The sequence below is a fragment of the Larus michahellis genome, chromosome 14, assembly GCF_964199755.1.
Source record: "Larus michahellis chromosome 14, bLarMic1.1, whole genome shotgun sequence".
NCBI lineage: Eukaryota > Metazoa > Chordata > Aves > Charadriiformes > Laridae > Larus > Larus michahellis.
The window spans coordinates 37,970-98,917 of record NC_133909.1 but is presented as its reverse complement, the minus strand read 5'-3'; the positions used below and the strand labels follow the sequence as shown (position 1 = coordinate 98,917).

Below are 60,948 nucleotides of genomic sequence, written 5' to 3'. Positions count from 1 at the left end.
TTTAGCAACTGGTTTTATCTCCTTAAGGATTTCTTTATAGTAAGATTCACAACTATATTCGATTTAATCAGCGTTCAGTGTAACAGGATCATTTGGAACTGCCAGAATTTATTTATTTCTTAGCTGAGAAATGAAGACATCCGATCGCTCTGACTCCACCTGCTGATCAAGGTAAATATGCAAATGTTTTTGCATAAATAAAACTTTTCTCATTGCATACTGGGGTACTTCCAATGCTTCTGTGTTCTGTGTATCTTTGTTCCTGTGATTCATGGTGCAAACTATAATTTATTGTCCCACCTCCTCATATTTCTTGCAAAAGACGCTACTGCCAAACAACACTGTCCTATATCTCTCCTTAATCTCTCCGGCCACATGATTGCTGGTCATGTCCATATCTCTGCTGTCTGTCTTAACTACTAAGCTGGTACAATTTTCTGAGAGGAATGAAGAATGAGATGGTAAATACAGGCAGGCGTTTCACCAGGCAGATGCATACATAGCTTTGTAAAAGATTTTTCTGGAATAATTGCTAGTGTAGTCCTGGAGGATGCCAGATTCGGTCCCAGCTGCAGACAGACGGCAGAGAGCCTCAGCAGCGTTTTCTCTCAGTTTTCTCTCTTTAGCCTTCTCTATTACAGCATTCAGTAGCAGTTACTGGTGTGAAGGGACAAGAAAAGTTGCCAAACCTTTCTGTACAGGACAGAGCAAAGGGGATCACTGCATCCGCTTTAATAGCCCTGATGCCAACAACAGCAATGCTGTGCAATACATTTGGGAGACAGGAGATGACAAGTTCGTTGACCGAAAGTTTCATGCTGGGATTTGGTATTCCTGTGAAGAAATTATAAATGAAGAAGGTGAGTAACACCATGTAAATTTACTTCAGAAAGTAATCAGAGTTCTTCCTGCTTATTTGGTGTCACCTTCCTCTTTGCTGCAACATTGTGCATGCATTTTAAAGGAAAAAGTATCTTTAAAAAGTTGCTTTTCTCTCAGAAGAGAATCTTAGAGGGTACTACCTAATCGATTCCTAAAAAACTCTTAATAAATTCTGTAAAGAACTTTAGAGGGACAGGTTGTAGTATAGATGAAGATTTTTGTTTTATTCTTCTATTTCTTCTATCCAGAGCAGCAGGTTAATTTACTTTAACAGGAAAGTGCTTTATTTTTCTGATGTTTTTAGGCCTTTAGGCAAAAATGAACATACTTGCCTTAAATGATTGCTTATGGTCCCCTATGGGAACATAAAAGCATAGTATGATTTTTTTTATTATTTTAAAAATCATTTGAGCAATTAAGTCTGAGATCTAAGTTATTTCATGGATTTCCTCTTAAGCACAGATATTTCTACCGTCTTACTGTGATCTCACTTTTCATAGATCAAAGCAGGAGTATTTGCACCCTGCTAAAACATAATTTGGACACTTACTAGTCACAAGTGGTGGCATTTAATTGAGTTTCACTCTGTGTACGTAAGTGTCAGTAGAATTAAATTAGTTTGCCATTAAAGAAGGCTTCTAGTTAATTCTGGATCTTTGTAGAAGGGAGTTGCTTAGCTGGTTCAAGAAATAGGGCATTTATTGTAAATCCAGATCAACACTAAGTTTTTCCCCTGATTGTCCTGATCAGTTTACAAATGAAAACTAGAACAAAACTTCAGAGAAGTCAAATCATCTGTCATCTGTGCTATAAAATGCAAATATTTTTGCAGTCACCTGTCCTGAAAGTCCAGTTCTACCAGAAGGTCTTGTAAGTTATGCCATTTTTAGGGGTTAGTGTCGAAGACTGGAGCAAAACATATCTCCAAAAGATGTCTTTCAGGTGGTGATTGCTGTGGATATCGGGGCTGTTTGATTTGTGCATCTGCTATGGCGGTTCCTGTTTTCCAACTCAGTGCAGTTAGTAGCTGAAAAACTCCCCATGTATTTTCAGAGCAGAGCAGAATTAATTCCAAGAGCTTTGTTCACAGCATCTGTGTGGGGGTCAGGAGGTCACAAGGGTTTGAAAATCAAAGCTTACAGAAAGAAATTGAAATCAAGCTTAGAGGAAATTTGTGTGAGCAGCAGCCTTGTTGCTGTAAGGAGAGCAGGTCTTCCTTCACAGGGCAGATGGTATGCAGGCTGCCAGTCTTCCAAAGGAATTGATCGTTTTCCCATTCTGTCTTTCACAGCTCAATTCATAGCCTTTCTCTAAGGCTCCCAGACTCTGACTCTGCCTTGAAAAAGTCTGGAAGGATTCTCTAGCTAAGTCGCAGTAGTAGGTCGGTGTACCAGGGACTTTGTACAAACATACATCAGAAACAGTTTCTCCTGATCATTTCAGTTTGTGCTTTTATGACAGATTTTGCATTTCCTGCTTTTTATTAATCTTTTTCTTCATATCATTACAGAATACAAAATTATGTTGAATTGTTTTTTTTTTTGTAGGTGAGAAATGTAGAAGCTTCATCAGTTTGACTCCAGCTGCTGATCGAGGTAGATATGCATTTTTTTTTTAATGTGAATAAAGCTTTCCTGATCGCATTTACCAATATAAATATTCTGTATTTCGATATAAAAAAAAATACTTTAATCCCACACAGGTTTTGGTCCTTTATTTAGTTTTTCAACTTCAAAATGAAGCCCACATGACTTAAAATATGAATCTATGTCTTTTGAAAACTGTCCTTTTGAATGCAAATGGTTTTTTAAATTACTTTGAATGTGGGTACTGAAAGTCAAGGTTTGTAAGTTTGTGTCCCCTCTCTCCTCATACCTCCTTATTCACCATCAGGAGTTTTGTGGCTTGTACCATGTGGCCCGGAGAGGGCAGAGGGACAGGCAATGTGTGAACAAGGTCAGGCAGTATGCTGAGAAGACTCAGAAGAGACGTGTTGTAGATCAAACCAATCTGGATTGTGGTTTGAATCCCCTCCCTGTACCTTACACAGAGCTGTAAGGAGTCATTTCCATTGTCCTAAAAGCAGAGTCGCCCTCTTTCTTTCGAAGAACGGTTCGTGTTCCTATAAAATATGTCTGCAGATGCTGTTAAGAGTCCACCCATCCAATATAAACCCCATCACCGATGTGGTTAGACCAATCACTTTGCAAGTGGCTGATCCAGAAAAAAAAGTCTTCCTTCTTCCCCAGAGTTTTGAAATTGCCTGTCCATGATACTGGGAATGGAGTACTTTCCTGGATACGCAATTTCAGCTCCTTGGGGAAGAAGAAAGACTCAGTATCTGAGTCCCTCTATTGCAGTTTGTCACTGTGCACAAATAATTCAAGATTTTTATGGTATAAGAAAAAAATGAGATGTGGTTCCTAGTCACACAGACACAGACCTCAGAAGGGAGGGGTGGATTATGGGCCCTGCCCTGAGAGCTCCTCACACTTGAAACCACTGGTGGACATAGTGAAACTAACTCTGTGAACAGCATCGGCAAATGCCACAGGAGGTTGCAGGGTCAGATCAAGACACCTTGGTGAGCACCTAGGTAAGTGGTAACCACACTGAGCAGCTGTCCCTGGGTAATGAAATCCTGTGGAGAAACTGACTCCTGCCCCGCACAGAAGAGCGAGTTTATGTTCTGCATGTGCGTATGACTCCCGTATGCACAAAACTCAGGACACATCAGGCTCACCCCTCCCAAATTTGGGATCATATACAGGGATTTGCAAAGCTTTTGACACTGTTTCCCACAGCATTCTCCTGGAGAAACTGGCTGCTCATGGCCTGGACAGGTGTACTCTTCACTGGGTAAAAATCTGGCTGGACGGCCGTGCCCAGAGAGTGGTGGTAAATGGAGTTAAATCCAGTTGGTGTCTGGTCACAAGTGGTGTCCCCCAGGGCTCGGTGCTGGGGCCGGTTCTCTTTAATATCTTTATCAATGATCTGGTTGAAGGGATCGAATACACCCTCAGTAAGTTCGCAGATGACACTAAACTAGGCGGGCGTGTTGATCTGCTTGAGGGTAGGTTGGCTCTGCACAGGGATCTGGACAGGCTGGACTGATGCGCTGAGGCTAACGGTATGAGGTTCAACAAGGCCAAGTGCTGGGTCCTCCACTTGGGTCACAACAACCCCACGCAGCGCTACAGGATTGGGGCAGAGTGGCTCGAAAGCTGCTCGGCAGAAAAGGACCTGGGGGTGTTGGTCGACTGCCAGCTGCATGTGAGCCAGCAGTGTGCCCAGGTGGCCAAGAAGGCCAACAGCATCCTGGCCTGTGTCAGGAATAGTGTGGTGAGCCGGACTAGGGAAGTGATCATCCCCCTGTACTCGGCACTGCTGAGGCCCCACCTCAAGCACTGCGTTCGGTTTTGGGCCCCTCACGACAAGAGGGACATTGAGGTGTTGGAGCGTGTCCAGAGAGGGGCTACAAAGCTGGTGAGGGGTCTGGAGGACAAACCTTATGAGGAACGACTGAGGGAGCTGGGGTTGTTTAGCCTGGAGGAGAGGAGGCTGAGGGGAGACCTCATCACCCTCTACAACTACCTGAAAGGAGGTTGTAGAGAGATGGGGGCTGACCTCTTCTCCCTGGTGACAAGTGATAGGACAAGAGGAAACGGGTTCAAGCTATGTCAAGGGAGGTTTAGATTGGATATTAGGAAACATTTTTTCACTGAAAGGGTTATTAAACATTGGAATAGGCTGCCCAGGGAGGTGGTGGATTCACCATCCCTGGAGGTGTTTAAAAAAAGGGTAGATGTGGTACTTAGGGACATGGTTTAGAAGTGGTTTTTGTTGGGGTAGGTTAATGGTTGGACTTGATGATCTTAAAGGACTGACTGCTTATAATACCAGTGTTGTTGATTTGCTTTTCCAGGGGTTTTATGGCTATCTATTGTAGCAGAGCTTCTGTACATCATTTTGCTTCTGACTGGAGCCATTCTTATGTCAGTAGAAATGTGCTACTACAGTTCTGTCATTGATGGGCTAAAGATCAACGCCTTTTCTGCAGTAGTCACCGTATTAGCAGGTACAGTTAAGGGTCTTGATTTATTGCATCCAGAAAATGCAACATTGATAGACTTCCACCTGAAAATTAATAACAGTGTCCAAGTTTCAAAACCATTACAATACCTATGGAGACACTGAAAATACAAGATGCAGCAAAATTTTATGAGAAACATTATTTTCAATTAATATTATATATACAATTAATATATAATTTAAATATTATTTTCAATTAATATTATATATATAATTAATATATAATTAATATTTAAATCAATCTTAGTAGGATTATTTTTTATATCTTATATTTATAGTTTTTACTATTTTAACTTCATTATTTTCATTTTATAATTTTTAATTTCATTGTCAGGTTGGTTGTCAAAGATAAAAAAGTAACATGCTCTTCCAAATAACTTGATTTTTTTTTTTATTTACAACATGTTAAGAATAAAATTAGTAATAGAGAAATTAGAATAGCACTTTTAAGAGGGAATAAAATGCAATAATTGTTAGTAGAGGATCGTTGTTAAAATTGTCTTTAATTTTCTGCACATTACTTCTTAATCCAGCGCTATTTAATCATAGGATCCTGGGCAAATTCAGTTTGGAAGAAATTTCAGAGGGCCCCTAGTCCAATCTGAGGAATCTTTTCTGAATTCAGTGTTGACTGTGTGTTGAGCAGGAGGAGGCTGGACCAGAGACTTCTGAAGCTGTCTTATAGCCTGAAGTACTCCGTGATTCTGTCTATATTATAGAATTGTTACTGAGGAATGTTGCAGTAAAAACAGCAATTGTGGATAACATGAACAGTGTTTCATAGAGTTACTAATTTTAGAGCCAGAAGCAATCATACTGTTTATTTACTATAATTTCTTATGGAACACATGCCACTGTGCTTCATATGGTAGGGATTGTTTCTAGTCCGAAGTGATTTATACTTGGTGAAAGTATATCTTTTAGAATAGCATCTAATTGCAAGTCAAACACCTGGTAGATGGCAAAGAATTAATCTCAAGATTGTCTATCTTTGTCAAAATTTTGGGCTTTGATCCTAATCCTAATGTTTCTTGATTTAGTGTTCATGCATTTGTGATTGTTGTGCCTTTCCTTATGAATTAAAGATTTTTTATTGCACTTTTTCCTCTTAAACATAATCACACATTTATTTTATTTGTCAATTTCATTTTTGTTTGATAAATAAATCAAGGGTATTAAATGTCTGAATGTGATAATGGGGAAGAAATAATTTTCTTCCTTTCTGCAGAAGCCTTTGCATAGTGAAGACAGCTATCATGTCTCTCCTTCATCTTATCCAAAATAAATGATGGAGAAACATGTCATATAACTTCACATGTATTTCTAAGACTTCTCATCACTCTTGGTGTTCTAGTCTTTCTCTAGCCCAGTTTTTCCTAGAGGGCAATGCTAAATATGGACACTGGGACAAACCTCCAAGGACTTTAACAAACACATTTTATATTCCAGATGGTGACTGCTGAAACACTCTAGTTTTGCTTAGTTTTGTGGAAGTCTAAAACTTCTAGGGACCCATCACTCCACTCTGAATTAAGCCCAACTCTCCTAAGCCTTTCCTGACAGATATTTGTCTAGCCCCACTTTAAAAAAGATCCCCAAGCCCAAAAGGTAACCACCACCAAGAAAATAATCAATGCTTCCCACCATCTTAGGAGATGTAATCCAATGCATACCATTCTAAAGATTCTCTTAATGTCTAATCTAAAGTCCCATCTGCTGCAATTTTGTACAGGATTTCTTTTATGATAACCATCTGCAACAGAGAGCAGATGATTCCTTCCTCTTTGCAGTTAGCTTTCACACATTTGAAGGCTGGTATCTCAGCTCCCTGTAGTCCAGAGAGCAGTCCCCAAACTTTTCTACCTATGAGCTCTGAGAACCTTCTGGAATATCTCCTTTCTTCTGAATGGACACTAAAAGGTGTCCAACTAGTTAAAAATCTCTATTACCACCAGTTCTACTGATTGCTCAAAAAAAAGCCACATTTGTCCTGTACCTTACCAAACTTCATGATCCACTGTCATGCCTATTTCCAAAGAAAGAGTACGGACCTTTATTCAACTCTTTAGACAGTTTTGCCCACTCTCAGCAACTTTTCCCTCTCCCAGTAATCATAAATATTCACTTTTATTAATATTCTTTTTTATTTTGGCATGTGCAGTATTACAGAGGCTTACACTGCAAGCAACAAACTTTTCCTGGACATTCTGTTTACTGCTGCTAGTAAAATTTCTTGAAATACTAAAAAGTCGAAGAGTATCTCTCTTAGCTGTTAAACTTATGTCTAAATCCTTTGTAGATATAAACTAAATCTAGTTGCCCTAATCTGTAATGAAGCTGCAATTTCTCGTACAAACATGCTCTCAATTCTAGCAGACATGCAAATCAAAATTCAGCTACTGGAAACAGTAGCTGCATAATTCTAGCTATATTGAAAACACACAATTAAAAAAACCAGTTATGGTATTTAACCTCTGGAAAAAAAAAACCCACCACATTAAAGCTAGTGTTTTATTTCTCAGTTCCCTCAGTCTTTAGCTCAGACCTAATAAAATCCTAAAATGTATGTTCTAATTTGTGCAGAACATGGTGACTTAAAAGAATCACAGTATGAAGTTTTCTGACTATAGCTATGTAGGTTTATAATGTGTTATAATATATAATGCATCTCTTGACTCTACAGACATTATTACTCAATTTGTGTTTCCTCTTAAATACATGTGCATTGCTAGTTAACCACACTGCTACAAAATACACCTTCTTGATACCACTATCCTGTTGCTCTCAGTGGGCTTTAATGAAAATGAACATTGGCAAACACCCATATATGATTACGCTTGCCTTTTATATCTATATTAGCAACATTTTCACCATTTCTCAGGCACCAAACTGCCCCGATGCTACTGCCAAAATGTTGAGCCTGACTCAGAATTTAATCCTTGTACAAGAGCAAAGAGGAGAGCTCCAGCACAGGAGCTCAAATTCACACTCCAGTTTTATGCATTTCTAGGCACCCAGACTAGAGGATTCAAAAATGGCTACGACATACCATGAGAGATGGACAATTGGCCTCCATTCTCTAATAGCCACATGCATAGTCAAACAATTTTCTCCAAACAGTTTATTAAGGAATGTGCTGCCAGGGTGCCAGCTAACTACCAAAGGCTGTGTTTCACAGCATGAAGCCTCTTGGCTCTGTGCTACATAGGAGGGCTCTCCTAATAGCCTGTTGATGATGGTTCAGGCAATACCAGTATTTCAGGGAAGTCCATTTCCCAGTGATTACTGAAGCCAGGTCATTGTTAACCCTGAGGACATGTCCTAGATTGAGAGATACTGTGTGCTAGCTAGCTAGTTTTGTAAGAATTCATGAAACAGACCTACTTCAGGAACACCTGACAAATTGGGTCTTGTAAGTTTGGTGGCAGACCATCTATTCTGAGAAGCTGATGTGTTTTAGACAGTTGGGATATCAGTTGATACTGAAAGGGCATTTGTGGATTTGTAAATGAAGCTGGAAACAAAAAAAATAGATGTTCACAGGGAAGTTCACTACTGGAAGACAAAATGCCTAGGGAAAACAGGTACTCTTAGGATTAGGCAGCAGCCTAGTAGCACTTCTGAAAATTAGATTATTTAATATAATCCTTCTTCAAAATCTGGATTTTTAGTCTGCTTTTTAATGACCATTAAGTGTTTATTCACATTTTCATTCACCTACATAACACTGATGAATCTGTCTGCATTTAAGGCATTGGGAAAGGGCATGCCTTCGAAAAATCTTTCCAATAGGTAATATTGGGAAAAGGTAACAGTGGGAAACATGTCCTGTGCAATGCAACTGCGCGGTACTTTGTTTTAATGTCTGATCCCTGCTTAGGGTTGAATTACTAAGAAGTTTTCAGAGGATGAGAGCCAGCCAACTTGTTGCCTTTTAAAATCTATGGGCTGCATGTCCCGTTGTTCCCTTAGATTCCTCTAGCATACAGAGTAGGTGTCAAGGAACTGTTTTAGTCATTGCATTGGCAAATACACAACACATAAATACACTCAGATTATGAAGTCTAGTATTTTAGTGTGATTTATATGATTCAGATAGTTCATAAAATAATCTTCAGGAGCTCAAGGGATAAATGCAAAAAGTTGACAAAGAATGTCCTCAATTTACATTTTCTAATGTTCTTATGATATTATATTTTTTAGGTCTTCTGGGCATGGTTGCTCACATGATGTACACAACTGTATTTCAAATGACTGTAAATCTTGGTCCTGAAGACTGGAGACCTCACACATGGGATTATGGCTGGTCCTATTGGTACCTATTTGTTTATATTTGCTTCTTCTATTACATTTCCGTCACTTCACCTTATGTTCAATTAATGTATACCTAATTTATCAGGAATAGGTCTACGTTATTTCCCTCCTGGGGATGCAGTTTAGTAACCAGCTGTTTTTCTCCAAATTCAGTTTTCTTAGCATAGGATGTATAAGCTTGTGAGTTTTGCATCTGCCATCCTTTAGACAGTACAGAGACCTCCAACTGCTCTGCACCAAGCAGTGGTTCTTCTCCACACACATCAGACCCAGATTTAGTACCCTCCTCTTCCGGGATAACTGCCTTGTGTAAGTTGTTTAAATCTCTGACAGCTTTAGCCATTTAGGTCAAATTTTTCCTTATCAGAGATATGTTTCATATTGTTGTATCTGGAATTTCATAAAAGATGGTTCAAATTTTTGAAAACAGACTTAGGTAAAAACACATTATTTTTGCCCTGTATATAATTGCAACATATCCTCTAAGGAGATCTAGCAAATTCATTAAAAGTGCTGTTCAGATGATTTTTTGAAAATCCATCAATTCTGATCAATACAAGCATTTGAATGTTTAAGTGCTGGAAATTGCTATTTCCCCAACTGTGAATGAGAAAACGAATAGGAACAACCGTATTAAGTTAAATCAAAAGTCAATATTTTGAGTCAGTAGAGCAGAGCTCAGACTGATTGTTTCCTCCATACGTGCTCGGACAGCCAAGATCACAGCTCATTGTCACTCATTCTTGTTGCTCTTTCTACTTTTATTGTACCATTATTGAACCAGAGCTTATAGCTGCACACAGTCTTTATCATGAAGACTCACTAGGGATTTTTGCGGTGAAATAAGGGTTTCTTTTATCTTTTGTGCTGTTACTTTTCACCTTCCTAATAACAGATCTCATTTGAACATCACCGTACATTGCTCCTTCCAGAAATCTGCATCTTTTCAGGGGTCTATTTCCCAGGCAGCAACAGTTTGAAGCTATTGTTACATGTGTATACGTGGAGATGTTTGTCCAGTGCTTTTGGAGCACTGAACAGTGGGCCGGGTCAGTACTTCCAAACTGGAGATTAGCCAGATCATGACAAATTATGTATTTTATCCTGTTTGTCCAGCAGATGAGGTGTCCCAGCACCCACATGTCACCTACTTGCTCAAAGTGGAAAGGGTGTTCCCCCTTCTGTCAAAAAGAACTGGTCTGAGAAGGCCCAATACCAAGTACCCAGACAACACCCCGGGCAATGCCCAGGTTACTACTTAGTTGCTACTGTCCAAGGGCTGCTTGGATACCCTCAACAGGTATCATAGGAGCTGTGCAGCATCCTCAAATAGTGCCTTCTTTCCTCCCTTCAGACTTAAATACTTTTTGCTTCTTTGACTCTCGCTGCTTCTGTTCATTCATGTTTTTGTTCTTACAGTATTAATTTGGTTTTCCTGGTTTGGGGCTCTGGTCTCTTTGCTGGGAGGCCTCTCCATTTCTTTCATGAATGGGATTAGCCCTGTTTTACTCTAATATCAGTCAGAACAGTGAACAGTGGAAAGAGGAAGAGTTTGTTTCCTTTGTTACTTCCCCCTTCTTATGGGAGTGGAAACAGAAAACTACAGACTGGTATTGAGGACCCTGTTCCTTCCTTTCCATCCCACTGGGAGGAGAAGAAAAACACTCAAATCACTGTCACTGTTGCTGTTACTGGCACAATTCCATTGATGCCACTATTGCCACCATGGTCATGTTCAACACTGATGTCATCACTGCTGTCACTACAGCCAGCCTCCTCCTGAGCACCTGGACTTTCATCATGTGGCATGCACTCAGGAGCTGAGGATTTCATGGCTGTCCTTTAATGACTCAGTGCAGCCTGGACCACTGAATGCCCAAAGAAATGCTTCTACCAACATAAGACTTTCCAAGCCATCAGTACCTGCATACAGGAAGACATTGAGGAGAATGGTGTGTGTGGTGCCTTTTTTCTAATCAATTGCATGCTCTATCTTTCTATCAAGATTCACTTCCTTCTTTCCTTTTCTCAGCATAAATGGCACCTACATCACCCTGTTTGATAGTAATCTAAAAATAAAGCAAGCCATACATACAGGTGCCTCACTCACTCCTCCCAGCTGTCTCTGTTGGTTCCTTTCCTCTCATCTCCTTTCATATATAATAATAAAGTTGTCTCACTTCTGATAGCCTACATTTGCACCTCCCTTCCTGTTGTATGAGCCCTCATCTTTAGCCTCCCTTAGCTGCTCTCATTGAATGCATGTGAGAATCTCATCTGGTTGTAAGAGAGGAAGGATGCTGAAGCTATTTGTCTTTTACAAGAGGAAAGAGAACAGATGCCAAAAAAAGGGGCATTAATGATTATAACTGACACTCCCTTTCTAATTACCTCAGCACCCAATTGTGGCCAACAGTGTCACCAAGACCATGAAAGGGGCATGGGCAGGCAGAGGCACAGGCAAAGACTTTGTTACTTTTTCATTGGAACTTACAATCATCTCCTTAGTAGCCAAAGAAAACAAAGAATTGGACTCACAGCAGTGGCTTTTCATCACAATCACCAGACCTAGTAGAGCAGCTATTCCTGCAAGAACTACTGAGCCTCTATCACGCATCTTCTACCTACCAAAGTTCCCCTACTTCCTCACATCCAGCTGCTGTGAACAGGGTTTTTTTCCACCCGGCCCAGGAAGCGTGAACACCTTTCTTCTTCCTTTGCAGTGCTGTAATTGCTAATGATGGGTAGACTCACTCTGTGGTATCCCTGAACATCTCTTCAATAAATTACTCCATATTTCTCTTTTCTCATCTTCAGCAGCTTTCCTGGAGGTTGAAAGATATTTCTGTCATTGGTCATTCTCTCACTCTCCCTGTGTTTCTCAGATTGAAGCATCTTCACATCAAGAGACAGCACTTTCTCTCTAAAGACGTGCCCTGTACTAAATTCCCATAACACACCTCATATGGGATACTCCATGCAGTAAAAGGAAAACCCATATTCCAGCCGAGCTTCTATTGGCATTTCCCTTATGCAGATGAATGACTGGTGGCTTTAGTTTGCTTCCTTGTTGAGTTGACCTCTTTGATTTCCCTCTTGTCTTTTGTCTCTGGGCAGAATTCAAATTTAATGGTCTCCTTCTTGAAGCTGAATTTCCATGGCAGTCTAACTGCCCTTTACTCTCTGGCTCTCTCGGTGACAAGACTTTGCTCACTTCCTTCATCAGTTCTCTCTACTCAGGTGGGTGACTCCTCATTTTTTCCAAATTTTTTATGGAAAAGCAAAATTTCTGTCAAAAACTTTGAAGAATCACACTGACATCCTTCTTGTATTGTCAAAGGAAAACATTTATTTCTGTCCTTTGTTTTTTCTCTTTTAACACGTTATTGGTCCACAAGAGGATCTGCTCAAAAGAGATTAATTTCTTTCAGTCTTTGCTAAGAGGCCTTTATAGAAACTTTCTTGAAATCAGTTTCTTTCTCTTACATTATTGAGTCCGTCAAACAGGCTTCAACAGATGGATTAGAAAAAGCTTCCTCAGCAAAAGCTGTGCTTCATAATATCAGTTCTATCAATTCATCTACTAATGCTACCAATTCATCTACTAATGCTACTGTGCTTCAGTTATTCAGCCAAAAATGCCTACTATGTGAGTCAGGACTACTGCAGACCTGACACCACTTCTCTACCTTGGTTGGCTTAATCCATAGGTTATATACCACCATAGGTAGGCCTGCTGTCCCATTCTTGCTCCATTCACATGGGGAGGTAAATCTGTCTGCTTCTGGTGATTTTCCCCTATTCTTGCTATCTCTTTGTTATAAGAGCTCTTCTGCATCTCCCCACATTTGAGAGTTAGTCAGGGTGTAGTTTGACTGACTTTGGGAGCAAAGATAGCTTAAGCTACTCCTCTTCTTCCTGCTTCTAGGAAGTTCTCAATATATCAAGAATACCCTCAAATTCTGTCAACACATCTCGTTGTCTGATCACCCTGGAAACCAATCCTGGCTAAAAATAATGCTAAACAAAAACCAAACCAAAAAGGAGTTATTTAAAAACCTAAATGAGTTTGTTGAAGTACAGCAAAGACGCGGGAACAAACTGCTCTGAGGGAGTGGAGAGATAAGCAGGAGATTCTTAAACTGATTTCTCCACCAAAGTACATGTTTTGTTAGATAATCATGACTTTGCCACATTAAGAAAGGCTCTGATGAGTAAGGTCTCCACTGTGAATGCCAATTCATTCCACTGTGGCCATATTTTTACATGCTACTTTTACGTTGCCCACTCAGTAGTCTGGAAGAGTCACACATTTTTAGTAAATTGTACCTCAACATAATTTTTTAGTTCTGTCTTCTTATGGTTATACTTTTAACATTTCAGGGTTCATATTCTTTTCTCTCTGTTTAGTCATGACCTGTATTTTCTCAGGAATGCATTTCAGTGCTCCAAGCCTGCTTTAGTCAGCTATTTAATTGTGCCTTCTCTTTTATTTAAAGGTTAACCTTTTTAGATAGCTGGCATACATTTTTCTCAGTGTCACCTGTGAGACCTGTAGTCTCAATAACTGCACCTTTTATTTTTTATGCATCTTCATTTTTTTATAGTTTCTCTTTCTGATATTAAGCTTTAAGTAGTAGCATAAACAGAGGAATTGGAGGTAGGGTTTCATTAAACAGGAATTTTAAATGTGAATGTTATAACCAATATGTAGAGGTCAACTACGTAAGTCAGGTATGTGGATGGTCATTAACCAAAAATCTTTCTTCCTCCCCCACCATGCTCCTATTTCCCTAATATACACCAATGCAATTACATGTATGTAGTATTTTCAAAAATAAAATTGAAGGACTTGGATATGAGAATGTTCTGCTAATTTCTGATAAACCTTTTTGTTTATAGCCTCGCATGGGCCTCCTTCGCTTGCTGTATGGCTGCAGCTGTCACCACTGTTAACAAATATACAAAAACTATTTTGGAATTCAAGCACAAAAGAAAAATGCTGGAAAGGAGTTTAAAGATTAAATACAAGTTTCCTGCTCATACAGCTCCAGAGAAAGCTTGCAATGTGTATGTGAACTCTTTTCACAACTGTACAGAGGATCCTGTACACCCAATAAAAGGCTTGTGTCACCTGGCCACTATTTCAGTTCTGTAAATCTGAACTGTATCTCAAAGCATCCTGTAAATCATAATGATAGATCAAAATGAAGCAGTATTAATTAATAAAAATGTATATTTGTGTAGCATTACTTAATTTTCTTAATAAAGAAATGATATTTCCATGGATGTTTCAAGGAGGTCTTAGTATTGGAAAAGTAGATCTGGGTGTCTCAGTTCAGAAAAAGACAGTGACACAGGCCCTCCACTGCTCTGATTTTTAAGCAGTCTGTAATGCTAATATAAAGCATGTGAGTTTGTTAGAATTTCAGATCATTATGGATTTCCACCCTAATTCTTTATTGAGAAGACTAAAAAATCCCATCCCAAAACCAAAACCCAAAAAGAGCAGAGCAGCAAATAAGGCATCCCATACATGGTGCGTGGCTTGAATGATTTGTTTGCTAGTAAAGGTATAATCTCTCCAAGAAAATGTGTGTACTACAGGTTATTATTCAAGAGTTTCACCATATGCATAGTGGTAAGATTTCCTGTGAAAGAAAGGCTAATAGAGGGAAGAGACTTTCAATGTAAATACTGCTCATTTAAAAATGGCTAGGAAGGCAAACAGAAATCTGGAATCACGTCTACATGGTTATAGACAGCACACAACTCACCTATGAAATTCTGTATGTATCATTCTGACAGCAGTGTCATAAAGAATCAAAATTTAATTTGTGATTGTTATACAGGAAGAATAATCTACAATAACGTTAAAGATGGGAAAGCAGAAATCATTATGATCTTCATAGATCAGGAATATGCAGCTGCTCCACTCTGAGGATCAACGTGGAACTTCCCCATGGAACTGAGCCATGTGTGCCGACTCTGTTGGACACCAGTTTTTCTTCATTGTTTTGTGACTCCTCCCGCTAATGAGCCCACTAGGAAACATACTTGTGAACGCTGGGTGGCAGAGGCCTTACACAGTATACCGAGCAGCTCTGGGCTTTAGAAAAATCACAACACTTTTTTTCAAGCAAAACAATCCTAACATAAATATAGGCTGAACTTGTTATGCCAGCAGGATCCATAGTAGATCAGTTTATGACTAGTGATAAGGTGGAGCTGATAATAGAGTAGCACAACTGAAAACAATACACTCAGAAGGAAACCATGGGCCATTAGTGGCAAGAGAGGGAAACTGAGAGACAATAAGGTGAGATAGCAAAGCAACATATAAGCTGATCTCCTCAGAAAAGAGGTGGTGGGTGGTGGAAAGCCCACCAAGGGGTGGCAGGCACCTGTGCCCAGCCTCCACCTGCTAGGTAACTAGTCCTTGGGAGTTCCATTAGCTCAGGACAGGCAGTTTGTGGTCAGAATGCAGGCAGGGGCCTCAGACGCTACTTGGACTGTTGCTGGCCGTTGGTACTTGCAATTTGTGCAACAGTTCTGGGCTCTGCTTCTAGTTCTTCTTGGAGCAAGTTCAAGGCTCCTCAGATCCAGGTTGCAGGTGGGAAAAGCTGACTGCCAATCAGGGACTTTCAAGCACTTGCGCAACGAGTGCTAGAGAGAGAGCTATATGACCGCTGGCCTGCAAGCCTAGGGCCCAGAGCATTGCTCTTCAAAGCAGCAGAAACTCTGCTGAAGGTGGTGTGTGAGCACTTAGCATTGGTGGTGACATGTCAGTGGGCATTGGCCCTGCCACCACCTGGAGCAGCTGTCACAGGCACAGCAGAGGTCTTGGCCCATGCTGGGCTCCCAAGGAAGGATACAACTCTCTGGGTCTGGGGCTACAGGTAGTGCCTGGGCCCACTTGCTGAAGCGGGAGCAGGTGAAGGCAGCATCCTTACCTGTAGAAGGTGTGTTGTGACTGAGAAGCTCTATTGGAGTTTAGGAGCTGTGGTAGGAGGTGAGAAGGCTGCATAGCACAAGGGATGATGAAAAAGAGATTGACAAGATCTTCACAGAGGCACTGCAAAGATGAGAGCCTGAACCCCTGTAATGCACAGAAAGAAGAGCAGCCAGAGACTGTGCTCACTGGAGACTCACAGGTCCAGGAACGTTGGATGTTGTGGCTTCCAGCAAGAGGAGGACGACTCTTTCTCCACTGCCAGATCCAACACTGCAGAATATTTTTGGTCTCTGGCAGCAGGCAAGAGCCAGCAAGCTCTGGCTGGGGAGCGTTCAGAGCCAGCTGAGCCTGAAGCATGAGCAGAATCAGGGGAGCACAGCAAGTGACAGTAGTGGGAGGCTATGTCCTGCAGGGTCTGGATGCCACTATCTGGTGACCTGACTTGCTATCCAGGAAGGTTTGATGTTTGTTGTGGGCTTAGATCTGAGGTGTTTCAGGGAGACTGCTGAAGCCTGTCCAGCCCTCAGACTGTGATTCCATGTTGATTGTCAATGTACACACCAAGGATACTATCCAGAAGACTCGGAGTATGTCAAGAGTGACTGTATGACTCTGGGGGGCGGGGGGAAGGTGTGTTCATGAGGGCCCAGGTGGTGTTCTCATTAATCCTGCAAGAACAAGGCTTGGGAGTAGGGCATGGATCCTGTGGGTCAACTGTGCACAGCTGGTCCTTGTCACAGGGCTTGGACAACCATAGGTCTCTCTCAGAGGATGAGGAACTGCTGGGAAGAAACAGGGTCTACTTGGCAAAGCTGGACAAAAGCACCTTCGTGGCCAACCTGTCAAGAAATACTTTAAACTAAGAATAATGGAGGAGTGACATTTTTGTCGTGAGGTAGAAGTCAACAGTGATGCAAAGCAAAAGGAGCAAGGTGACAGGAAAAAATGAGACCTCAGGAATGATAAAACAAGGTCAAGAAAAACCCACATAAAGTGTCTGTACACAAACACAGACAGCCTAGGAAAAAAGTGTGAGGAACTAGATCTCAGCATGCAGTCGATGATCTGCAATATCATTGGAATAAGAGATGTGGTTGCACAATTGGGCTGCTGTGATTGCTGAATATTAACTCTGTGGAGAAGGACTTGGGGATCTTCTTGAACTCAGACCACAGCAAGTTGAAAATGTGTCTGACTGAAAGAAAGCCAACAGCATCTTGGGCTGTATTAACAGAACATACCCAGTAGATCCAGGGACGTGATTATTCCTCGCTGCTTAGCACGCATTAGATGACACATACTGTGTCCGGTTTTGGGCTCCACAACACAGGAAACAGAGGAACAAAGTGGATTAACTTCAGCAGACAGCCACTAAGATAGAGAGGGGGCTGGAGCACATGTGATATTAGAAAAGGTTGAGGCTTTTTCTACCTGCAGAGGAGACTTCAGAGGGACCTAAAGACCCTTGATATCTACAATGTCTAGCAGTCTTCCGGTTTCTACAAGAACTTTATTTATTACATGAAGCCAGACTTTTCACGTGTGGATGGCAGGAAAATAAGAGGCACTGGGCACAGGTTCAGATAAGAAAGGCTTGTACTGGATATGAGAAACTTTCCCATCACGAGGACTGTCAAGCAGTGAAACAGGCTGCCCAGAAGAGGCTGTACAGTCTTCCTGCTTGGAGGTTTTCAAGACCTGACTAGGTAAAGACCTGAACAACCTGGTCTTACCTCATAGCTGATAGGAGAATGGGCCTCCTGAGGTACCTTCCCACTTGAGTTATCCTACAATCCTTCCCGTGCTGCCTCCCGAAAATTGAATCTCATATTTTGAAATATTTTTTTCTGTTCTTTTTAGTACTCTTTGTTTCTTTCTGTATACTTCAAAGACTAAATGAGCCTTTATTTTCAAAGTTCAAGTTTTGATGGTCTACCTAGTAGCAGAAATTCCTTCTCGTCATCCTATATTTTCCTACAATCAGCTGTTCAATCCTGTCCTATAACAGCATCTGACTGTGTACAATTTAAAATTAGCATCAGAATTTCTTCATGCTTTGCATGTCCTGTGAAGATAAGATGTTATATGCAGTCCACTAGCTTTATAATTGATTAATTTATGGTCGTTGTGCACCATCACTTCATTCATATGAACTTTAGAAAGAGCAATTAACATAGTATTCTTCTTACTAATTTAGCATTTAGCCTATTCCCAGCTTCTAAACACTCATGAACAATTTACAAACAAACAAAAAACCAAACAAATGTAAAGTGGCATCTTTGAATAGTGACTGGGGTAGACTGTGTCCTTCCAGCAGACACCTTATTGCACAGAGCACTGTGGGACTCGCCAAAGGATGTCAGTCAGGTATTTATACCCAAAGTCATCTGGTATCTTCAGCAGGGTTTGTTTGATTATATGTTTTAGTCTGCCTAACTTGTCTGCGGTTTCATTAATTTTCAACATTTTCAGCATTTTGTATTTATCCAAATTTTTCCAACCAATGGGAAAACTGACAAAATCACATTCTCTGTCTGGGGGAATATCTAAATTATCTTGGCTGGAGACCAAATGTAAGACTAACATATACCTATAGTCTCACACAGAATTATAGAATAATTTAAGTTAGAATGTGCCTCTGGAGATTTCTGGTCTAACCTCCCCTCTCAAAGCCAGACCAATTAGATGAAGTTGCTTGGAGCCTTAAGAAGTTGGATTTTGATCATATTCAAGAAGTGAGATTTCCTGACCTCATTGGCAACCTGTCCCAATGCTTGATTACTGTAATTGTTGGGGGGGGGGGGGAAGAGTTCTTAATATCCAATCAAAATTTCATGTGTTCTGATTTGCGTCCATTACCTTTTTTTCTTCCACTGCGCACTCATAAGAAGAGTCTGGCTCCATCTTCTCTACACCACCCCACAAGGTAGCTGTAGATAGCAAAAAGATTTCCCCTTTCATCTTTAGAAAAGTATATGTCTTTATTCATTATAGCATACACAGTATTCTGACACTGCCACCCTCAGTTCTGCAGTTGAAAAAAGCAGTTGCTGGAGAGTTTGGTGTCCACTCTGGTAGAAGTAGTCTCAGTCCCTTGACCAGAACACAAAATCTTGATTCCTTCTACTTGTTTCACATATTTCTTTGTGACAGAGATGTTTCTAACATCTTCACTGATAAAAAAAATATTTCTGATTCCATCTGACTTTCTGCTTTGCTTCCTTTATAGTAACTGTAGTCTCTTTGCAATAGATTTTTGCCTATCTCATGTTGTTCACGGGTGTCACTGATGAATTTCCACCTCATCCGGGAACATACTTGGTTGGTGCCTACAAGATTTTGAAAAGATCTAATTCAAGTGCCTCAGTTTTTTTCTTAGCCTGCAGTTTATAAATGCAGACTGGTAGTCTCTACCATATGCCCTTTCCTCAGGATTGTTTCTCACACTTGTTTGCACTTGTATAAAGTGGTGTAGCAGACAAGAGCTTTTAAATAATTGTGCAATAGGGCTCCCATCCTGATCAATTCTTAAATCTCAAGTGGTCTGCTTTTCTAACAAGCTCTAACCATTCAAGAAATTATATCTTCTGCTGGATGTCTAATAAACAAATTCAGCTGATGAAGTGCAAAACTTCTCATCATTTGCAACCCATGATTTCATATTCTGTCCCTTATTTTAATTTTTAACTCCCAGTTTGTAGACATCAATAATTCTGGGGTAAGTCCTGGAACCACATTATTTGAAAGCCGGGGGGAAAAAAAAAAACAACAAAAAACTCATCAAATAATGTGTCATTTTTATTCCAGTTAGGGAATTTGACCCAATCTATCTTGATGAATGTGCCATCTCAGTAAACTTCAGATGCCTGTGGCACAGATATACAGGTCTACAGTTGTGCTGGTTGCCTGGAGTCCAGTGAAATGAGAGAAATGAGCTCTTCTAGGATACAATTCATGTTATCCTAAACTAGTCAGATAAATCACAAGTTATAGGCACCTGTTTCTTTCCACTGCTTAAGAAGGGGATCTGGAAGGTTAGCTTTGGGTAAGCTATATCTAGGAGACATGTCTAAAATTAGACAAGAGTGTCCTCACTTCTCAGACTTCCCAGTCGTAGCATTTTTTTAAATTCTTCCTTACTTCAAGGACCCTTGCGTCCAGCAATGTCAATTTTCTTGGCCAACACCAAGAAATAGTTGATTTCAGCACAAAAAATGCAGCTCACATCAAAAGAAAAATATGTGCCCTTTAGACATGTGAGAAGCTTAAAAAAATTAAAGGAGCTGTAGATTAATATCTTTCTCCTTTGACTTCTACAACTAAATCTGCAGGCCTAGTTTTGTCCTCATTTATAAAAGTTAGCATTATTAAGGAATCTACATAGATTAAAATGTGGCTGAGTGAGGCTCACAGAAAATATCTCTTAATGAACTCATCTCGTATTATTTCTTATTATCATAATATTTTTTATATGCAACATATATCTACGGGTATTTAGACAGTGAGGCAAAGATGGACAAATGAAAGAGAAAACTTCAGATTAAATAATAGATTTCCCTGGAGGAAAGATATTACTTCAGAAATACCAGTGGAGAAACCTCATTCTCAATATGAGAAAAAAACACAGAATTATAGAAAAGTGTGACCCATTTAAAAGGTCACCTAATCCTTCTTTTCTTTTGGGCAGGATAAACTAAAGCTACATTGCTTTTTTACAGATGTTTATAAATCTCTTCTCTAAAGCTTCCAAAGACAGGCATTCTAAAATTTCTGTGGCAATTTATCCTTTGTACTTAACTATTCTTAACAGAAAATTCTTTCCCTGTAAATCTCCTTTGCAGTATTTTTAGCACATTGTCCTACTACAGCAGAAATGGAGAACAGTTTAGTTCTATCCTCTTGGCAGTACATTTTAGGTATTTGAAAATTGTTTAAGTATAACTTTCTTCTAGATTAAAATACATCCTTTCTTTAAAAATTTCTTGAGAGACTGCAGGTGCTATTTTACCTTTGTCACTCTCACTGCTTTTCACTGTGGTTTCTTAAACTGTTCCACATTTTAAAAGTAATATGTTCAAAACCAATGAAGAATTTCTCCTGATATCTAGAAAGTGCAAAATGGAGCAGAAGGATTATTCAGCTTATTTGAGCATGCAATCCACTTGTTTTTACAACAAAGCAAGACAATGTTGATTGATGTTTAGCTGTGACTTCCTATGATTCTCTGATCTTTTTCTGATTAAATTACCCAGTTATTCCTCATCTTGTTTTTGTGGAGCTGCAAAGGAATGGTCTGTTGCTGAGGTACAGACAAAAGTACAGCTGAGAACACTGCGAAAGCCCATTTGTTTGAGGGAGTTCTGATGAGGAGCAAGAAGATTTTGAACAAAGTGGATGTTTGACTTTTCAGTTAAGGTATAGCCATTCAAATAGCAATAAAAGCCCAAAGCTACAAGAGAAAATAGGTGGAGCTCCAGAAGGTACTGCAGGAACTGGCTACTTCTCACTAGTTGAGAACTACTTCCCTGAGCGAGGTAGATGCATGCATGTTTCTTGAAGCCAAACCAATGGAGTTGGAAAAGGTTAATGCCCATGCAAGTTGATAACCATGTTTTTCTTTGCACTGAGAATTCTTTTCATATTTGGTGATTCTTACTGATAGAAAGAGGTAAATAAGTGCAGCTGGTGTTGACAGTTGTATAAGCAATGGGACTTGTAGCAGCAAGAGGAGTTTGGTTGCACACTTTGTGAGTAGGTATGTCCTTTGTAGGTATCCTGCAAACAAGGCATTTTGATGGTGTCTGCAAAAAAGCAGGTGGTCATCATCTCTATGAGTACTGATGTCACAAGAAAGGCCAGGGAAGGGCTTGGGAGACAGGATTTAAGCTCTTAGATGTAAAACTGAAGATCAGGACACCCTTGCATTAGCTTTTTTATATTCTGGTTCAACTCACTGGATGAGACAAAAAGGGGGTAAGTCCTCAGCATGAACTGGGAAAATGTGATAGGGAAAAGAATCCTAGAATGACTAGGAGTGAGAGAATTTGGGGAATATATGGAATTTAAACAATTGACATGAGTAATGGCCACAGTCGTGATGGACATGATGATTAATTACCACATGTAGTAGAGAGGAAAAGGGAACTCAATGCTCAGTAGCGGTCAGAAAAATATCTCAAACCCAGTAATTTGCATAAGACACACAAAAGAAGAAAAGTGAAAAACCCAGGAAGCATCTATATGGCTGTCTGTGAATCCAGATTGTTTATCTATCTTGAGTGCTGCATGCAGCTGTGGCCTGTCCATTGTACAAAAAAAATATAAAAAAATAAGTAAATCAAGAAAAGATATAAAGAACAAGAAGAATAATCCGGACTTCTCACAAAGAGGGAGTGAACAGATATCAGGGTTCTCCAACTTGGAAAACAGATAACTGCATGGAAAGTGTGATGGGCAGGGATGACTGTGAGTGAATGAATTGAGTACTATTATTTTTTGTCTCTCACAGTAAAAGAAGTAAAACATAACAGAGAATACTATCTGAAAGGAGGTTTAAGCGTAAGGAAGTCTTTCTTTATACATGATTAGTTCCTTTCCCCAGGGATGGAATGTTTCAAATAAAAATTTGCAAAATTTGTGTGAAAAATTGATAGTTTAAGAAGAACGCAGAGAGAGATTCTGTTTCAAACTGTGTAGCATATTACCAGAACCTGGAAGACTATAATACAAGGAGTCTCTCCATATTATTGTCTCATTCTTATAAGCCACCTTTTAAGCGTGTGCACCAGGGTCCTGTTGCGGATGAGATACTGAACTAGATAAGCCATTATTTGGTCTCACCATTTGCATATGGATCTGGACAGGCTTGAGAGGTGGGCCCATGCCATAGTTTTTCACTATGAGGGTGGTGAGGCACTGGAAGAGGTTGTCCAGGGTACTTGTGGATGCCCCATCCCTGGAAGTGTTCAAGGCCAGGCTGGATGGGACTTTGAGCAGCCTGGTCTAGTTGGAGGTGTCCCTGCCCAGGGCAGGGGGGGTGGAACTAAATGATCTTCAAGATCCCTTCCAACCTAAATCATTTTATGATTCTATGATATCCTACAAGTAATTCCAAAAAGCACTTCTGAGGAACACTCTGATCCAGCCTCTAATCCCATATTTAGTCCTCTGTTTCTCACATCTCCCTTCTTCCCCATCCCTTTGTTCCTATAAGTTCCCATCAGTCCTAGCACAGACAGGCTATTCTGATAAGTTGCTGCAGGTCCCCAAACTTTAATCTACCTATTTAGATTGGGAATCACTCTCTTGTAACAGTGATAGAGTTCCTGGTAGAGGTTTTTTCCATATTGTTGTAACACAAATAATGACATCTTGTCATATTCAGTAAATCATAGAATCATAGAATGCGTTGGGTTGGAAGAGACCTTGAAAGGTCATCCAGTCCAACCGCTCCGCAGCAAGCAGAGAAATCCAAAAGAGCAGAAGTCCCACCCACAGACAAATGTGTGTCAATGGTAGCAAATCACTAAGTGTGACATTGGCTGATTCATGTTTATCAAAGCGTCCTGCTTTATTCTACCCATACTGAGAAGCATAAATCATTGACATTTGAAACATAACCTTTTTTTCAGGTCAAAAGCAGGGAAAAGAACCAAACAAATTCAATTTTCCTCTTCTGTCTTCAGCTTTTCCCTGATCCCTGAGGCAACAATGGCAAAAAACAGCTCTGGGAAGAAGGTGCGAATATAAACTGCTGCTCTGGGTATAGGGTTGGCCATAAGTACCTCTTGCTTCTTACTGCTCACTGTGCGCAAGACTTCCTCTGCCACCTCCACTGGGTGCACACCATATGCCACCTTTCTGAAAAAGACTGTAAATCAGAGAGGAGTGAGAGCTACAAACAGACAGCCAGACAGCCAGCCAGACACATCTGAGAGAAAGGTGGTGAAAAGATACACAGCTACTGCATCAATCAAATTAAATTCCTGCACACTTTCAATCCCTTATCCTTTCCCTTCTCTTCATCAGTATGTCCCTAGGATCTTTTTACAGTTTTGAAGTAAAATCCTCACAGTCCCTAAGAGAAGGAGCAACTTGAGTGCAGTGGAACTTCTCCCTTGGGATCTTTCATGATCTGTTTTACCTGCATTCCCTATCCCCTGCTGTATTTATTTTCTCACATAATGGTGTCTTTTTCCATGTTTCTTCTCTTTTCACCATGCTCATCTGATCTCTCCAGTCTATCTTTTCCTTTCCTCCCTTAAGCTGTTCATCCTTTCTCTCATTTCCATTCTTCTCCCTATGGTCCTTTCTTCTCACTGGGAAAAGCCTCCATACTGCTATATGGGCCTCATCTACCATCTCTCTTGATACATCAGACCTTACATTTCCAAATAGATGCCTCCCAGTTGCCAGGTGCTGGTTGACGATGGTATGAACAGATGAAAGTTGGATTCACAGTGCTGACAGAAATATCAAATTCTTCCATTTCAGCTCTAAGACAATCAAAAAAGCCTACAGCAGCATGCTTAGAAGCAGCATCTGAAAGAAAAAAAACACCACATATGTATGTTTGAGTATATGAATGTATGGATATAGATGTATGATAGAGCTCCATAAAACATGAATGCTTTTCTTATGGAAAACATGAATGTTTTATGGAAAACTGAGCATGGAACAGGCAAAAGAGCAGTGAATTATTTCACCCAGTGAAATTATCATATGACATATTTAAAACAAACAGAAGAAAATTATTTGTACAGGACAACTATGCATGAGATATGCAGTTGGTCTCCTTATACACGTCAAAGACCATGCATCTGCATTTCGCAATCAGAAATATTAAATCCTGGGTTAAGGAATAATACATCTATCATCTCTACAGTTAAAAATGTCTTTGGTGGATGTCCCTGAGATGAGTATCCACAAAATCTGTTGCTGCAGTTTGTAACACATCAATAAGATACGGTGAAATAGACGTTCATTTCTGGAATGCAGGTGTACTAGTGGTTTGTAAACTAATTAGGCCTTTGCCCTGCAACAGCAATCCAGGATGCTTTTAATATTAATGATAATTTTAAAGTAACTGAACATTAAGAATTTTTTAACTGCTCTTAGTGTTTTATTATTGAGAATGGTATTAAACAAGGATGACAGTATGTGAAACTTGACCCAAACCCAGAACTATGTTTTAAGTGCAGCAGACCTGCAAAGCACTCATCCATCTTGTCAAATATGATGACACCAAGCTGCGTGGCACGGTCGACACGCTGGAGGGAAGGGATGCCATCCAGAGGGACCTGGACAGGCTGGAGAGGTGGACCCATGTCCACCCATGGACTCCCTCATGAAGTTCAACCAGGCCAAGTGCAAGGGCCTGCACCTGGGTCGTGGCAATCCCAGGCACAAATACAGGTTGGGCGGAGAATGGCTTGAGAGCAGCCCTGAGGAGGACTTGGGTGTGCTGCTGGACGAGAAGCTCAACATGAGCCAGCAATGCGCGCTTGCAGCCCAGAAAGCCAACCACATCCTGGTCTGCATCAAAAGAAGCATGGCCAGCAGGTCAAGGGAGGTGATTCTGCCCCTCTACTCTGCTCTGGTGAGACCCCAGCTGCAGTACTGTGCCCAGCTCTGGAGTCCTCAGCACAATAACATGGACCTGTTGGAGCAAGCCCAGAGGAGGGCCACGAAGATGCTGAGAGGGCTGGAGCCCCTCTGCTATGAGGACAGGCTGAGAGAGTTGGGGTTGTTCAACCTGGAGAAGAGAAGGCTCCAGGGAGACATTATAGCCCCTTCCAGTACCTGAAGGGGGCCTACAGGAAAGGTGGGGAGGAACTCTGGATCAGGGAGTGTAATGATAGGATGAGGAGTAATGTCTTCAAACTGGAAGAGGGTAGATTTAGATTACATAACAGGAATAAATTTTTCACTATGAAGGTGGTGGGGCACTGGAAGAGGTTGCCCAGGGTACTTGTGGATGCCCCATCCCTGGAAGTGTTCAAGGCCAGGCTGGATGGGACTTTGAGCAGCCTGGTCTAGTTGGAGGTGTCCCTGCCCAGGGCAGGGGGTTGGAACTAGATGATCTTTAAGGTCGCTTCCAACCCAAACCATTCTATGATTTAATTCCTTTTTACTCTACCGCTTTCCTTACAGTTTCTGTGACTGTATTTTGCTTTCATAGAACTATAAATCACAATCCTGAGGTCTCGCAGACCTTTTAATTCAGAGCCCTTCATCCACTCTGACCTCCTGTCACAATTAAAAATGTCTATTTACATTTATCTAATATTTTCTGTCCACTAACTTTGCATTTTATTAATGCAAAGACATTTCATTATAATTCAGGATAGATAAGTTTCATTAGAAGCTTTAGATGAAAGACCTTCTTGAAAATTTTCTGGAAATCCAAGCAGAATACAGTTATAAAACCTCCTTTTGAACTCCCACACATAAATCCATTAAGTGCATGAGTCCCCCTTTAAAAGGCAGTAGCTAGTATCTACTAGTGTCTTACATTTATAAGCTACTTCATTCTTCACTATGCTTTCTAGTAATACTACAGTACAGATGTTAGACGTACAAGTTTGCTGTTTCCTGAATGTCTCCTAAGATCATAAAAAAAAAATTGTAATCACATTTGATATCCTCTTGTCCTCAAGTGACTTAGCCAGTAGTTATACTTCATAGATAATATTTTAATTATTTCTTCTTGAGTTCCACTTCTTAAAATCTTTCAACCAAATACTGCATTAATAGTTTACTGAATTAGGATGCAAATTAGCACTTTTAATAACCTATTATCAGTGCCACAGAATACTCGAAATTTATGCATTAGAATGTACATTTTTGCTCTGTGTAACTTACAAGCTGCACGAAATGGGATTCCTATTTTTCCTTGGATACTATTAATTAGAACAATTTGGCCAGTTCTTCTTGAGATCATGTTGGGAAGAATGGCTGAAAAAAATGAAATAGAAGAACGAGCCACATAAGTAAAAGAGCTCAATGTATACAGTGAAAAGAAGTGACAGCTGAAGTGTAGATAGCACAATGAAGGTTGCAACAGTACTGCAATCAAAAGTATCATAAAATCCAGTAGCTGGAAATTGCTAGATTTCGCTTGGATTCTACATGTAGATTTGGGTGCAGTATTATCACATTTAATTGTCAGCCTGTCTGTACCCTTGCAAGCGTTGTCTGTGTAACAAAGGCACGTAAATAAAGGAGTCACCATATGCAAAATACGATAAGCAGATGTTAAAAAAAATGCCGGTCTTCCAAATACCTGTTTATATATTTCTTGACCAATCTGTTTCCAAACCTAGGCACTCTGATTTTGATCTTCTTCACCTCAATTTCAGTCCACTGATTTTCAAGGAATTGTTTTTGATTATAGTGAAGAAGGCAAAAATAAGTGCAAATGAAACAGTGTAATGACAATGACTTGGATCTCAAGCTTTAAGTGGCAACATCAAAACAGGAAAAAAAATTAAAATACCTTTGGTTAGTGTTATAGGTCCAAAATAGTTGGCTTCCATTATCTTTTTATCAAGTTCCAATGAAATGCTCTGCACTGCTCCTTTCACTTTCATACTTGCATTGTTGATCAGTATATCCACGCAGCCATAGCAATTCAGGATTTCCTTAGCTACGTCTTGAATGCAGTTTATGTTTGAGATATCCAGAAGTATGAGCTTTGGTGCATATGTCTAATAAAAAAAGGCTTATTTCAAGGATACGTGTTACATAAAAATGTATTTCTATTTGCTTGTCTTGTAAATTAATTTACCTTGGTATCCGAAGGAATTACTTTTATCATCTCACAAAAACTTTGCTTTGTTCTTTTAACCCATTCTAGAAAGAAGGTAGTTCAGCAATGGATATTTATAGATTCTGAAACTCAGATGAACCATAGGAAAGGTAAGCTGGACTAGCTCTACCCTATTGAGTTCTGTCTCTCTTGTAATCAGTGGAGACAGACAATAGACAAAAAGGTCACTCCTACCTTACGGTCTTCCTGTAAGCAGCCCTCTGAAGAACTTTGCTGACCACAGAGTCTAGGATATAGTATATACAGATAATTTACATATAGATGAGGGGCAGTTGGAAGGTAGGAATGGTTTGTTCAGCTATAGGTTATCCAAATAGTGTTTACATTTGTATGATTTCTGCAAAATTATAGATTTTATCAGCTCAGGACAGAGGAATGAACTCTGAGTACCTTTTCTTACAATATTATTGCAACAATGTATTGCAGATCTCTTAGTCATACTTACTATTTTTTTCCTAGTTCAGCCTGGACAGACTAACATGAATACAGTAATTTTATGGTTATTTATGCATCTGAATAAAGCTCTCTGCAAATAAAAAGGGTCGAATGCAAATATTTGTTGGTCCAGTGAGCAATGGCTGTAGAATTTGTGAGATGCCTTGAGGAACACCTGTGCCCTGAAATGAGTCAGCTATCTGTTGGTCACAGAAGGAAAGTGTTCCCATAAGCATCAAAGAAACATCTTTCAAAGAACTGGCATAAGGGGCAGCCTTGAATGTCTATTTGCATGGTGACCCAGTAGAGAGGAAAGGGCGTTCTTATTCATCTGCTCTCATGCCCTTCTAGGTGGGACGTCTCCCAAAGTAGTGGAGAAACTCAAAATTCAGTCTTTACACCCATCTCCCACTGGCTGAACACTCCAATTATGTGAAAAGTGGGTGATAGTTCCTGTGATTAAATGGAACACATTGGATCCCTTTCATCCAAACTAACAGGCAAATTACTCTGCCAAGTATTTCTAGTTAGGTGATCTGTTCAAAATGCGAGACCACTCAGTTGCTTTACAATAATCACCTTGAATTAGCTCAAGAGAGCAGGATTTCTGACTTACACTTTTTGCATCATGCTCTGAAGACCTTCAGAGGTGTTTCTCTCTCTCTCTCTCTCTGGACTGTGTTGGGTGTGTTACCTGGGTGACCAAAATCACCATTAACAGTGAATCGTGTTTCATGTATCCTGTTATACTGGATTTCAAAACCTTTTGTGTACCTGAAGAAGTTACCTCAAGATGTGAATTTTCAAAGCACAGTGAGTAAACACTTACCGTACTGGGGTCTGCCACACTAATTAAAGCATCATACAAGGCTTCCAACTTTTCCCATGTCCTGCCACACAGCACAAGCCTTGCGCCTCCTGTGTGAAACACCCGAGAACATTCTAGGAGAGAAATACATTCAAAAGAAATAATAACAATAATAATAATTTTATTTTGTTTATTTTGTTTGAAATTGGATGCTGGTTTTACTAATGATGTTGAACTTATGCTTTAAAATTCATTAATTTTGAAAGAATAAATATATGAGGAGATAAAAAGAAAGCACTAAACGGCAATAATATATATGTGAGTAATAAATTAAAATTGAATGTAATGGTATAATGCACCAACCAACTCCAGTAAATAGTAAAATTGGGTCTCTCTGCTACCTTCATGAAACTCTTGGCAACAAGGAACTTGTCTACAACTTTGAGAAACAGCAATATAAAGACACTTATCACCCACTGGCCCACAGATGGAGCACCAATGAGAGAGGTCTTTCTTCTACAGACCTTTCCCTCCCTATTCAATCTATCCCAAGACCTTTATCTCCTGACTATTAGACCTTCCGTGTAGTCAGCAGAGGCATCAGGGACCAGCTTGAACTACTTCTTGTTCAGCTACATTCCCTGAAGCCTTCCTGAGAAGGTCACTGAGAATTTTCTAGGTATCCTGGGCTGGTACTGCTTTTTCTCCATATATTCAGGGATAATACGAGCTAGGGGTTCACCCCAGTTTAAGCTAGGTCTCTGGGGAGGATTCTTCTCCCTTATGCAAGTGAACTACGATTGTGCTTTTCTGAAAGTGGCAACTCACACAACAAGAGGAACTGCCAGTCAGTGTTACCAATCATCCCATCTCAGGACTGGCTAAGAGACTGCAGCCAACTCTTAGGTCTTCATGGGAGCATGTGATCAACTCAATACAGATTATGAAATACCAGGCTGGAGCATCTTGACAGCATGTATCTGGTCTATTTACTTCTCAAGGTGGTGTTGAGGGAGAATATATTCCTCACTGTCCTGTCAGTTTAGCCAAAGAAATGTATTCAAAAACACGGATTTTATTGTCAGTTATATCTCTCTGGCTGTTATATGCTGCTACAGGGCACATGTTCTAGCTCAGCTGAACTGAAACTGTAGCTCTTAGTCCAGGAATCTGTCAAGATTGTTATCCTCACCAGAAAAAGTACACAATTGCCTGCCTTTTCTTCCTTGGAATAGATAATTCCTCAGGCAGATTGGCCTGAGGACATGACTGATGATGTGCCCATTGTGCAGCCAGACAATTAGTTGACAGTGGGTTATGTGTGCTGATAGGACTGGAAATCAAAAGTTATTTTTCCCCTCATGGTTTTGGTTTGTTTTTTTTTTTTTCCTGATTAGGTCTTCCAAAAGGCTCTCAGCCTTGGAGCCCTCATATTTAGTCCCTAAATCAAATCTGTATGACAGTTACATATTCAGCATGGGAAGAACAGGAATATGCTCTTACAATTAGTCTTACGCCTTTCCAGACTGTTTAATTTGTCCTAGCTCCTACAGCATTTGTTGAATGGGCAACAGTACAACCCTAGTGCTATAGCTGTCTGTCCTCCAAAAAGCATTTTCTTCAATACCCACAAGCAAATCCAGTTATGCTTATATGCCCGTCTTAAATTGCTTAAATGCCCATGTTAATGTCCATGTTTGTAAGTGTGTGCAGCTGGAGAATTTTATTTATGTAATCTTTTTCATTATTTGCAACAGTAATTTTATGAATATCTTTCATTTTCTTTTTTCTAGCATAGAAAGATTTTTTGATTTAGAGCTCAAAAGTTTATTTGCCAATTCTAGGACAATTACACCAGTATTTTTCCTATAAACATAAGAGTTGGGGCAACCTTGTGAATAAAATGTGTGAACAGCAATAAAAGGAATAATGTGTTAACAGCAGTAAAAGGGAATAAGGGAAACCAATGATCTCCTCCTCCAGAACTATCCTGGACTTTTCTGAGTTATAGCACTGAGAAGAAACAGGAATCAGGTTTAAATAACAGACATAAACCATTGCAAATATCTTCAATCATCATAGTTTTTGTTTCTCTTTTTTAACTTGGATGAATGTCGTCTTCAGTCTGGAAATTCTGGCATGTGGGAAAAGGAATTTGGCTGCTGCCTAAGAGCTCAAATATGCAGCAGCTGTCCAGACAGCTGGTATTTTAAAGTGAATGGCCTTTGCATATGCATGGGTGGTCTGCACAGTAAATTCTGCACTATTTGGAATCATTCATGCAAATAACTTCTGGGTATCACCCTGTGGGATACTGGCAGTAGACATATTTAAGGTAATAAAATAAAATTGCTTTGAGTTACTTCCTTTTCCATCTGTGTGAAAAAGGCGCTGTGTGTGATGGCACAGGATGCAACTGCTTTTGTAGCTTCAAGAGACAGGCAGAAGCTAGTCATAAAAAAAAAAGAAAAAGAGAAAAATAATAAAAAAAAAAAAGTTAATAAGGAAACTGAACTTAAGAATATCTTCCCCAGGGTCATGGAGTGCTGGAGTAAAATACCTGGAGAAATTTTGAGAAATGTTCAAAATGTTCAATAAATGTCCTTTATTCCTGGAGGTTTCCAAGATTTGGCTTGAAGCCACACCCAACCAGATCTAGCACTGGTGATGTTCCTGCTCCAAACAAGACTTTTGTCTAGAAACCTCCAGGCATTCTATGATTCTTTGAGACACCTAATCTCAGCTGGAGAGCTGTAAATCATACCTCTCCAAACAAAAACACTAAAATATAATCAATTACAGAAAATGCATGCTAACATTATCTTCAACTGAAACTGAAGTGTGTCAGGGAAAGGTCAGAGTTATTTCATACTTTGTCCTAACAGGCTCTGATAAAGAGCACTCCTTGCCAGTGTAGTGTGTATTTTTGTTGCAGGTCTCTGCTCTGTTCTGCTAAGAAATAATTCTGCAAGAGCAATCCCCTTGGCATTGCAAGGTTTCTGACAGACAGCAAGTCTTCACTGAAAACACCAAAATGTAGCCTCAAGCTATGTTTGCCTTATGAGGCACTTGCGTCTACTGCCTCTCAAGTAATGCCGAGCACAACTGTACATGAGCAATATATGACCCAATACCTTTAATTCAGCATCACCATGTAGGTAGCAAATATGACCTAAGAAGAAGTATATACTAACTGGCTGGCCAAGGTAATCAGCTTATGTAAACAGATAAATTACCACATACTCTTTCCTTCCACCCACTGAACCTACCTTTACAGATAGCCAGGCCATTGGAGGTACTGGAAGATGTTAAGTGAAGAGGAGCAACATGGGTGATAGAGGGGGCAGAGATATGAACAGGGAGAGAGGGGTGAGAACTGTTGTTTAAAGAGAGTAAGAAATGTTGAAGTCTTTAAGGGCTGAAAAGGAACATGTAGAGAGTAAGGTGACACCTGTTTATACTGATTTGCTGCTACCCTGCAGTGACAGCCTATGTAATAAGATCTCATAGTAGCAACATGCTAAAAATAGCACCCTTAACGTGCTTACAAAAACACTTATTCTGTTGAATTAAATACATACAAAGCTCTGCAGTTCCTAAACTTTTTCCAGCAGTTCCTGTGGATAAGACTAAAAATATACATATAAAAACCATAGGATTTTTTAAAACATCCAGCCAGATATGAATATATACAAGGTAATGTATGCACATTTTATCACTTAGAGGGTGGTTCTCTGGCTGTTTCTGTTCTCTGACACTGAGAAGAAATGAGTCAACACACCTTTGCCCAGTCCAGAGATGGCATCCGTGATCACCACCACCTTGTTTTGCACAGCCGACTTGGACAATAGCCACCTGACTGACTGGTAAATATACATAATTCCACTGATCCCTAAGAGAAGCAATGGTAGAGCAAGTACAGCAAGAATGCCCATCTCTGCAGGAAACAAAAGACCACGAGAGTAACAGTAATCATAATATGCATTATTTTTCAGATTATTCATATCTAAAAAAGCAGTGTTTTCATGTATAGAAAATGCTGTAATCAGCATGCCAAGGCTTGAAGCTGTGGGAAGCTTGTTTTCCAGTCAATGGCTAAACATTATTATTATTTAATTAATAGGGTAATAATTGGGTTTTTGTCTGTTTTCCTCATCATTCCATGGTCTAACCAAATCTGGATTCCTTTTATTCAAAATTACTCTATGTTGGCAAAAACATACTAGAATTTTAGTACAAATATTGTCTTAAGGCAAAACATAGGAAAAGAGATATAAAACTTTTAATCTTAATTTCAGATAAAACACATAATGGAAGTGTTTTCTGTTCTAAAAGACAGAGAAAATATAATCACTTACTATGGCTTTGAAGATTCCAGGCACAGTTAAAACATTCGTTTGTATTTTTGTAAATTTTTGTATTACAGGTTTAAATAAAGTCCTTTAGCAAATCCATAGAGCATTGCAGTTGTTGATGCTGCTTGCCGTGAATGGGAATGGCTATGTATAGCCATGTGACAGAGATACTCTAAAAGTAAATATAGCATCTACACTGTGATTTGCATGCCTGACCTATCTAGTCCAACAGTCTGGACAGTCATGTAAAAGTTCCTAGTACAGTATCAATTCAACAGTACAAAGAAACATCTATCTTTCTGTCTTGCCTGGGGTTGCAGTTATTCATTGGACTGTCTCAATTTCTTGTCATTGGCCTTCAATTAACTTCACACGTAAAAAAAATCGTACAAACTCCATGACAACAATAGGTATTCGTAAACAAGCAAAACGTACCATAAAGAAGTTGCTGCTTGAAATAATCACTGTTCAGCAATACAAATGATGTATGTATGTGTCAGGAAAAGGTCTTTGAGCAAGTTGGTTTGGGAGCCAGTGCATCACACAGAGCTGCTGTGGGCAGCTGAGTGCTGGAACACAGACCAGCTTGGTGTACTGCGCTTTCAGGTGCCGCAGGGTGCTTTCCACTTTTGGTATCTGCAAGGCAGATGTGCCTTTTTCCCAGCACTTTCAGGACCAACTTTAGGTAGGTGATCTAACTTTTAGATTGCCTGCAGAGAGACATTATCTGTTAACCTAACAATCACAGTTATGCATTGCCCTTTGGGGTCCTAGGGAAAATAATGGTTCACGACAAATCACTCCTGTTTTGCTGTTTCCATAAATTGTATCACAGTCTTAAAATTTTAAGTTTTGACAACCAGATTCAGGTTGTTGAATCTGGTACTGTTCGTCCTGGTAATCTAAATTCTACGTTCTAATTTTAATCTCCAATGAGAGAATGGTAAGTCTACAAATGATAGAAAGTCATTGATACTGGAGTGTTGTAACAAGGAACAAAGATTTCATGGTTAGGTCTGCAGGTACCAGGACAGTGTTAGCTTTCAATGAGCGGGAAAGGACAGAAGGTTATTCAAGAGGGAGTGGGAGGAGGCTCTTAGACATAGTTTGTAATCTAACTTGCTCTAGAAGCTAATGACACTGGGAATCAAGATGCATATTGCTCCCTGTGAAAGTTGAAGTTGCCTGCCAAAGAACCATGATTTAAGATTTCCAGACCACGGAATTGTATAATGTGCCAATGTTTGAAACACTGTGTGTGCACTTCTAGCTAAAAAGATTTCATAGTCATTGACAGATACGGAAAAAATCTTGTTTGCCAATACAAAATGGACAAGGTGTCCTGAAATTTACATCAGTTTCCACATGAGAATGTGAAAACATGAAGTCAAATGAGCTGGGAAGTCATGCCAAGCCACCTGCAGAAGCAAAGAAGAAATCTGATTTTCCATCACCCCTAAAGCCCCATCTATCTTTGCTTACTTTCAAAGCATCAGCTTTAAATAAACAGATATGCATTTCCCTATCAGGAATTAAGTTGGTTTCTTCCTTTTATGGAACAGGAAATGTTGTTCATTCAATTTATTCAGGGTTCCGGAAACATTTTTCTGTGAAGGTGAAACATGAAAAAAAAAAGCACACACTAAAGAGAGAGGATTTATAGGAGTTCCAAGTGATTTGTTTGCTTTGTTCCCAAATAAGCTAGAGCAATGGTACAAGTAATGTAAGAGCAAGAATAGGAAAAAGTCAATTGAAAGAACTACACAACGAACAATATGCAAGATTGTAAAGATAAAATGCTAATATGTCTATTATTAACAAAGAACAATTGTAAAAGAAGACTGCTTGAGTCGTCCAGGAAAGTACAGACATACAGTGACTGCAATAACCAAAACACCCAAATTTTTCCAAACACACAAGTCTCTCAGTCAGATTAAGTACCAGAGGAGTGTATTATCCACTGCCACCTGCAGAGCACCATTGTAAACACCAGAGAAACAAGAAAAAATATAAATTGTTTCAGAGGTTAGATCCCATAAAAATGGTAAGTCACCTACAGGGAAACTTGAGCAAAAGTGAGGCCCTCGCTCTCCCTCAGCTAGCTCTGAAAGTCTCTACATTCCCAACCCTTGTGTCCAGAGCTGAGCTCCAGGACCTGTCCCAGATGACACCAGAGCTGAACAGTGTGTGTCCTAACCTGAAACTTGACAGAGATCTAGGGCTTAATTCACAGAAATGCTGTTTGAGAGCATGAACATGCATTTACATACATCTACATTACTTACATTTCACATCGTTCAGAAGTGCTGGACATAGCATTGGGTGGGTGGGTGTTTAGTTTGTGGCTTTGTTCAGTTTTCTTTGTTTCTTGGAGGAAACAAGGGTTTAACAGAGTTTAACGGAGAAACAATGATAGGGGCAGGAAGAAGTAACCAAGATTTCAAATCCACGTCTGCCCCCAAAAGATGATTCTAGCTTTACAGCTATCATTTCTGTGGGTTGTGAAGTCCCTAAGCATGGGCATATTCTCATCCACAGCATAGCTCTTTATTTTAACCAGCGGCTGCCTAACATCTAGGAAAACAATTCTCCCTTTGAGTAGAAGTGGAAAGGGATATGGATTTTCACATACTTTGAGAGGATATGTGTCTCTAGCACTCAAACTCAGAGAAATTTTTAATACTAGCAGTAACCAGGTGAAGTGTTTTAATTCTGTACTTCTTATGCTCCTGATAAAGGAACACATAGGCTGTGGCGAGTCCTGTGTTTCACCATTTGTCTCAACCACGTCAAATTGTAGGGAATTTACTATGACTGCATTATTTTCAGTTAGATGGATTTTACCTTTTTCTTTTTTTTCCTCAGACATTATTACTTTTTCGTTCCATTCTTATTTTATTGATTCTCCTTGTATTTTCTTTTGGTAGCTTTGATATCACTGAGCATACCGACAGTACAGTTTCTACTTAAAGATACTTTTGGCATTTGCTAGAGTTCCTGTGTTTATACCTATGTCACAAGCATCTGTGAATGGTCCCCACTATTCATAGACCTGTTGTTGACTTGCATGATTAGCCCATCATATATTCGTAATACTACTCTGAATATTTTCAAGCCTTGGAAAGCACAGGAATTCTAGCCTGAAAAAGCAGTTAACACAGTGTTTGGTCCAGGGAGAAGCAGAGTTTCCACTCTCAATGTAAAAAAAAAGTTAATCTTAACAATTCCAGATTAAAAAAACTGGTCTTTGGAAAGTCCTGGGACCACAAAGCAAGAACCAGAAATCTATGAACCAGAAACACAGTGTCAACAGAACATCTAGTTCAGGTCAAACACACTGCCTGCTAAAGGTCAAAAACACTCCTCAGTCCATGCAATTATTTATTTTGTGTTCTCTTCTCACACATCCACAGCAGTGGTGTGCCACAGTATACAGGTATGTTTCTTCCTACGTACTCTTAGAGGTAACCATCCTGATAAAAAGCTAGAAGGGAAGTTGGGGTTCACCTCAGTAATAGCGACGTACAAGCATATGGTCAATCTATCCTCCTTTCTCCTGAGGGAGACTCTATCAGTCTGACCAATGGGTTTCCCTCTGGTTTCCTGGTGGTCTTGGATCTGCAGGCTGCTTCATTACTATTCATAGACTTCTGCACTCCTGCTGTTGGAAGGTCTCATCTTTTCTCTTTACCTGATTTCATACGCTATTCTCCATTTTTTTTCTACTTCTGAATAGACCTTTCTGTAGCCATTCTATCTCCCTTTCTCTTCCCAAACTCCTTCCAAAGAAACAATCCATAATTTGCTCATTGGTCCCAGTTCTGTCACATCCATATCCAAATTATGTAGTTCTGAGATGGTTACCTAGGCAATCTCAGCTTGATAAGGTGTTACTGATATGATTAGTGAGTGCACTACCAAGACTCTGCACCTCAAAATTACCCAACAATTATCCCATTTATAACAGTTGCATATCAATTATGTTTTACGCTCCTTGAAAATAATCATTGTACTTTAACCTTCATTCCTCTGCCTAGTTGCAGCTGAGCACAAGGAGTCTTATATCCTATCTGCAGAAATCTGCACACTAGAGCAAGACACTATGTTTCTCACACTCTAATATGACCAGACAGCATCCTTGCCCTGGAATTGTCTCAGTCACTGTCATGGTTCCCTGCACAGACTTTGGCTGGTTATAAGGCCTGGTGTCCATGAAGGATTTTTTGCTCACAGAGTCCCTCTCATGGATTTAAGGAAATAGAATTTCTCACTCTGCAGAGTTTGTCATAACCAGTCAGATTGTATTTTTTGTCTACTATTATCAGCAGGAGACTTGAAAATTTTTTCATGGCTTTCAAATTCTAGTCTCTCTCATAACCTGCCAGCACCTCTGGAAAACCTGTAGATTAGCAGTATAGTGTTTTTCTATGGTATAACCAAGTCTCCATTCTTTCAGGTTTTCAGTGCTCTGCACCTCTCCATTTTTTTTTCTTTTTCGCCAAACTCTATGAAAAAAGATCATCTTGACCTCCTCTTCCTTTCTCTTCCATCTCTTTTATAAACCTTTTCTGTCTTGGTTAGAAGATCAGGAAGTAGTCCTTGCTACTGTGCTTCAGATTGGACATGTGTCACACTGTGCTTTCAATGTTGTATCAAGGGGCTGTTCAATTCAGCTCCACATTGTATCAAATAAGTGTAGGAACCAGTATACATGAGCCTTATCCACTATACATGATATTGGAAGTTAGTGCTGGTGTTATTTTTTTACCATCATATGGTTTTTTAAAAGATGGCAAGTTCTCATCTTTTCCATTTTCCTTTGACTGTCTCATTAAAGGCATTGGGCATCAGCTTTGCCAGAGAGCCATCTGGCGATCCAGCCCTCGCCAGTCGTGGTGACGCTGCCGGGCCCAATCCTCAGCTCCTTCCCTCAGAGCACAGCCATGGGATCCACCACGTCGGCTGCCGTGGGGAGCTCTCTCAGCGCTGGCAGTGTGCCCATCGCTTCTGGGGGCTCCCTGGCTCTGAGGGGCTTTGGGTGGTCCGGTCTGGGCCGTGGGCTCTGCGGGCCCCTGGCACGGGGCAATCTCTTATGCTGAAGCCCGTGGACTGCCTGCTCATGGTCAAGCACCAGGAGCCTCGAGGAAAGCCCTGGAGCCAGCCCTGAGAGCGCGGCCATGCTCTGCCGAGGAGCCGAGCGCCCACGCCTCTGCCTGGAGGAAGGGCCCGGCGCTGGCCTTCCGTCTCTTCCCAAGGGAGCCTCTCTCTTTCCCCCTCTTGCTCTGCTTTACCTTGCGCTCCCCATGAAATACGTCCTCTTTCCTTCTGCAGCGATAGGCCTAGGTGATACGTGGTTGCCAGAGCCTTGAAGAGGAATCGGAAAGGAAGCATCCCTGGCGTGGGGACTTTCCTTCAGATGGCAGCACTTCTCTGAGCTTTGCTCAGCCTCCAAACTGCATTGCTTAAGCTCTCGTCTTTTCCATTTTCCTTTGATTGTCTCATTAAAGGCATTGGGCACCAGCTTTGCCAGAGAGTCGTCTTTCATTCTCCCCTCTTCTCCAATACCAACCACCTGAGTATCCAAAAGCATCAGCACGGGGAACATGCTGATACGCAAAATATCAGCCTGGGGAACAAACAAGAGGAGCTAGAGACGCGAGCACGCCTGCAGGGCTATAATTTATTGGCATCACAGAGACGTGGTGGGATGGCTTCTGTGAGTGGTGTGTTGGAATGGAAGGATACAGGCTCTTCAGGAAGGACAGGGAGGGGAGACGAGAAGGGGTTGTCCCCTGCTATGCCAATGACCAGCTGGATTGCATGGAGCTCCACCTGGGGAGGGATGAGGAGCCGACCAAGAGCTTATGGGTGATGTTATAGTGGGCGTCTGTTCCAGGCCATCCATTCGGGCAGACCAAGGCCCTCTGTAGACACGTTCACTAGCCCTGGTCCTCATGGGGAACTTCACCCAGCCCGATATCTGTTGGGGGGACAACACAGCAGGGCATAAGCAATCCAGGAGATTCCTGGAATGCCTTGATGATATTTTCCTTCTCCAAGTGATGGAGGAGCCAACAAGGAGAGGTGCCATGCTGGACCTTGTTCTCACCAACAAGGAGGGGCTGGTGGGGAGGGAATGTGAAGCTCAAGGGCAGCCTTGGCTGCAGTGGCCGTGAGGTGGTGGTGGTGGAGATCCTTAGGGCAGCGAGGAGGGTGCACAGTAAGCTCGCTACCCCGGGCTTTGTGAGAGCAGACTTTGGCCTGTTCAGGGATCTGCCTGGTAGAGTAGGCCAATCAGCCTCTCCTCAGTCCCTGGGAAGATGATGGAGCAAAACCTCCTGGAAGCAGTTTCCCAACACGGGTAGCGAGGAAGGTGGGCTGGGCTGGCTTGGGAGTAGTAAGCATGGATTGACAGAGGAGAAGTCATGCTTCACCAAGCTGGTAGCCTCCTACAGTGAGGTGACTAGCTTGGTGAAGAAGGGAAGAGCAGTGGATGTTGTCTACCTTGACTTCAGTAAGGCTCAAGCAGCCACAGGAACAAAAAGCAAAATACGTGTAAACCACTTTCTGCCACAGAACATTTCAAGTAACGTCTTTTTTTATGGGAGACATCGCCCTTCTCAGTTCATAGAGTCTCAGAATCGTTGGAGTTGGAAGGGACCTCTTGAGATCCTGTAGTCCAAGCCAACAGCTCCAGCAGGCTCAACAAGGGGTTTCTGGCCTTGAAATGGAATTTCGTGTGTTTTAATTTGTGCCCATTGCCTCTTGCACTGCCAGTTGGTACAACAGAGAAGAGTCGTGCTCCCTCTTCATTCCCTTCCACCAGGTATGGGAAAAATCCCAGCTATCACAGCCTCCCCTCATATTTCAGACACACCAAGCCCTTAACTAGTTTTGTGACAAAGCGGGGATCTGCAGGGAAGACCTGTGTGGAGGCAGGAGTAGCCAGCAGCCAGCCATGCCACAAAGGGATGTGCTGTCCCGGGTGGTCAGGAGCGACTTGGCAGGGGTCAGAGGGACAGGGACGATCCAGCGGGCTGGCTGGAGCCTCTTCGTGCCCACACGATCTCCCTGCTCTTACACACACTTGCACTTCTACTTCTCTGGCCACCCGCCTCCCTCTACCAGTCCCTGGACAGTTCCTTGGGATATCTCTTCCTTGGGATATGCTCTCCCTACCTTGCTCTCCCCTGGGCGTGCTCCACTCGCTGCATCATCTGGCTTGATACTCGACAGCAATTATACACACTCGCTTTCTCACACTCCACAAGCTGGTACATTGTTTCCACTCGCCCTGGTCTGTCCAGGTGCCGGCACCCCAGACAAACAGTCCCTATGACCTCTGGTCCCACTCCAGTGACTGTCACCAAGGAGACAGGAACCACGTCGACCTGTGGTGTGACTCCAGTTGCTGCCCCATAGACTTCCATACACACACGTGCACGCAGAATAGGGAGCCCCTCCCCAGGGCAAATAGTTCAGAACAGAACTTAAGACAAAGACCAGACAGGATGCGCTGATCAGAAGCAGGCCATGGCCAGGCAAGCATCCTGAACAGCAACCAGTTCTTGAGGGACAAACACGTTATGACATCTCCCTCTAGTTTTCTCATGTTTTTTCCTGCCAGTACCACCCCGAGCCTTCCCTTCCCCCACCTCTAGTTCCTCCCCCAAAACATCCCATGCTGAGTCTCGTGCTGTCCCGTGATGCTCTTCCCCTGCACTCATCACAGCAGTTTACCAGATCAGCCATGAAGGTGTTATACAAAACAGGCCCCAATACTGGGCCGTGGGGAACACAGCTGGTGTTCTGGTGGTGGTGGTGGTGGTGGTGGACCGGCCACCAACTGGATGTAAGTCCATTCACCACAACCCTTTGAGCCCAGCCGTCCGGCCAGGTCTTTTACCCAGTGAAGAGCAGACCCGTCCAAGCCATGAGCAGCCAGTTTCTCCAGGAGAATGCTGTGGGAAACAGCGCCAAAGGCTGCACTGGAAAACTGTGACGAGCCCTCCCTGCCCAAGCCTTCTCTTCACAACAAAAACACCGAAGTCCCTCCGCCTTTCCTTACAGGGCAGGTTCTCCAGCCCTTTGATCATCTCTGTGGCCCTCTTTTGGACCTCCTCCAGTCTGCCTGCGTCTTTCTCAAATTGTGGGGGCCAGAACCGGACACAGTTCTCCACATGTGGCCTGACAAGCGCTGAGTGGAATGGGGTGATCATTTCTCTACCTCTGGTAGTAATGGACCTTCAGATGCAGACCAGGATCTGATTTGCCTTTGCTCCTGCAGCGGTGCAATGCTGACGTACGTTCAGGCTGTTGTCCACCAGGACCCCCAGGTACCTTTCAGCAAGGCAGCTCCTCAGCCACATACAACCTAGCCTGTACCAGGCCCTTTGGTTATGTCTTTGTTAAACTTCATACAGCTCTCGTGCTGTCCTGTGATGCTCTTCCCCTGCCCTCATCACAGTTTTCCAGGACTGAAAAGCCACTACAAAGAGGACAGAAGTTCTTCACAAAGAACCGTGTGGAGAGAACAAAGAGCAACCGGGAGAGGATTTACCTTTACGTAGGAAAGACATTTTTTAGAGTGAGAACGATCATGCGCTGCGTCAGTCTCCCCAGGGATATGGTAGAGTCCCTATGGCTAGAGGTGTCCAAGATGCAATTGGGCACGGTGCTAGGTAATCTCGTCTAGGCTCCCTTGCCCACGGAACACTGGACCAAATGCTCTTTTGCGGTCCCTTCCAATAGGGGTGATTCTATGATTCGATGAATATTCAGGAGGAACCTGTAGTTCTACCGAGGGAGGAACTCTTTTGGATACTCAGGTGGTTGGTATTGGAGAAGAGGGGAGAATGAAAGACGACTCTCTGGCAAAGCTGGTGCCCAATGCCTTTAATGAGACAATCAAAGGAAAATGGAAAAGACGAGAGCTTAAGCAATGCAGTTTGGAGGCTGAGCAAAGCTCAGAGAAGTGCTGCCATCTGAAGGAAAGTCCCCACGCCAGGGATGCTTCCTTTCCGATTCCTCTTCAAGGCTCTGGCAACCACGTATCACCTAGACCTATCGCTGCAGAAGGAAAGAGGACGTATTTCATGGGGAGCGCAAGGTAAAGCAGAGCAAGAGGGGGAAAGAGAGAGGCTCCCTTGGGAAGAGACGGAAGGCCAGCGCCGGGCCCTTCCTCCAGGCAGAGGCGTGGGCGCTCGGCTCCTCGGCAGAGCATGGCCGCGCTCTCAGGGCTGGCTCCAGGGCTTTCCTCGAGGCTCCTGGTGCTTGATCATGGGCAGGCAGTCCACGGGCTTCAGCATAAGAGATTGCCCCGTGCCAGGGGCCCGCAGAGCCCACGGCCCAGACCGGACCACCCAAAGCCCCCCAGAGCCAGGGAGCCCCCAGAAGCGATGGGCACACTGCCAGCGCTGAGAGAGCTCCCCACGGCAGCCGACGCGGTGGATCCCACGGCTGTGCTCTGAGGGAAGGAGCTGAGGATTGGGCCCGGCAGCGTCACCACGACTGGCGAGGGCTGGATCGCAACGCTGGAGTCAGCGCACCGGGTGACGCAGGGCTCGTTGCAGCTGTTGGCAAGCGGGGTGGGGCCGCAGGCAGCTGGCAGGCATGGGCCGTAGCACGACATGTCTCACGGAGGGAGGCGACCCTGCAAGAGCAAGAGCGGGCAGAGGGCATTAGCTGTCGGGCCCCTTCAGAGCCCGGCTCGGCTTCTCCTACAACGGGCAGCGCCTGGTTAGGGCCAGATCTCCCTGCAAATTTTCTTTATGTGCCAGGAGTGACCAAGGCAGGGCGTTGCACCATGGAAGTCGGACGAAGCACCTGTTGAACCAGTTAGTTGGTACGGGTGGTCCAGCCTCAGACTTCAGCAGAGCCACTGCTATAGAAGAGCCCAACTGAGTCCCTCTCGGAAAGGAAAAAAGCCTTCCCTCTTCTCTCACCAACTCACCTCCCAGAAGAGGGGAGCCCAGTGTATTTTCAAGCCTGAACCACGTATCAGAAGGCAAGCGGTCCCCCTGACAGCAATCCTACCGGCAGGAAGAGGAGTGGAGTTCAGACTTACCAAGTTCACCGTGCAGAGCAAGGGAAGAGCTGTGGATGGAAGGGCCTGGAGTGGCACGGGCTTTTTATATGCTGATCCAGCGCCTCAGGAGGCCTGGAACACGCCTTCTTTGTGAAGCGCGTTAACAAACAGCAATTTGAGGCTTGCAAAGCACAGCCAACAGACGAAGAACTTGTCTCTCTCATCCGAGAGGTCTGGCTTGCATTTCCCTACTGGGTTGAGAGCACAGTGATGCCTCACGTGCTGGCTCCTCAAAGCAACGGTCATCTGCAGTGCCATGCCAGTTCCCAGGAAAAGGTTTCAGTAGCTTCGGGCTTCAGGCCCTGTGTGTGGGTTGTGCCCATCCTTGGTGCGGAACGTGACTACCACTCTCAGTCAGGCCTGCATCTGCGGAGCACTCCTGATGAAGGCCACTCAAGCAGGTCTCCTGCTGAATGGCTGAGGCTGACCCTGAGAAACACAAGGCCCCGCAGGGCCGTGGAAGGGCTCAGTAATCAGCCCAGCCCCGGCTGGATGCCTGTCCGGCCAAGGGACACCAAAAAGGAAGGGACTCGGATCCCTGGAGCTGGTTGGAAGGCAAAGGCCAAAGAAGGACTCTCTGTGAGATGGAGAGAAGCGCCTCGGTGTCAAGGGATGGGGGCACTGGGACCATTCCTAGAGGTGCCAGGTAGCTCCGAGGTGGCCCCAAAACAAAGGTAAAAAGGGGAAGGGGGGAAAAAAAAGGGTCTTGTTCTATGGAAATCTTTCAATTCTCATTCTTAAAGCGGGTAGTCAGCCCCAAGGGTGCAAGGTCAAAGTGGCGGAGGAGTAAACTCGTAGGCATTTGGCTGAGGGAGCTTTTCCCTTTTGGTTGCCTTGCCAGCCCTGGGAAGGACATGTCCTCTTGTGGCTACAGTTCAAAGCAGAGCCTTCCTGCCCTCTGGTGTTACCACACGCCTGCTGAGGCAGGCGGATGCATGTGGCCTGCCTCAGCTTTGCTCAGGCACAGCAAATGCCTGGCTCCTCGTGCACCAGAGGAATGCCTCCACAGCCTTCCCACATCCATCAGCGGGGCAGGATGGCAGGCCAAGGAGGAGAGCAACCCAGCCACGCTACTCACTGCCTGCTGTAGCAGAGCTGTGAGGGGCTGTGTCTTGCTCCTGTCTGGTGGCAAAGGAGGCTACGTGAGGAGCAGGGTGTCTGTCCTGGCATCTGCTCCTCTTTGCACCACCCCTCAGTTGCCAGAAGGGAGAGCAGAGAGGGAGGAGCAGCAAGGCTGTACTCAACCTCTCTCCTTACCCACGGCGGCCTTTGGCATTTGCTGGTGCACCTGAGTAGTTAGAGCGCTCATCCCTCATAGAGCACAGCCTGGGAACAGGGCAGCCATAGGGCAGGTCGTCCCATTTGGGGAGTTCCCCTTTGAGGCTGGTTCCTGCTGGCAGCTTCCCGCGCAGACATTGCTGTGGGCAACCCGTGCCTCTTCTGCGGAGCTGGGCCACGTCTCAAAGGGCCACATCTCGGGGCTTTGGGGGTTGGAAGACAGAGGCAGCCACTTCCCTGCCCTTCAGTTGAGGACACGCTGAGGGTCGAGGGCCTTGCAGGTTCCTCACAGAGCCTCAGAGCCTTTCAGGAGGGAGCATCACTGGCTGCTTTGTCGGTGAGTGCACTTCCAGTTCCACCTGGAAAAGAGGCATGGGTGGCTGCCTCCCACCCTGGCACCATACTGACGCCTGGGACCTGTTTCTGCCTGTACGGAGCGAGCACGTTTCTGCTGTGAGCCGTGGCACTGGGTCGACCGTCCTGGCAGGATGGCACAACAGCCCCAGAGCATGGCCCTGCTGGAAACGATGGCAGAAGTAGAGGCAGAGCCATCGATCCCTTGCAGGAGAAGACAACATCCCCCTTCCAAGACCCTTCCCCGCAAACAGCACGGCCACCCGGGTGAAAGTGGGGCCCATCTTCCCAAGCAGCCTGGGCAGTCAGTGGTGGTTCTCAGTGCTGGTCACAGGCGGCTGGCCTTTGAGCTGCCCCCAAACTTTCCAGACCGGCAGTCTCCTCTGTGTCTCATAGGGCAGCACCAGTTGCTGCCGCCTATGTCCGGTGGTCTGTCACACCAGTCCGTCAAAAAAGCAGGCTCCCCAGGACCTGCGCACATAGAGGTGGCAACCTTCCTCAATTTGGTCTGTGCTCCAGAAACGTCTGGGAGTGGGAACGTCAGGGCACGTCCCTGCTGTCCTCCTTTGGCTGCTGTTTCACCAAGGAGCATGACAGGATTTCAAGGAGTCACTAAGTGGTTGGGCAAGATGCTAACAGCCATGACAACGCTGTACAAAAAGCTGCATTTCTGCAGGAATGCGGACATGAAGTTGTGCCTAGGGTCCTCTGCACGTCTGAAGCCATTTCCCCCAGAGCCCCTGATGCCAGTGCATGGATGATTCGCACCGCGGTGTCGATGAGGTCTCTCATAGTGCCTCAGCACTTTCTGGTGACTCACAGGTGACTCCAAGGTGGTCTGCTGGTGACACTTTGTAATTAAAGGGCCCTGAATGTGCCAATTCGTCCCTGAGCCAGGGAAAAGAAGCCAGACCCTCTGGGTCAGTGACCTGAACGAGCCCCCGGCAACGATGCAAAGACGAGTGTTGTTTGGGAAGACTGCGCCAAAGCAAACTGGTCCACTTGGTCATGGCTCTCTTTCAGGCATGAGTCAGCAGGCTCCTTCATCGCTCTGCAGGGCCACGCTGAGCCATTGATTCTCCTTGGCAGAGTAACGAGCAAAGTCCTGGCAGGCAAGGCAAGGGCTGCGCAGTTCCCAAAGAAAACGCTCTGGCCTTCCCCGACTGAAGACAACAGCTGAACTGCTGGGCTCGTTTTGCATGCCTGGAAAGCGTGTGCATCACTGAGGCGCAAGGGGAGCAGAGATCGGTCACCGAGCAGCCTGATCCACTCCAGCAATGGCCTCTGTGTCCCCATCCCTGAACACAACAGGGTTTCTCTCCGGACAGCAGGAGGACCTTGTTTGACCATCACCTTCCAATCACCCCGGGGATCTGAGTCTCCTCCATTCTCTGTCCCTCAGTGGAACAGCCATTCTGCAGAGGCTTGGCTGGGCTGGGCTGGTCTCTGCGCAGCTCCATAGCCTGCAGGCACTGCTGTTGCTCAGGGTCGGCCTCAGCCCGTCAAAGAGAGACCCTTCTGAGTGGCCTTCACGCGTGCCCCACAGGCAAAGTCCTAGGTAAGCGGCAGCCACCTTCCCCAGGAGCGGCAGAATGCGCACAACACCTACTCGTGGCCTGAATCTGCTGGGAGGCTTCACCAGCAACTGGAATGAGACCTCAAACGAGCATTGGTCTGGGGAAGAAACGTAATTGCTATCAATAAAATCCCTTCAGTGCTACCCAGGATGAAAAGGGAGCCAAGCATTTCAGGCAAAGGAGGCATCATCAAAGAAGGTCTTTCATCTACCGTCAGGGCTTTGAGGAGCCAAGATTGCTGTTTCTCAACACGCTTCATGTTTGTGTCATTTTTCAGCTCCCCTGGGGCTCTGGGCCGCCGTTTAAAAGTGTGCCCAACTCCCAGCTCTTCTATCCTCTCCTTGTGCCTTCCTCTGCTCTGCGGAGTTGGTAAGTCTCAGTTCATTTTGCCTCTTGTCTCCTTGGTTGGCAGGACAGTTTTTGTGGAGAGGGCTGCATATATTGTGCCTCCCTTGTCCTCATGGAACGGTCTAGGATGTGAAACAGGGCATTGGTAATGCAGCAACCGGAGGCAGCAGAGCGCCTCCATGGGGCCTCCATGCCTGGGAGTGGCAAGGCCAGCTGAGGTATAGGCTGCAAAAGATGTTGACTTGGACAGGGGCAGCTTCCCTGCGTTTGGACGCACCCTCTTGGGTCACCCTGCAATTACAAACCAATACAGCACCGCAGGCCCACCAAAATGCCCAGAAACCCCCTCTCTGCAGACACTGCAGGTCCATCAACTCTTGGGCTGTGCCATTGCTTCTGCCTTTGACAACGTTTACCGAGTGGGACCCTTGCATTTTGTGGGGCTATTGCAAGTAGCTCTGGCCAGGTTAGCCCAGGTCCCTGTGCCTGTCACATCCCAGGTGGGTGAGAGAAGATGTCTTCAGATACAGCAGGGTGTGACCAGGCAGCAGGGAGGCTCAGGTGGTGGAGAGGAGGGTGTGCATTGTGGAGTTTGGCCAAAATCAGAGGAGGGCACCATTGCGGGCCCTCCAGCTGGACACAGCTTTCTTGACTCGTGCCCCAACTCCAGTCTCTCTCCACTGAACTCCCAGCCGCTGCCCGTCGTAGGAGAAGCCGAGCCGGGCTCTGAAGGGGCCCGACAGCTAATGCCCTCTGCCCGCTCTTGCTCTTGCAGGGTCGCCTCCCTCCGTGAGACATGTCGTGCTACGGCCTGTGCCTGCCAGCTGCCTGCGGCCCCACCCCGCTTGCCAACAGCTGCAACGAGCCCTGCGTCACCCGGTGCGCTGACTCCAGCGTTGCAATCCAGCCCTCGCCAGTCGTGGTGACGCTGCCGGGCCCAATCCTCAGCTCCTTCCCTCAGAGCACAGCCGTGGGATCCACCGCGTCGGCTGCCGTGGGGAGCTCTCTCAGCGCTGGCAGTGTGCCCATCGCTTCTGGGGGCTCCCTGGCTCTGGGGGGCTTTGGGTGGTCCGGTCTGGGCCGTGGGCTCTGCGGGCCCCTGGCACGGGGCAATCTCTTATGCTGAAGCCCGTGGACTGCCTGCCCATGGTCAAGCACCAGGAGCCTCGAGGAAAGCCCTGGAGCCAGCCCTGAGAGCGCGGCCATGCTCTGCCGAGGAGCCGAGCGCCCACGCCTCTGCCTGGAGGAAGGGCCCGGCGCTGGCCTTCCGTCTCTTCCCAAGGGAGCCTCTCTCTTTCCCCCTCTTGCTCTGCTTTACCTTGCGCTCCCCATGAAATACGTCCTCTTTCCTTCTGCAGCGATAGGCCTAGGTGATACGTGGTTGCCAGAGCCTTGAAGAGGAATCGGAAAGGAAGCATCCCTGGCGTGGGGACTTTCCTTCAGATGGCAGCACTTCTCTGAGCTTTGCTCAGCCTCCAAACTGCATTGCTTAAGCTCTCGTCTTTTCCATTTTCCTTTGATTGTCTCATTAAAGGCATTGGGCACCAGCTTTGCCAGAGAGTCGTCTTTCATTCTCCCCTCTTCTCCAATACCAACCACCTGAGTATCCAAAAGAGTTCCTCCCTCGGTAGAACTACAGGTTCCTCCTGAATATTCATCGAATCATAGAATCAACCCTATTGGAAGGGACCGCAAAAGAGCATTTGGTCCAGTGTTCCGTGGGCAAGGGAGCCTAGACGAGATTACCTAGCACCGTGCCCAATTGCATCTTGGACACCTCTAGCCATAGGGACTCTACCATATCCCTGGGGAGACTGACGCAGCGCATGATCGTTCTCACTCTAAAAAATGTCTTTCCTACGTAAAGGTAAATCCTCTCCCGGTTGCTCTTTGTTCTCTCCACACGGTTCTTTGTGAAGAACTTCTGTCCTCTTTGTAGTGGCTTTTCAGTCCTGGAAAACTGTGATGAGGGCAGGGGAAGAGCATCACAGGACAGCACGAGAGCTGTATGAAGTTTAACAAAGACATAACCAAAGGGCCTGGTACAGGCTAGGTTGTATGTGGCTGAGGAGCTGCCTTGCTGAAAGGTACCTGGGGGTCCTGGTGGACAACAGCCTGAACGTACGTCAGCATTGCACCGCTGCAGGAGCAAAGGCAAATCAGATCCTGGTCTGCATCTGAAGGTCCATTACTACCAGAGGTAGAGAAATGATCACCCCATTCCACTCAGCGCTTGTCAGGCCACATGTGGAGAACTGTGTCCGGTTCTGGCCCCCACAATTTGAGAAAGATGCAGGCAGACTGGAGGAGGTCCAAAAGAGGGCCACAGAGATGATCAAAGGGCTGGAGAACCTGCCCTGTAAGGAAAGGCGGAGGGACTTCGGTGTTTTTGTTGTGAAGAGAAGGCTTGGGCAGGGAGGGCTCGTCACAGTTTTCCAGTGCAGCCTTTGGCGCTGTTTCCCACAGCATTCTCCTGGAGAAACTGGCTGCTCATGGCTTGGACGGGTCTACTCTTCACTGGGTAAAAGACCTGGCCGGACGGCTGGGCTCAAAGGGTTGTGGTGAATGGACTTACATCCAGTTGGTGGCCGGTCCACCACCACCACCACCACCACCAGAACACCAGCTGTGTTCCCCACGGCCCAGTATTGGGGCCTGTTTTGTATAATACCTTCATGGCTGATCTGGTAAACTGCTGTGATGAGTGCAGGGGAAGAGCATCACGGGACAGCACGAGACTCAGCATGGGATGTTTTGGGGGAGGAACTAGAGGTGGGGGAAGGGAAGGCTCGGGGTGGTACTGGCAGGAAAAAACATGAGAAAACTAGAGGGAGATGTCATAACGTGTTTGTCCCTCAAGAACTGGTTGCTGTTCAGGATGCTTGCCTGGCCATGGCCTGCTTCTGATCAGCGCATCCTGTCTGGTCTTTGTCTTAAGTTCTGTTCTGAACTATTTGCCCTGGGGAGGGGCTCCCTATTCTGCATGCACGTGTGTGTATGGAAGTCTATGGGGCAGCAACTGGAGTCACACCACAGGTCGACGTGGTTCCTGTCTCCTTGGTGACAGTCACTGGAGTGGGACCAGAGGTCATAGGGACTGTTTGTCTGGGGTGCCGGCACCTGGACAGACCAGGGCGAGTGGAAACAATGTACCAGCTTGTGGAGTGTGAGAAAGCGAGTGTGTATAATTGCTGTCGAGTATCAAGCCAGATGATGCAGCGAGTGGAGCACGCCCAGGGGAGAGCAAGGTAGGGAGAGCATATCCCAAGGAAGAGATATCCCAAGGAACTGTCCAGGGACTGGTAGAGGGAGGCGGGTGGCCAGAGAAGTAGAAGTGCAAGTGTGTGTAAGAGCAGGGAGATCGTGTGGGCACGAAGAGGCTCCAGCCAGCCCGCTGGATCGTCCCTGTCCCTCTGACCCCTGCCAAGTCGCTCCTGACCACCCGGGACAGCACATCCCTTTGTGGCATGGCTGGCTGCTGGCTACTCCTGCCTCCACACAGGTCTTCCCTGCAGATCCCCGCTTTGTCACAAAACTAGTTAAGGGCTTGGTGTGTCTGAAATATGAGGGGAGGCTGTGATAGCTGGGATTTTTCCCATACCTGGTGGAAGGGAATGAAGAGGGAGCACGACTCTTCTCTGTTGTACCAACTGGCAGTGCAAGAGGCAATGGGCACAAATTAAAACACACGAAATTCCATTTCAAGGCCAGAAACCCCTTGTTGAGCCTGCTGGAGCTGTTGGCTTGGACTACAGGATCTCAAGAGGTCCCTTCCAACTCCAATGATTCTGAGACTCTATGAACTGAGAAGGGCGATGTCTCCCATAAAAAAAGACGTTACTTGAAATGTTCTGTGGCAGAAAGTGGTTTACACGTATTTTGCTTTTTGTTCCTGTGGCTGCTTGAGCCTTACTGAAGTCAAGGTAGACAACATCCACTGCTCTTCCCTTCTTCACCAAGCTAGTCACCTCACTGTAGGAGGCTACCAGCTTGGTGAAGCATGACTTCTCCTCTGTCAATCCATGCTTACTACTCCCAAGCCAGCCCAGCCCACCTTCCTCACTACCCGTGTTGGGAAACTGCTTCCAGGAGGTTTTGCTCCATCATCTTCCCAGGGACTGAGGAGAGGCTGATTGGCCTACTCTACCAGGCAGATCCCTGAACAGGCCAAAGTCTGCTCTCACAAAGCCCGGGGTAGCGAGCTTACTGTGCACCCTCCTCGCTGCCCTAAGGATCTCCACCACCACCACCTCACGGCCACTGCAGCCAAGGCTGCCCTTGAGCTTCACATTCCCTCCCCACCAGCCCCTCCTTGTTGGTGAGAACAAGGTCCAGCATGGCACCTCTCCTTGTTGGCTCCTCCATCACTTGGAGAAGGAAAATATCATCAAGGCATTCCAGGAATCTCCTGGATTGCTTATGCCCTGCTGTGTTGTCCCCCCAACAGATATCGGGCTGGGTGAAGTTCCCCATGAGGACCAGGGCTAGTGAACGTGTCTACAGAGGGCCTTGGTCTGCCCGAATGGATGGCCTGGAGCAGACGCCCACTATAACATCACCCATAAGCTCTTGGTCGGTTCCTCATCCCTCCCCAGGTGGAGCTCCATGCAATCCAGCTGGTCATTGGCATAGCAGGGGACAACCCCTTCTCGTCTCCCCTCCCTGTCCTTCCTGAAGAGCCTGTATCCTTCCATTCCAACACACCACTCACAGAAGCCATCCCACCACGTCTCTGTGATGCCAATAAATTATAGCCCTGCAGGCGTGCTCGCGTCTCTAGCTCCTCTTGTTTGTTCCCCAGGCTGATATTTTGCGTATCAGCATGTTCCCCGTGCTGATGCTTTTGGATACTCAGGTGGTTGGTATTGGAGAAGAGGGGAGAATGAAAGACGACTCTCTGGCAAAGCTGGTGCCCAATGCCTTTAATGAGACAATCAAAGGAAAATGGAAAAGACGAGAGCTTAAGCAATGCAGTTTGGAGGCTGAGCAAAGCTCAGAGAAGTGCTGCCATCTGAAGGAAAGTCCCCACGCCAGGGATGCTTCCTTTCCGATTCCTCTTCAAGGCTCTGGCAACCACGTATCACCTAGGCCTATCGCTGCAGAAGGAAAGAGGACGTATTTCATGGGGAGCGCAAGGTAAAGCAGAGCAAGAGGGGGAAAGAGAGAGGCTCCCTTGGGAAGAGACGGAAGGCCAGCGCCGGGCCCTTCCTCCAGGCAGAGGCGTGGGCGCTCGGCTCCTCGGCAGAGCATGGCCGCGCTCTCAGGGCTGGCTCCAGGGCTTTCCTCGAGGCTCCTGGTGCTTGACCATGGGCAGGCAGTCCACGGGCTTCAGCATAAGAGATTGCCCCGTGCCAGGGGCCCGCAGAGCCCACGGCCCAGACCGGACCACCCAAAGCCCCCCAGAGCCAGGGAGCCCCCAGAAGCGATGGGCACACTGCCAGCGCTGAGAGAGCTCCCCACGGCAGCCGACGCGGTGGATCCCACGGCTGTGCTCTGAGGGAAGGAGCTGAGGATTGGGCCCGGCAGCGTCACCACGACTGGCGAGGGCTGGATTGCAATGCTGGAGTCAGCGCACCGGGTGACGCAGGGCTCGTTGCAGCTGTTGGCAAGCGGGGTGGGGCCGCAGGCAGCTGGCAGGCACGGGCCGTAGCACGACATGTCTCACGGAGGGAGGCAACCCTGCAAGAGCAAGAGCGGGCAGAGGGCATTAGCTGTCGGGCCCCTTCAGAGCCCAGCTCGGCTTCTCCTACGACGGGCAGCGGCTGGGAGTTCAGTGGAGAGAGACTGGAGTTGGGGCACGAGTCAAGAAAGCTGTGTCCAGCTGGAGGGCCCGCAATGGTGCCCTCCTCTGATTTTGGCCAAACTCCACAATGCACACCCTCCTCTCCACCACCTGAGCCTCCCTGCTGCCTGGTCACACCCTGCTGTATCTGAAGACATCTTCTCTCACCCACCTGGGATGTGACAGGCACAGGGACCTGGGCTAACCTGGCCAGAGCTACTTGCAATAGCCCCACAAAATGCAAGGGTCCCACTCGGTAAACGTTGTCAAAGGCAGAAGCAATGGCACAGCCCAAGAGTTGATGGACCTGCAGTGTCTGCAGAGAGGGGGTTTCTGGGCATTTTGGTGGGCCTGCGGTGCTGTATTGGTTTGTAATTGCAGGGTGACCCAAGAGGGTGCGTCCAAACGCAGGGAAGCTGCCCCTGTCCAAGTCAACATCTTTTGCAGCCTATACCTCAGCTGGCCTTGCCACTCCCAGGCATGGAGACCCCATGGAGGCGCTCTGCTGCCTCCGGTTGCTGCATTACCAATGCCCTGTTTCACATCCTAGACCGTTTCATGAGGACAAGGGAGGCACAATATATGCAGCCCTCTCCACAAAAACTGTCCTGCCAACCAAGGAGACAAGAGGCAAAATGAACTGAGACTTACCAACTCCGCAGAGCAGAGGAAGGCACAAGGAGAGGATAGAAGAGCTGGGAGTTGGGCACACTTTTAAACGGCGGCCCAGAGCCCCAGGGGAGCTGAAAAATGACACAAACATGAAGCGTGTTGAGAAACAGCAATCTTGGCTCCTCAAAGCCCTGACGGTAGATGAAAGACCTTCTTTGATGATGCCTCCTTTGCCTGAAATGCTTGGCTCCCTTTTCATCCTGGGTAGCACTGAAGGGATTTTATTGATAGCAATTACGTTTCTTCCCCAGACCAATGCTCGTTTGAGGTCTCATTCCAGTTGCTGGTGAAGCCTCCCAGCAGATTCAGGCCACAAGTAGGTGTTGTGCGCATTCTGCCGCTCCTGGGGAAGGTGGCCGCCGCTTACCTAGGACTTTGCCTGTGGGGCACGTGTGAAGGCCACTCAGAAGGGTCTCTCTTTGACGGGCTGAGGCCGACCCTGAGCAACAGCAGTGCCTGCAGGCTATGGAGCTGCGCAGAGACCAGCCCAGCCCAGCCAAGCCTCTGCAGAATGGCTGTTCCACTGAGGGACAGAGAATGGAGGAGACTCAGATCCCCGGGGTGATTGGAAGGTGATGGTCAAACAAGGTCCTCCTGCTGTCTGGAGAGAAACCCTGTTGTGTTCAGGGATGGGGACACAGAGGCCATTGCTGGAGTGGATCAGGCTGCTCGGTGACCGATCTCTGCTCCCCTTGCGCCTCAGTGATGCACACGCTTTCCAGGCATGCAAAACGAGCCCAGCAGTTCAGCTGTTGTCTTCAGTCGGGGAAGGCCAGAGCGTTTTCTTTGGGAACTGCGCAGCCCTTGCCTTGCCTGCCAGGACTTTGCTCGTTACTCTGCCAAGGAGAATCAATGGCTCAGCGTGGCCCTGCAGAGCGATGAAGGAGCCTGCTGACTCATGCCTGAAAGAGAGCCATGACCAAGTGGACCAGTTTGCTTTGGCGCAGTCTTCCCAAACAACACTCGTCTTTGCATCGTTGCCGGGGGCTCGTTCAGGTCACTGACCCAGAGGGTCTGGCTTCTTTTCCCTGGCTCAGGGACGAATTGGCACATTCAGGGCCCTTTAATTACAAAGTGTCACCAGCAGACCACCTTGGAGTCACCTGTGAGTCACCAGAAAGTGCTGAGGCACTATGAGAGACCTCATCGACACCGCGGTGCGAATCATCCATGCACTGGCATCAGGGGCTCTGGGGGAAATGGCTTCAGACGTGCAGAGGACCCTAGGCACAACTTCATGTCCGCATTCCTGCAGAAATGCAGCTTTTTGTACAGCGTTGTCATGGCTGTTAGCATCTTGCCCAACCACTTAGTGACTCCTTGAAATCCTGTCATGCTCCTTGGTGAAACAGCAGCCAAAGGAGGACAGCAGGGACGTGCCCTGACGTTCCCACTCCCAGACGTTTCTGGAGCACAGACCAAATTGAGGAAGGTTGCCACCTCTATGTGCGCAGGTCCTGGGGAGCCTGCTTTTTTGATGGACTGGTGTAACAGACCACCGGACATAGGCGGCAGCAACTGGTGCTGCCCTATGAGACACAGAGGAGACTGCCGGTCTGGGCAGCTCAAAGGCCAGCCGCCTGTGACCAGCACTGAGAACCACCACTGACTGCCCAGGCTGCTTGGGAAGATGGGCCCCACTTTCACCCGGGTGGCCGTGCTGTTTGCGGGGAAGGGTCTTGGAAGGGGGATGTTGTCTTCTCCTGCAAGGGATCGATGGCTCTGCCTCTACTTCTGCCATCGTTTCCAGCAGGGCCATGCTCTGGGGCTGTTGTGCCATCCTGCCAGGACGGTCGACCCAGTGCCACGGCTCACAGCAGAAACGTGCTCGCTCCGTACAGGCAGAAACAGGTCCCAGGCGTCAGTATGGTGCCAGGGTGGGAGGCAGCCACCCATGCCTCTTTTCCAGGTGGAACTGGAAGTGCACTCACCGACAAAGCAGCCAGTGATGCTCCCTCCTGAAAGGCTCTGAGGCTCTGTGAGGAACCTGCAAGGCCCTCGACCCTCAGCGTGTCCTCAACTGAAGGGCAGGGAAGTGGCTGCCTCTGTCTTCCAACCCCCAAAGCCCCGAGATGTGGCCCTTTGAGACGTGGCCCAGCTCCGCAGAAGAGGCACGGGTTGCCCACAGCAATGTCTGCGCGGGAAGCTGCCAGCAGGAACCAGCCTCAAAGGGGAACTCCCCAAATGGGACGACCTGCCCTATGGCTGCCCTGTTCCCAGGCTGTGCTCTATGAGGGATGAGCGCTCTAACTACTCAGGTGCACCAGCAAATGCCAAAGGCCGCCGTGGGTAAGGAGAGAGGTTGAGTACAGCCTTGCTGCTCCTCCCTCTCTGCTCTCCCTTCTGGCAACTGAGGGGTGGTGCAAAGAGGAGCAGATGCCAGGACAGACACCCTGCTCCTCACGTAGCCTCCTTTGCCACCAGACAGGAGCAAGACACAGCCCCTCACAGCTCTGCTACAGCAGGCAGTGAGTAGCGTGGCTGGGTTGCTCTCCTCCTTGGCCTGCCATCCTGCCCCGCTGATGGATGTGGGAAGGCTGTGGAGGCATTCCTCTGGTGCACGAGGAGCCAGGCATTTGCTGTGCCTGAGCAAAGCTGAGGCAGGCCACATGCATCCGCCTGCCTCAGCAGGCGTGTGGTAACACCAGAGGGCAGGAAGGCTCTGCTTTGAACTGTAGCCACAAGAGGACATGTCCTTCCCAGGGCTGGCAAGGCAACCAAAAGGGAAAAGCTCCCTCAGCCAAATGCCTACGAGTTTACTCCTCCGCCACTTTGACCTTGCACCCTTGGGGCTGACTACCCGCTTTAAGAATGAGAATTGAAAGATTTCCATAGAACAAGACCCTTTTTTTTCCCCCCTTCCCCTTTTTACCTTTGTTTTGGGGCCACCTCGGAGCTACCTGGCACCTCTAGGAATGGTCCCGGTGCCCCCATCCCTTGACACCGAGGCGCTTCTCTCCATCTCACAGAGAGTCCTTCTTTGGCCTTTGCCTTCCAACCAGCTCCAGGGATCCGAGTCCCTTCCTTTTTGGTGTCCCTTGGCCGGACAGGCATCCAGCCGGGGCTGGGCTGATTACTGAGCCCTTCCACGGCCCTGCGGGGCCTTGTGTTTCTCAGGGTCAGCCTCAGCCATTCAGCAGGAGACCTGCTTGAGTGGCCTTCATCAGGAGTGCTCCGCAGATGCAGGCCTGACTGAGAGTGGTAGTCACGTTCCGCACCAAGGATGGGCACAACCCACACACAGGGCCTGAAGCCCGAAGCTACTGAAACCTTTTCCTGGGAACTGGCATGGCACTGCAGATGACCGTTGCTTTGAGGAGCCAGCACGTGAGGCATCACTGTGCTCTCAACCCAGTAGGGAAATGCAAGCCAGACCTCTCGGATGAGAGAGACAAGTTCTTCGTCTGTTGGCTGTGCTTTGCAAGCCTCAAATTGCTGTTTGTTAACGCGCTTCACAAAGAAGGCGTGTTCCAGGCCTCCTGAGGCGCTGGATCAGCATATAAAAAGCCCGTGCCACTCCAGGCCCTTCCATCCACAGCTCTTCCCTTGCTCTGCACGGTGAACTTGGTAAGTCTGAACTCCACTCCTCTTCCTGCCGGTAGGATTGCTGTCAGGGGGACCGCTTGCCTTCTGATACGTGGTTCAGGCTTGAAAATACACTGGGCTCCCCTCTTCTGGGAGGTGAGTTGGTGAGAGAAGAGGGAAGGCTTTTTTCCTTTCCGAGAGGGACTCAGTTGGGCTCTTCTATAGCAGTGGCTCTGCTGAAGTCTGAGGCTGGACCACCCGTACCAACTAACTGGTTCAACAGGTGCTTCGTCCGACTTCCATGGTGCAACGCCCTGCCTTGGTCACTCCTGGCACATAAAGAAAATTTGCAGGGAGATCTGGCCCTAACCAGGCGCTGCCCGTTGTAGGAGAAGCCGAGCCGGGCTCTGAAGGGGCCCGACAGCTAATGCCCTCTGCCCACTCTTGCTCTTGCAGGGTCGCCTCCCTCCGTGAGACATGTCGTGCTACGGCCCATGCCTGCCAGCTGCCTGCGGCCCCACCCCGCTTGCCAACAGCTGCAACGAGCCCTGCGTCACCCGGTGCGCTGACTCCAGCGTTGCGATCCAGCCCTCGCCAGTCGTGGTGACGCTGCCGGGCCCAATCCTCAGCTCCTTCCCTCAGAGCACAGCCGTGGGATCCACCGCGTCGGCTGCCGTGGGGAGCTCTCTCAGCGCTGGCAGTGTGCCCATCGCTTCTGGGGGCTCCCTGGCTCTGGGGGGCTTTGGGTGGTCCGGTCTGGGCCGTGGGCTCTGCGGGCCCCTGGCACGGGGCAATCTCTTATGCTGAAGCCCGTGGACTGCCTGCCCATGATCAAGCACCAGGAGCCTCGAGGAAAGCCCTGGAGCCAGCCCTGAGAGCGCGGCCATGCTCTGCTGAGGAGCCGAGCGCCCACGCCTCTGCCTGGAGGAAGGGCCCGGCGCTGGCCTTCCGTCTCTTCCCAAGGGAGCCTCTCTCTTTCCCCCTCTTGCTCTGCTTTACCTTGCGCTCCCCATGAAATACGTCCTCTTTCCTTCTGCAGCGATAGGCCTAGGTGATACGTGGTTGCCAGAGCCTTGAAGAGGAATCGGAAAGGAAGCATCCCTGGCGTGGGGACTTTCCTTCAGATGGCAGCACTTCTCTGAGCTTTGCTCAGCCTCCAAACTGCATTGCTTAAGCTCTCGTCTTTTCCATTTTCCTTTGATTGTCTCATTAAAGGCATTGGGCACCAGCTTTGCCAGAGAGTCGTCTTTCATTCTCCCCTCTTCTCCAATACCAACCACCTGAGTATCCAAAAGAGTTCCTCCCTCGGTAGAACTACAGGTTCCTCCTGAATATTCATCGAATCATAGAATCACCCCTATTGGAAGGGACCGCAAAAGAGCATTTGGTCCAGTGTTCCGTGGGCAAGGGAGCCTAGACGAGATTACCTAGCACCGTGCCCAATTGCATCTTGGACACCTCTAGCCATAGGGACTCTACCATATCCCTGGGGAGACTGACGCAGCGCATGATCGTTCTCACTCTAAAAAATGTCTTTCCTACGTAAAGGTAAATCCTCTCCCGGTTGCTCTTTGTTCTCTCCACACGGTTCTTTGTGAAGAACTTCTGTCCTCTTTGTAGTGGCTTTTCAGTCCTGGAAAACTGTGATGAGGGCAGGGGAAGAGCATCACAGGACAGCACGAGAGCTGTATGAAGTTTAACAAAGACATAACCAAAGGGCCTGGTACAGGCTAGGTTGTATGTGGCTGAGGAGCTGCCTTGCTGAAAGGTACCTGGGGGTCCTGGTGGACAACAGCCTGAACGTACGTCAGCATTGCACCGCTGCAGGAGCAAAGGCAAATCAGATCCTGGTCTGCATCTGAAGGTCCATTACTACCAGAGGTAGAGAAATGATCACCCCATTCCACTCAGCGCTTGTCAGGCCACATGTGGAGAACTGTGTCCAGTTCTGGCCCCCACAATTTGAGAAAGACGCAGGCAGACTGGAGGAGGTCCAAAAGAGGGCCACAGAGATGATCAAAGGGCTGGAGAACCTGCCCTGTAAGGAAAGGCGGAGGGACTTCGGTGTTTTTGTTGTGAAGAGAAGGCTTGGGCAGGGAGGGCTCGTCACAGTTTTCCAGTGCAGCCTTTGGCGCTGTTTCCCACAGCATTCTCCTGGAGAAACTGGCTGCTCATGGCTTGGACGGGTCTGCTCTTCACTGGGTAAAAGACCTGGCCGGACGGCTGGGCTCAAAGGGTTGTGGTGAATGGACTTACATCCAGTTGGTGGCCGGTCCACCACCACCACCACCACCACCAGAACACCAGCTGTGTTCCCCACGGCCCAGTATTGGGGCCTGTTTTGTATAATACCTTCATGGCTGATCTGGTAAACTGCTGTGATGAGTGCAGGGGAAGAGCATCACGGGACAGCACGAGACTCAGCATGGGATGTTTTGGGGGAGGAACTAGAGGTGGGGGAAGGGAAGGCTCGGGGTGGTACTGGCAGGAAAAAACATGAGAAAACTAGAGGGAGATGTCATAACGTGTTTGTCCCTCAAGAACTGGTTGCTGTTCAGGATGCTTGCCTGGCCATGGCCTGCTTCTGATCAGCGCATCCTGTCTGGTCTTTGTCTTAAGTTCTGTTCTGAACTATTTGCCCTGGGGAGGGGCTCCCTATTCTGCGTGCACGTGTGTGTATGGAAGTCTATGGGGCAGCAACTGGAGTCACACCACAGGTCGACGTGGTTCCTGTCTCCTTGGTGACAGTCACTGGAGTGGGACCAGAGGTCATAGGGACTGTTTGTCTGGGGTGCCGGCACCTGGACAGACCAGGGCGAGTGGAAACAATGTACCAGCTTGTGGAGTGTGAGAAAGCGAGTGTGTATAATTGCTGTCGAGTATCAAGCCAGATGATGCAGCGAGTGGAGCACGCCCAGGGGAGAGCAAGGTAGGGAGAGCATATCCCAAGGAAGAGATATCCCAAGGAACTGTCCAGGGACTGGTAGAGGGAGGCGGGTGGCCAGAGAAGTAGAAGTGCAAGTGTGTGTAAGAGCAGGGAGATCGTGTGGGCACGAAGAGGCTCCAGCCAGCCCGCTGGATCGTCCCTGTCCCTCTGACCCCTGCCAAGTCGCTCCTGACCACCCGGGACAGCACATCCCTTTGTGGCATGGCTGGCTGCTGGCTACTCCTGCCTCCACACAGGTCTTCCCTGCAGATCCCCGCTTTGTCACAAAACTAGTTAAGGGCTTGGTGTGTCTGAAATATGAGGGGAGGCTGTGATAGCTGGGATTTTTCCCATACCTGGTGGAAGGGAATGAAGAGGGAGCACGACTCTTCTCTGTTGTACCAACTGGCAGTGCAAGAGGCAATGGGCACAAATTAAAACACACGAAATTCCATTTCAAGGCCAGAAACCCCTTGTTGAGCCTGCTGGAGCTGTTGGCTTGGACTACAGGATCTCAAGAGGTCCCTTCCAACTCCAACGATTCTGAGACTCTATGAACTGAGAAGGGCGATGTCTCCCATAAAAAAAGACGTTACTTGAAATGTTCTGTGGCAGAAAGTGGTTTACACGTATTTTGCTTTTTGTTCCTGTGGCTGCTTGAGCCTTACTGAAGTCAAGGTAGACAACATCCACTGCTCTTCCCTTCTTCACCAAGCTAGTCACCTCAC

At 45.9% G+C, this 60,948-nt stretch overlaps 2 protein-coding genes across 3 annotated transcripts; one reads left to right on the top strand and one right to left on the bottom strand.

Annotated features, from left to right (window-relative positions):
• Positions 1-550: 550 nt before the first annotated feature.
• On the top strand, positions 551-14,446 carry GSG1L2 (GSG1 like 2). The gene is made up of 5 exons (XM_074607421.1): positions 551-860; positions 2,430-2,477; positions 4,808-4,960; positions 9,178-9,289; positions 14,191-14,446. The coding sequence occupies exons 1-5, from the start codon at positions 551-553 to the stop codon at positions 14,444-14,446; spliced, it is 879 nt and encodes a 292-aa protein (XP_074463522.1).
• Positions 14,447-15,101: 655 nt separating this feature from the next.
• On the bottom strand, positions 15,102-33,916 carry DHRS7C (dehydrogenase/reductase 7C). Of its 2 annotated transcripts, none has more exons than XM_074607419.1 (7): positions 33,675-33,916; positions 33,098-33,253; positions 29,338-29,450; positions 27,741-27,951; positions 27,107-27,199; positions 24,629-24,784; positions 15,102-24,113 (listed from the first exon to the last, which is right to left on the bottom strand). In XM_074607419.1, the coding sequence occupies exons 2-7, from the start codon at positions 33,249-33,251 to the stop codon at positions 23,905-23,907; spliced, it is 936 nt and encodes a 311-aa protein (XP_074463520.1). In that variant the 5' UTR covers positions 33,252-33,253; positions 33,675-33,916; the 3' UTR covers positions 15,102-23,904. The 2 variants fall into 2 exon arrangements, with proteins under 2 accessions (XP_074463520.1, XP_074463521.1); XM_074607420.1 differs by having other exon boundaries at positions 33,098-33,208; positions 33,675-33,813.
• Positions 33,917-60,948: the final 27,032 nt, after the last annotated feature.

What these genes read in the sequence shown, in the direction of transcription:
- GSG1L2 (XM_074607421.1), top strand. Translation starts at nt 551, where the DNA reads ATGCCAGATTCGGTCCCAGCTGCAGACAGACGGCAGAGAGCCTCAGCA. An exon ending in AGAAATTATAAATGAAGAAG is followed by an intron (nt 861 to 2,429) that starts GTGAGTAACACC and finishes TTTTTTTTGTAG; the next exon opens with GTGAGAAATGTAGAAGCTTC. An exon ending in AGTAGTCACCGTATTAGCAG is followed by an intron (nt 4,961 to 9,177) that starts GTACAGTTAAGG and finishes TATATTTTTTAG; the next exon opens with GTCTTCTGGGCATGGTTGCT.
- DHRS7C (XM_074607419.1), bottom strand. Translation starts at nt 33,251, where the DNA reads ATGGGCATTCTTGCTGTACTTGCTCTACCATTGCTTCTCTTAGGGATC. An exon ending in GTGTGGCAGACCCCAGTACG is followed by an intron (nt 27,952 to 29,337) that starts GTAAGTGTTTAC and finishes TTTTTTTATTAG; the next exon opens with ACATATGCACCAAAGCTCAT. An exon ending in AATCCCATTTCGTGCAGCTT is followed by an intron (nt 24,785 to 27,106) that starts GTAAGTTACACA and finishes TTTTTCTTTCAG; the next exon opens with ATGCTGCTTCTAAGCATGCT.